The sequence below is a fragment of the Miscanthus floridulus genome, chromosome 16, assembly GCF_019320115.1.
Source record: "Miscanthus floridulus cultivar M001 chromosome 16, ASM1932011v1, whole genome shotgun sequence".
Lineage (NCBI taxonomy): Eukaryota > Viridiplantae > Streptophyta > Magnoliopsida > Poales > Poaceae > Miscanthus > Miscanthus floridulus.
In genome coordinates this window covers 84134018-84206106 of record NC_089595.1, presented here as the reverse complement: position 1 = coordinate 84206106, position 72089 = coordinate 84134018, and the positions used below count along the sequence as shown (strand labels likewise).

The 72089-nt window shown below is 46.7% G+C and overlaps 1 protein-coding gene and 1 pseudogene across 1 annotated transcript; both read right to left on the bottom strand.

Moving 5' to 3' along the window:
- Positions 1-16621: 16621 nt before the first annotated feature.
- On the bottom strand, positions 16622-20685 carry LOC136512516 (isopentenyl-diphosphate Delta-isomerase I-like). The gene is made up of 6 exons (XM_066506480.1): positions 20327-20685; positions 19944-19999; positions 19087-19178; positions 17411-17513; positions 17153-17290; positions 16622-17013 (listed from the first exon to the last, which is right to left on the bottom strand). Exons 1-6 carry the CDS (start codon positions 20581-20583, stop codon positions 16763-16765), a joined length of 897 nt encoding a protein of 298 aa, XP_066362577.1. The 5' UTR covers positions 20584-20685; the 3' UTR covers positions 16622-16762.
- A 4760-nt stretch (positions 20686-25445) lies between these two features.
- LOC136512395 (tubulin beta-2 chain-like) lies at positions 25446-52536 on the bottom strand (annotated as a pseudogene).
- Positions 52537-72089: the final 19553 nt, after the last annotated feature.

Below are 72089 nucleotides of genomic sequence, written 5' to 3'. Positions count from 1 at the left end.
CACTTGCTTGCCGGCAAGCTAGTCCTCGTTGTGGCGATTCACTCACTTGGAGGTTCACGCGCTAATTGGCTTCACACGCCAAACCCTCAATAGGGTGCCGCACAACCAACACAAGATGAGGATCACACAAGCCACGAGCAATCCACTAGAGTACCTTTTGGTGCTCCACCGAGGAAAGGTCAAGAACCCCTCACAATCACCACGATCGGAGCCGGAGACAATCACCAACCTCCGCTCAACGATCCTTGCTGCTCCAAGCCATCTAGGTGGTGGCAATCACCAAGAGTAACAAGCGAATCCCGTAGCAAAACATAAACACCAAGTGCCTCTAGATGCAATCACTCAAGCAATGCACTTGGATTCACTCCCAATCTCACAAAGATGATGAATCAATGATGGAGATGAGTGGGAGGGCTTTGGCTAAGCTCACAAGGTTGATATGTCAATGAAAATGGCCAAAGGTTATGAGCTACAGCCGGCCATGAGGCTTAAATAGAAGCCCCCACAAAATAGAGCCGTTATACCCCTTCACTAGGCATAACACAGGCTGACCGGATGCTCCGGTCCAACTGACCGGATGCTGCTCCTTAGCGTCCGGTCGCCTGATGGCGGCCATGTGTCTCCTGCATTCAACGGTGATCGTTTGATCTCAACGGTCAAAATGTTGACCGGACGCTCCGATAGAGCTGACCGGATGCTGGACCCTCAGTGTCCGGTCGTTTACAGTAAGGGTGCAAAACGTGTTTTTGCCGACCGGACGTGTCTGGTCAAGCTTGACCGGACCCTGCCAGCGTCCGATCACATTGTGACTTCTTACTGTGCTGACCGACAACACGACCGGACGCAACCCTTCAGCGTCCGGTCGTAGAGCGACCCAGCGTCCGGTCAGTTGACCGACGCCAACATCATTGCGACCAACTCCATTTCACCTCTAACTTCTTCACCCTTGCTCAAATGTGCCAACCACCAAGTGTATCACCTTGTGCACATGTGTTAGCATATTTTCACAAACATTTTGAAGGGTGTTAGTTCTCCACTAGATCCTAAATGCATATGCAATGAGTTAGAGCATCTAGTTTCACCCCTCTTAATAGTATGGCTATCAAACCTAAATGTGATCACTCTCTCTAAGTGTCTTGATCACCAAAATAAAATAGCTCATATGGTTTATACCTTTGCCTTGAGCTTTTTGTTTTTCTCTTTCTTCTTCCCAAGTCCAAGCACTTGATCATCATCATGGTATCATCATCATCATGCTATGATCTTCATTTTCTTCATCACTTGGGGTGTGCTACCTATCTTATGATCACTTGATAAAGTAGGTTAGCACTTAGGGTTTCATCAATTCACCAAAACCAAACTAGAGCTTTTAGCTGGGTGCTCGTCGTCAACACAAAAGATGCTATCACCAACCCTAGCTATTGCCCCTGGTGTAAGGTCCCCATCACCTTCAGTAGAGCCGACCAATGGGCGGACATCCCTTACACAAGGTGTTTCCTCCTCATTCTCGATGCAACCATCAAGAAAATACTCTTCAAGAAAGTGCTCATCGATGGCGGAAGTGCTCTGAATCTCCTCTTCATTGGAGCCCTAAAGGAGCTAGGCCTTGGAATAGAAGACCTCACTCCCTCTGACTCCTCCTTCTAGGGGGTGGTACCTGGCAGGGCATCCAAACTGCTTGGAAAGATCACCCTCCCGGTACAATTCGGCACGGCTAGCAACTTCGGTGTCGAGCACATCAACTTCTACGTCGCTGACTTCAACACTGCTTACCACGCCATACTTGGTTGGCCAGCTCTAGCCGAGTTCATGGCCATACCGCATTATGCCTATCTAGTATTGAGGATGCCTTCCCCTGTAGGAGTTCTGGCTCTGTGGGGCAACCTCTCCATCGCCTACGCCTACAAAACAGAGAGTCTCTCCCTCGCCGAAGCCACTGACCTCTCCATCTAGATGGCCAGCATGGTCAACGATGCCAAGACAGTGCCCACCGATGACCTAGAGATCCCAGCGCTGGAGCCTCCTCGTGCCTCCGCCAAGTCTAAGGAAACAAAGGAGGTCGGCCTCGGCCTTGATGACCCCACCAAGACCATCAAGATTGGGGCTCATCTCAACCCCAAATAGGAAAGCACGCTCATCTCCTTCCTACGTGTCAACACTGACGTGTTTGCTTGGAAACCTACAAACATGCTGGGGGTACCACGGGAGAAGATCGAGCACTCCTTGAATGTCTCGCCGACCGCCAAACCGATCAAGCAGAAACTCCGATGATTCACGCTAGACAAGAAGGAGGCTATTAGGGTAGAAATAAAATGGCTCTTAGCAGCCGAATTTATTAAAGAAGTGTATCATCCTGAGTGGCTAGCAAATCCAATTTTTGTTCAAAAAAAGAACAAAGAATAGAGAATGTGCATTGATTACACTAATCTCAATAAACACTGCCCTAAAGACCCCTTCGGTCTGCCTCGGATAGACGAGGTTGTAGACTCCATCGCTAGCTGCGAGCTCCTCTCCTTTCTTGATTGTTACTCCGGCTATCACCAGATATCTCTCATAGAGGATGACCAGATCAAAACATCATTCATCATGCCTTTCGGTGCATATTGCTACACCACCATGTCGTTCAGGCTCAAAAAACACTGGGGCAACCTACAAAAGGGCCATCTAGATGTTCCTTGACCAACAGATAGGCCGCAACATCAAAGCTTACATCGATGATGTGGTCGGCAAGTCCAAAACCACTGACAGTCTCATCGCCGACCTCGAAGAAACGTTCTCCAACCTAAAAAAAATATAGATGGAAGTTGAACCCTTCAAAGTGCATCTTTGGAGTTCCATCTGACATACTCCTGGGCTACATCGTCAGTGCCCGTAGTATTGAACCCAACCCCGACAAGGTCTCTGCCATTACCAATATGAAGTGGCTGACATGCGTAAAGGATATACAGAAGCTCATAGCGTGCATGGCTGCTCTCAGCCACTTTATATCATGCCTCGGCGAAAAGGGACTACCATTCTTCAAACTACTCAAGGCTTCCGAGCATTTCTCCTGGTCGGAGGAGGCCGATACGGCCTTCGAATAACTCAAGTTGTTTTTAACAAAGCCTCTGATCATGATGGCGCCTCAACCAGATGAAACCCTATTGATCTACATCGTCACCACTTCTCGTGTCGTTAGCATAGCTATCGTCATCGAGCGCTAGGAAGTTGGACACACCTATAAGGTACAACATCCAGTCTACTTCATCAACGAGGTTCTTAATGAGTCCAAAACTCATTACCCTCAGGTTCAGAAGCTGTTATACACCATTCTGGTCATGTCGCACAAGCTCTGCCATTACTTCAAGTACTACAAGATCACCATGGTCACCGAGTTCCCTCTTGGGGACATCCTCCATAACAAAGAGGCCAATGGCCACATCATCAAGTGGGCAATCGAGCTCAACACTTATTCCATAGAATTCAGAAGCAGGCCGACCATTAAGTCATAGGCTTTGGTTGACATAATCGCTAAGTGGATCGAGATCCAAGAGCCCATCCCCGCTGCTTGCCCCGAGCACTGGATAATGTATTTCAATGGCACCCTCAACATCAACGGTGCTGGTGTTGGCATTTTATTCATTACTCCAACTAAGGACAAGCTCCGTTATGTCCTCCGAATTCATTTTCTAGCTTCCAACAACGCCGTGGAGTATGAAGCGTGTCTCCACGGACTTCATATAGCCATCAAGCTCGGCATCAACCGCCTCATGGTATATGGAGACTCTGCACTAGTCATCAACCAAGTCAACAAAGATTAGTCCTGTTCCAGTGAGAAGATGGACGCATACTGCGCCGAGATCAGGAAACTCAAAGGAAAGTTTTACGGTATCGAGTACCACCATGTAGTATGAGACCAAAATCAGCTCGCCGACTACCTATCTAAGATAGGCTCTTCTTGTGCCATGGTTTCACCTAGGGTCTTCATTCAAGATCTCTTTACGCCGTCTATTAAGGAAGAGAAGAAAGTTCAAGAAATCCCCCCCGCCGAGCAGCTAGTACTTACAGTACCTTCGCTGATCGTAGATTGGAGGGAACAATTCATCAAGTATGTCACCAGCACTGACGTACCCGCCGATAATACCAAACTTGAACGCCTCATCTATCGTAGCAAGCATTACGTGCTGGTGGATGGGAAGTTGATGAGGAAAAGCGCCAAGGAAGGGATATTACAGAAATGCATCACCCAAGAAGAGGGAGTGAAATTACTTCTTAAAATTCACTCTAGCTCCTATGGCAACCACGCGTCCTCTAGAAACCTGGTCGGCAAAGCTTTCCGAGCTGGTTTTTATTGGCCCATGGCCATCGCCGACATAGAAGACATCATCTGCCATTGTGAATTATGTCAATTTTTTGCCAAGCAAATAGACGTGCCGGCGTAGGAATTGCAGACCATCCTAACTTCTTGGCCTTTTACATGCTGGGGACTGGACATGATTGGTCCTTTTCAAGCCTATGCCAGATAGTTTTCGATATGTATATGTCGCCATTGACAAGTTCTCTAAGTGGATCGAATACAAGCCGCTTGTTTCAGCCACTGCAAAGAAGGCAGTCGAGCTCTTTGAAGATATCATCTATAGATTCAGTCTCCCATACAGCATTATCACCGATCTCAGAACTACATTCATTGGTCACCATTTTTGAGACTTCTGCGAAGACCAATGCATCTCTATCAAATACGTCTCTGTTGCCCATCCTAGAGCCAATGGCTAGGTCGAACGGGCGAACGACATGATCCTCGATGCCCTCAAAAAGAGACTATACCAGAAAGAGGAAAAGCATCTGGGCAGATGGCTTAAAGAGTTTGTAGCTGTGGTCTAGAGACTGCGCACTCAAGCTAGTTGCAACACCGGTGTATCTCCATATTTTTTGGTCTATGGCTTAGAGGCCGTAGTTCCCACGGACATTGCCTTCCGAGCACCCAGAGTAGAGAATTATAATGAAGAGCAAGCCATAGTTGTTTAGACAGAGGACGTCGATAGAGCCAAAGAAGAACACCTGATCACTTGCATCCGCACAGCCAAATACCTAGAAGGCCTATGCAGATACTACAATCGCAATATCAAAGGTTGTTCATTTGCGGTCGGTAAACTCATTCTCCACAAAAAGCAGAAAACCAAAGGGATGCACTAGCTCTCCTCCCCCTAGGAAGGGCCTTACGTGGTCAAAGTGGTTACCTGACCAGGATCTTACCAGCTATGTGACATTGAGGGAATCGATATCCCCAATTCATGGCACATCGAGCAACTTATATGTTTTTATCCTTGAAACGCTCTAGATATATACTCTTCACTCCATAATGAATGAAGTTTTTGTCACTGTAATTTGTCTCCATTATTTCTTTGCTCCAGTTTAATGTCCATTTACGACCACCAGCTCCAAGCTACTCCTTAACAAACTTTGACAATTATATGTGACCTCCATAAATGCTTCACCCCGCTTCTCCATACTAAAATATATCTAAGATATTTCACCAACCATCGAGCAACACACGTTCTGCTCTGTGTTGTTTAGAGAAAACCCTATCTCCGATCTCTCCCTACATGTGCTATGGGCTCTAGCACTCTGCGTTATGGGTGGTCGGCTATGGTTGCTCGATCATGTCTATTCCCCCCTACACGTGTACGGGCTCTAGCGCTCGATGTTATAGGATATGGGCTAGCCAAGGCCAAGAGTCTAGTAACGAACTAACTGCTCGGACGCTACTTATACCACGTATAAACGTGTTAGGGTTAACAACACATCTCTTTTTCACCGAAAGTGCTAGCAAGCTACATAAACAAGCATATGACGTCTACTTACAACATTTATACAAATACATAAATGTTTGCTTAGGCCCTCTCGCATCTAACTCCCCTTTATAGATGTTCCATACAGGTTCCTCTCCACTCAGGCTATTGGGCTCGTCTATCACCGTCTACTTCACCGAACAGATCGACATCGCGGGCCAGCTTCTTCGTCGTGTCCTCCACCTCATCTTTCAGCTGCTCCTGCTTCATCGCACCCGTCCCTCTGGCGAATCCAGCCCCTATCACTTGAAGATTGATGGTAGGGTAATGAGACCAGACCACCGCCTGGGCATGCGTCACGACGGAGACAGCGGCGTCTCGGTTGAAGCCTTTGAAGTTCTCCCACGCCACCTTGCACCTGTCAATGATGGCGTCTGGACAGGGTGGCCTATTGTCGGGCCAAGGAGCTACCTCCATGTCGATACAGTCGAGCATCAGCCTAACTCCAGCCACCATAGCATCTAGTTTTCCCCTCTGGGTTCTTGCCTCTAGCTCTAGCACGTCGAACTATGCCTTGGTCCTTTGACGGTATTCTATAGACACCAAAAGGATCTGTTAACCAAAGAAATCATTTCACCAATAACTCTGACCATGAACTACTCACCTTCTAGATCCTCGGCTAGTTTCTCCGCTCGCCCAGATGCCTTCTCCTTCTCCTCTTGGAGTTGGCTGACGACTTGACGCAACCGACTGAGAACCGCATCTTGCTCTACAAACGTAACGGTCGATGGCAACATCAAGACTGTTTGGCAATGCAAGAACAAGTTCATCGATCCGCAATACCTTTCTTCTATTCGGAGATGCTTTTTAGCTGCTCGAAGGATTGCTTTAGCTGCTTGGAGCTGTTTCTCAGCTGCTTGGAGGTGCGCCCTAGCTGCTCAGAGATGGTCTTCAACTACTCGGATAAGGTCCCCTTTTGGTACACTAGGTCCCTCGCATTTGATTCAACAAGATCCCTTTCGCGCTGGGCTCTCTAGACGTTCTTCTCCATTAGCTTCATCACCTCCTTTATCTTCTCATTCTCCTCGGTGAGGGGTTTCATCCTTTTGATCGACTGCTGCCATTGTACGATAGTTCATGCTATGCCCTACAAAGCACCAAGATTGTAAAGGACCATATTCTCCAACGCCAAAGACGGACACCGCTAATGCAAGACTAACCTCAATTTGCTTCATAGTTGTGGAAAGGGTGGACCATAGCCTCTTCACCTCCCTAGTGGTGTCCTTCTCTTCCATGACCACAACTTCATCACCTCGCTTGTGGAAGATGCGGACGGTTTGAGATCATGATCCTTTACGCTCAATCTCCTCGACCTTGTCCTCTTCCTCCACAGCCGGTGGCACTCTCTAGGGGCTCGGTGGCTGCACAGAGTGGCCGACCACGACCTGCGGTATCTTAGGGTAAGCCGCTTTCTCCTCCAACACTGCCGGCCTCTACGCCCCAGACTCCAGCATGACTTCGATAGCTCCCGCCTCCGCCTTCAAAGACTCAGCGGCTTTCGCCGTTGCTCCTGGCTTCTCCATTGCATTGCCCACTATCATCGCCAACCACTCTCCTCCAACTCCATCAGCAGCGGTGGTCGAATCCTTCGCAAACTGATGAGCGCCCGGGGACTCTAGGATAGAGTTTGTCCACAATGTCTCCACCCTAGGACTAGCCCCTGGTTGCTCGCCAGTCTAGCCTGAAGGATTTAGATCCTTCGCGCACCCCGTTCTACATTAGATCAGCTCATTGGTCACAACTATAAGAAATGGATAGCTACCAATCCCAAGGCAAAGATACTTACACATTAGCTTCCCAATAAACGGTTCTAAACCATCGTTGCCTCCCTGAGCACCTAGGCACTTTTTTAGGGTCAACCTGCATGTCGGGTTCATAAACCTAGGGTCCCTCACGGACCGGCTTTCCAATAGAGGCTTGGCCCAGCAGGCAATGTTGCAAACAACGCGTAACTCATGGGTCGGCCCAAGTACCCAAACTGTAGGACAAAAGGGTGATCCAATCACTGACCAGAAGGCCTGGCTGAGGAGGAACGACGCCCATTTCTAACTCCAGCCCACCTCTTTGACCGGAGCACTCGCTTCGGTCTCCAGCCCACCTCCGGATGACCTCTCCGACCGGAAGGCCTGGCCAAAACACCGCTTCTGACTCCGACCTGCGTCTCCAACCAAGGATGCGCCAGACCCCTGCTCACTACTCTTCTCCAATTGGCGTGATCGGAGCCGACTGGAACCAATCGACCGGGGATGCCCGCTCGGTAAGGACCAGGAAACGAACGGAGAAAGTAAGGCATGGTGCACGAGTCAAACCATAATACCAGGGACTGTACCCTACGCACCTGTCAGGTAGTACTTTGTGACCTCCTTGGCACAACAGAACCCAAGCAGTGTGGTAGGCGTCGACATTTTCCCCTACAGTATTGTGGGCGCCATTAACTCCCATACGGTAAGGCTCCCCCACATGCCTCTGGGCACCGATAGTGTTGTGGGCGCTGACATTTACCGTACCAGGCAAACATGGTAAAACCCCTTGCATGCCTCTAGGTATCAATAGTGTGGCAGGCACCGACGTCTACCATACTCGAAGAAGACAACACAACCTCCCATGTGCATCTGACATCCAATAGTGTTGTGGGCGCCTATCATCATCTTGTACCCGCTAGCGTGGGAAGCAAGACTTAGCAGCAAACGTACTCCTTCCCTCTCACTTGTAAGGCCATCCCCTTCATCTATAAAAGGGGATGCGCTCTCTTCCAACAGATAGATTCATTCAGATCGATCAAGTTCACTAGTACACAACAGCAGAACCACCAGGTTCAAACCTCGAGCACACGCCTAAACACTTAGCACATAGTGGTGCTCCCGTCGCTCTCGATCCCTCTAACCAGAGTTCGACCGGACCTCTTGTACCCCCATCTTTCTCCTTCTCGTTTGTAACCCTACTGCAAACTTTGAGTACCTGGGCTTAGGAATAAAGTCACTGACCGACTCAAACTAGACATAGGGCATGTTGCCTGAGCCAATATAAACCCTATGTCATTGAATGCTAGGCCACCTCCGATCACAACGTACGGCAAAACTATAAATATTTATGTGTTGGTCACTTTCTGCACCGACACCACATGTCCTGGGCTAGAGGCCTTGTGGCCCTCGCCGCTAGCGTCTCCTCCGCCTACTGCTTGGGGACTCCTTCTCCCTCCGATTGCACCTCCACGCGCGTGTTGCGCGATGACGCTTTAGTGCTCAGAGGGGGAGCTACTAGAGCCTTGTCGTCGTTCGACCACTCAGATATTGCCTCACTCTACATCCGAGCGGTCCGATCACCACCAAGTGAGATGCCGCCTGGTTGCGGGGAGCAACATCCACCGTGCTTCTCTTCTTTTGGGCCACCTCATCTTTCGCCGCCCTTTTCCCCCAAACTTTCTTTGATACGGGGGGGACTCTCCTTCCGACCAGCACCTTCGCCTTTAGATTCAGACGAGATGCTGACGGCACCTTCCTCTGGCTGAGTGGTCAGCCTGGCGTCCACTGCCTTTGCCCAAGCGCTCCTCGGCACGCCCAAGAAGTACGCCGCCCGTTCCTGCAAATGGATCTTTCGACAAGCGAATCAGTCCACTGCTTGGCACCGGCACTGGATAAAAAGCACTAGGAACAACAGTCGAGATTTTTACCTGAGGAGGTGGGTTCATGCAGTTGAAGGTTTTTGGCTGCCCTGACACGCTGAACGACACATTTGGAGCGAATAGTTTAGCGGCTCAGTGTAGCACAACCTCCTTCGTTAGTCTCTCCATCCTCTCTTGGGTGCCATCAGTATCTCCCTTGAAGTCAAAGCCCGGATGAGCCCTCTCCTTGCAGGGCTGGACGCGGCGCATTATGAAGTTCACCACCACCACCACTCCGTTCATCTTCATACCATTTATTAGCTTGAGGAGCTTCTTCACCTGCTTCATATCGGCAATGGTCGGTTTCTCCGACCAGCTTCTTTGATTCTCCATAATCTGGTCGACGTCGCATCGGATGGCAGGATGACTTTGCTTCATGTAGAACCACCTGGCATTCCACCCCTTCAACAAGGTATTCAGCGGCACAGTAATGTATTCGCCCACCATCCCATCACAGAGCTATAGATACACACCGCCGACCACTTTGGAACCACCCCCTCCTTTCTTCTTGAGCCAGAAAAGGTGTCGGAAGAGATTGAAATGGAGAAGAATGCCAAGATAGACCTCGTAGAAGTGGATAAACACAGAAATATGCAAAATAGTGTTTGGATGGAGATTACACAAGCTTACTCCCCAATACTCCATCAGATCCTGCAAGAAAGGATGTACTGGAAGTCCTAATCCATGCCAGACATAATCTTCGAATACAACAAGTTTGTTGGTATGTGGCATCGGATAGGGCTCACCGTCGACCGGACGCCATCTGACGGTGACACGGTCAGGAAGAACGCCCGCCTCCACCATCTTGTTGAGCTCCATCTGCCCCATGAGTGATGGTACCCACTCCTATTCATAGCTTGCCCCGGCGGCCGCCTTCTTCACGTTACCACCTCCCCTCTTCATTGCCATCCCTCAGATCTGGATCAGAACAGGCCTTTTTTCGCAAGCCTTTTAGCCCTAGTGGCGGAGCACTGTGAATGCGAATGGGGGAGCGCAAGGCTGAGGAGGAAGACGAAGTGGCGAAGTGGCAAAGGTGGGAGCGTGGAGTGCGGCGACGCAGTTATAAAGATACCCTCCCTACTTTTTGCATTCAAGGATTTTTGGAAAACCGCACCATACTAATTTTCAAAGGATGGACGACAAGGTTAAGGACGAACTAGTTCTAAGTGTCGTTTAGTGTTGGAGAGACACTTAGAGTAGTTTAGGACTTTGTTTTTCCTTTGGCCATACTATTAAGGGGGGTATGGACTAGTAGCTTAACCTAGGTGAGTCTAATGGATTAGGTGTGGTGCACACTTGTCAAACTTAGCACTAGGTAGCTTAGGAATAGCCCTAAGATTGATAGAAGTCAACTTCATTCACAAAGAATTTCAAATTGAAAGTAAATGGAGAGTCAAATGACTGACCGGACGCTGGTTTGGTTGTGACCGGACACCGCTTGGAGAGTCCGGTCAGTTTATTTGATCGACAGTAGCAGTCAGAGTGCGACTAGACGCTAGACACCAGTGCTCACCAAACGAGACGCTAACCATATCTATAGCAGCGTGGACAGGCTGTTAACCTTGAACTAGACGCTGAATAGAGAAATGACCGGACTCTGAGTGCCAGCATTCGGTCAACAACAGTAAGGTTCCAGAGAGGGTTTTTGATGACCGGACACGGCCGCTGGGTGCTGACCGGATGTAGGCCAGAGTCTGATCAGAGCAAATAGCTCTTTCTGACATGCTGACATATTACACTGACCGGTGCATGACGTATTACACTGACCGATGCGTCCGGTCACCTTGACCGGAGCGTTTGGTCATCCCGATACTTGCTGAGTTGGACCTCAACCGTTATGTTTTAAATGGGGGTATAAATGCATATCCCACTCGTCCATTTGAGGTCTCTTGCCCATTTGTTCAGCTGAGAACCTTTAGAGCACAAGGAACAGCAAGAGCCTAGTGGGGTGATTGAGATTTTATAATCCAAGATTAAGGACCTCATTAGTGCATAGGGAGTAGCAAGTGTGTATCCACCTTTCTCATTAGGCTTGTCTTGGTCAAGTGAGAGTTTGTGCTTGTTACTCTTGGTGATCGCCATCACCTAGACTGCTCGGTAGTTGGGAGCTTGGTGATCATTCGGTAGAGCTTATGGATGACCCAAGTCATGTTGTGAGCGGTTGTGGGCGATTTACCGTGATGGAGTGTCAAAGAATCAACCCATAGAGAGCACTTGATCTTTGTGTGGATCAAGGGGGAGCTACACCATTGCGCGGGTACTCCAACGAGGACTAGTGGGGAGTGGTGACTCTCCGATACCTCGGGAAAATATCGTCGTGTTCCTTTTTCTCTCTTTATTTTGAGCATTTATATTTGAGCAACTCATTTTATGTCTTTACATTCCTAGAATTGTCATGCTAGAGTTGGATTGAAACCTAGGGTGCAAAACTTTTGTACGGAAGATCAATAGAAACACATTCTAGACACAAGGGGTGAAATGGGCTAAATGTAGGGCTTAATTATTGCAAAAATTTAGAATTAGCCCAATTCACCCTCCTCTTGGACATCTTAATCCTTTCAAGAAGAAATAAATGTTCTGCTATATCTCTGGCAAATGAAATGAATGAATATGAAATATGCAGTTAGTAAGTGGATTCTGAAAATCCACATAGTTCCTGAAGAATAAAAATCGCAACATATGAAAATTAAATCTCATACTAAGTATTAAAAAGTCTAAGGTACAATATATTCCTAAATAAATATTGAAGTCTCAAGAAGAGCATGTCCTAGAAAGAAAAGAGTCATTAAACGACTTTGTAATGAATAACACTATTTTATTATGTATATCACATAATAATCTTTCATATAGTAGAGACGATCTCATAGAAGAGAAATGTTATTCGCTAAGAATGAGAACATCCTTAAAGAAATTAATCCATGAAGAATTTATTAGTCAATTTTTAAATAAACACCATTAATCCTGAAATGAAATATAGACCCGAGAGAAAGCAAATGAGGAATCATAAACACCATGAAGGTGTCATATAAACACTTAGAAAGTGCATATTGAAAAGCTAGCATTAAAGTGATGATATCCTCTAAATACCATAGAAGGTATAAAAATAATGGTGAATTTGGCAATTGAATTATATTATCCCCTAAATACCAAATGTAAGATTGGATTTATTATTTAGTGGTACAATAAAAATCATGAAGATTTGAAAATCCACTAAGGAAGAATTATAAGTATTCAAACTCTAGTATAAGTTTGATGCACTATCTAGAAGATATTAAATATTGTAAACTATTTAACCCCATAATCTTCCCAAAGGACTTATTATTCTAAATGATAAATTTTATTTGCTTTGCACAACTAATTAATAAGTGGTCATTTATGTATGAAGCATATTGCTCTTATTTACTTATATTATAATTTATAGAAGAATTACGAGCCAATATTTTGAAAGATATAGTATTGTGGTACTGCATACCATTATTAAGCACACATTTATGGGTACTGCATACCATTATTAAGCACACATTTATGAAAAATGTGGTTTGAACCATGATGTTCAAAGGTGTCTCTATGAGGGAGAGCAATTTGATTGAATCTACCTTAAAGGTAATTAAAACCACTAGAATTATACAGATCAAGTAGATCATATTTGCTAAAATGTTAAAGTTTATGCATTTATCATAAAGATAAATATCTATTCATGAAGAATAGAATATCCTGAAGAATACATGACCAAAAAGGTTAAATATTGTACTCTTTTTTCCTATGTGAGTTTTGACTTGAAGGTTTCTCACACAAGGTTTTTAATGAGACAACATGTGCAATGCAATTAACAAATGCGATGTACTCTTTTCTCTAAGAACCGTTTTTTCCCACTAAATTTTTGGATGGAGTTTTAATGAGGCATGTGCATATCGTGGTAATCGTCCAAGAGGAAGTGTTGTAAAATATATGGACTCTATCCTAAAAGAAAAGGAGAAGGAGAAATCGTAATCCTATTCCATTTGTATGTAGGCTCTTACTAAACTCTTGAACCTTGCTAGGACTATATATACGTGGGAGCTCTATATTGTAATCATCAATATTCAGAGAAATAAAAAAATAGTCTCTATATCTCTTGTGTCTATATATTATACTTTCATCTACTATATTAATTATGAGACTGCAGAGAGAAAAGTCCTAATCAATGACAACATATTTTATAACCATCGCTGCTTGGAATCGATCTCCTCGAGGATACCGTTGGGTGCTTTACGGGCTCTTAGAGGTTTGTAGATCTATAATGTTGCCTCTTCTATCAAACTCTAGGATCTTGAGTTCTTGACCTTGATTTGTGTGGGGCATCGGGTGTTTGTAACTTGTGTAAACCTGATGCAGCAACGTGTAATGTATCCTCCGCTCCAAATGTTGCCTTTGCCCATGTTGGTTAATTACAAACAGGTCCTTGAGCTTCACTTTTTCATTCCGTCTGTCTCAGTCATAGCGATTCACTAGATTTCTTTTCTTTTCTGTTTCATCCTTCTGGCGCATGTCATTGTTATAGCGATTCACTAGATTTTTTTTTTGTTTTATCCTTCTCGGGCATGTCATCGGCTAGGTGTGCCGAGTTCATCTCTCAATTCACACTGTTAATGCTTTTGTGATATGCTTAGCGTGCATATTCTCTTATACCCAAAAAAACATGACAATCAGCTCGCATTGCTCTAGAGTGCACAAATAGCATTTGCTGATAGGAAAAAGTCTACTTAACCCTCTCTTTCATACTTGGTCTACTTCACCTCCAACTATGAAATCGTCTGTTTTACCCCCTGAACTTTCTAAAACCGTCTATTTTACCCCTTGGGCGGTTTTCAGCGGCGGGTTACTACAGTAACAGCGGTTCTGCTACAACAACAGTGTTTTGCTACAGTGCCGATGTTTTTGAATTTTTTATTTATTTTCGGTGAATTTTTTAAAAATTATAGTAAATCATAGAAAAATCGTAAAATAAAAAATCTAATTTTATTGGACTCCACATGAGTAGATCTACACAATGAATATATAATACGGTATGCTTTAGTACAATTTTTTTTTGTAGCTTTAGATTAATTAGAAAATTCAATTTTGTCTGTAATTAATTAGAATTTATCTATAACTAAGTTATACATAGTCCAATGAGTACGAAATTTTTACTATAGTTCAAGCATACAATAATTAGCGTACCATAAAAATTTCACCACAATTGGACCATAGAAGCTGCAGCTTTAAATTATTCCAATTAATTACAGACAAAATTAGATTTTTCAATTAATCTAAGGCTACAGAAAAAATTTTGTACTAAAGCATACCGTATTATATATTCACTATGTAGATCTACTCATGTGGAGTCCAACAAAATTAGATTTTTTATTTTATGATTTTTCTATGATTTACTGTGATTTTTCAAAGATTCACCGAAAATAGAAAAAAGAAAATGCAAACCAACCATTGCTATAGCAAGCCGCAGTTACTGTAGCAAACACGTTGTTACTGTAGCAAAACCGCTGTCAAAAACCGCCCGGGGGTAAAATAGACGGTTTTGGAAAATTCAGGGGTTAAAACAAACGGTTTCATAGTTGGGGGGTGAAGTAGACCATGTATGAAAGGTGGGGGGTTAAGTAGACTTTTTCCTTTGCTGATATGGAGAAATGTCATGTTGCATTGTTTATTTTATTCAGTAGATGTTTTTTTTTTTCTGTCTTCATAATAGATCACTCATCCTCTCGTATAAAGCCTTACCTCAAGTGAATCGGGTGATGTATTTCCGCTATCTGATTAATGGAAATGAGGAATGCCTCGATTAAGAAAAAAAAAGCCTTACCTCAAGTTCCTTTCCTTCTGCACGTAGCAATATATGTCCTTATTTTTTATTACATCATACATCAAACAATTGTGTGAATTGCAACTCTAATCTCTTGAATGTATACCGGCCATGTGCAATGAACATAAAGTCGAATCAATTGTTTTGCATTCCTTTGCTCCGTATTTGACTCTCTTTTAATAACAGTAGATGTTGATAATAGGTAACATATTAGCTGCAAACCAACTAATCTATGCAAACTTGAAAACTACCAATCAGAACATACCAATCAGAACTACTAGATGTTGATCCAATGGATGAGGTGAGGGGGCTTAAGCGCAAAAAAAAGGTCGACGGGTGGGGGGCTTAAGCGCAAAAAAATCCCACCTCTCACCATATTTATTGGATCAGCATCTAGTGATCCTGATTGGTAGTTTCCAAGTTTGCACAAGTTGGTTGGTTTACATCTTATACGTTTTTTTGATAATATGGGTTGTTTCTTCTAATTGCAGTAGTGGGTAATTATAGTAGTAGGTGTCTAGGGGTATTTTTAGATTAGTTTTTAAATGATAGTGGTGAGTTGTTTTTAAATACAAGATACAAATGGGGCTGTTCCAGATTATTTTTTTATGACTGCAATGGTGGTTAATTTGTTTTTTTGGAAGCCTCCATTGTTGGCTATGGATTAATATTTTCATAGTATAGTAGGATCCACCCTAACTAAAATTTAGCTAGCTAATTGCTAGAGCTAAAATTTAGCCATCTAAAGATTAGCTAACTAAACTTTAGTTGGGGGTGTTTGGATTCTCTAGGTAATTGAAAGCCTTGACCATGCTACCCCTTATTAATTCTATTGTTTAGCTAGCTAAACTTTAGTTTGGGTGTTTAGATCCTCTAACTAAACTTTAGCTAAGAGTAGTTTGGTCATGAGGCCTTTTAGCTGGGTTGAAACGTGTAAATGAATTGCGTACATTTTAGTCTCTAGCTAAAGTTTAGTTGGGTTTAGTTGTGAGCTGTTTAGATCCACCATAGCCAAGTATAGTGTTGGTGGACTGGTGGTGGGTAATTTACAATAGGTAGTTGGGTACCGGACATTTTAGGTTTCTTAAATATTGGCAATAGTATGTGAATTTACAAATAGACATAGAGGTGTTTTGGGTAAAGTTCTCATGATAGGCAATATTAATTTTTTTCACAGATTAACATCAATAATTTGACTGTTAAGGTTTCTTTTGCTGGCCAATTACTACGATTTTCATTCATTCGGTAGAAATTTACACATCATAGATGGGTTTCAATCTTCATAGTTATGTTCCAGATTTAAGAACACTCTATTATAACTTTATCGACTATTTCCATCAAAATGATGGCTATAACAAGGCCAGCGCAAACAGCAGCAGAAACGCTTATTTCTCAACGGAGCACACCACTTGCTTAGCGATCTACAAGACTACAGGCTTACAATTTATGTATGGTTTTCATGTCCGCTGCCCCCTGCAAAGTCCCTTGCTCGACATGATCCCACCAGCCCATGAGGAAGTTGTCCACCACCAGCCTGAACCAAGGGGACAGCTTAACGCCATCTTCCCCGGCATCAGCTTTCCTGAGCAGCTCCTTCAGCTGATCGCGGTTCATGTACTTGACATCGGCCACCTCTTCAGGATTCGGGTTGAGCTTCACGTCACGAACCATGAACAAGAGGTAATCCACTGAAACAACAAGAATAGGAAAGGTTCTAAAGCCTGCAACTGCAAGACAGTCCCTTGAAACATGCAGAGTACAGCAAACACAAATAGTATGAAAACTGGGAATCCAGCATGTAACAGCAAAAGGCAATCAAGTATGTACACTCGTGTTCGCCCCATTTTCCATCTGAAGGAGCCTTGTAAAGCATCCTCCCGAGCGGAATGAACTGGTCAACAGGTAATTCGTCAGCCACTATTCCCAGTTCATCAAATAGTTTGCGCTGGGCTGCATTTCTCACTCCTGAACAGAATAAAAGATTGTGACTGGTCACGAGTAGAGTTCACGTAACAATATGGATGGTGCATATAAATCTATAATAGTATGGATTGGTTCCTCAATCTTCAAGGAATATGTATATACCTGCACAATTTTCCTCAATCAACTCTGACTCGCGGTAGAGAGGATGGCTACAGCAGGTGTTTGTCCAGACAAGTGGAAATGTCACTTTTGTTGCAGACCTTTGCTGTAAAGGCTATGATGTTACGATATCTTCTGTGGTAAACAAGCTTAGGAAATACTCTTCGATTTAGACAAGCCAGTTTAGAGAAATAGCAATGCAGTATACAACAAAGGCAGAAGAACCGGCAACAAATGACTCATGTCCACTGTTCTGAGCTGTCGCTTTACAGTGTGTGGAACTGTTTACATATATGATGAGACATAACTGAACGTAAGGTAAATTTCTCGTACAGAGCAGAAAGATATGTAAGATTCATGAACAAAATCCTAAAAGCCAGTAGTCTGGTATTGGACAGTATAGTATTCATGGCGGCAACTATTTCACCAGCAGAAACAGGCTGACAGTTCTTGAGCGAAGCAAGACATGTTCTACTCAGCCAAATTTATGTGGTAAAATTGAAATTGCACCCTCTTAAGAAGGACCTTAATTCCAAAATGGTTAATCATATTCCTTCCTAGACTGTTATAAATACTTTCTTTTGTAGAAGTACAAACAATTTTCCAGAGAGATCCATGCTCTTCCATGTTAGGTGAGGCATTACATGAAAGCAAAAGTGATGTTATCCTTGTAAATTAAACCCTGCTATTAACCTACCTAATAATCATGACCAGGCAAGGGAATTTTTTTATGAAGATTGCTGTAGTGATTGCTGCATAATGTGCAAGTGCAATTCCTCAATATGAAGAGAAGCCAAGAAGCATTCAAGAAAAATAAAATGAGAATAATTTTGAGGGGATTGCTTCAATATGGCCATTCTATGTCAGGAATGGGATCATCCATTTAGGGAACAGAAAAAGTAGGCTCTGGCAAAGAAAAACTTGTCATCCACCAGCTAAAGCATGGAGCAACCAAATCCGTGGTTCACTCAAAATAGAACTATCAGAACACAAACTATGGCTGTTTCCAATTTTCAGTTGAATCTAAAAAAATCGACCTGCGGGGAGTAAGACAGCCCCCGGGCAGCATTAAGAAGGCCTTCTCACACAGGCCGAGATAACCCCTGCCCCACCCATACACAGCGGCAGCGGCACCGTAGCCCATGTGAGAACGACCATGATCGGGGTCAGGCCTTAGACCTGTGCTTTGGCATGGTACGACTAGGGGATTTTTCTAACCCCAGCCTGAAATTCGCTCCCATGAGGAGTCGAACTTAGGACGTAAGGAGTGCTATTCAAGCCACCTAACCAACTCAGCTAGAGGCCTTTTTCCCAATTTTCACTTGAACCTATCCATGATATCAGGCTTGGATAAATGCAAATGCCAAACATCGCACTCATATGTGCCAAGACACCCAAACTCCAGTTTGATCACAACCCATCTAAGACCTCTACCACCATTGAGAAATCATGAATTCATGTCAAGTAGCTAAGCCCATTTTGAATACACAACGATTCTTTTTTTTCCCAAATCACACACAGAACCTACTCCAAGCATAATAGCAAAAGGTTGCATAACCTACTTGATTGGAAAATGAACGAAGTGAACTCAGAACTGCAGCCAAGGATTCAAGGAACATGAAGTGGAATTTACATTACATCTTAAAGCAAGACAACCATATTTAGTGTTGTGTGAATACCTGTAGTAGCAATTCATATTTGGAGTTGAAAAGGAAAACACTGAAAGCTCTGTGCAGGGCATTTCCAGCTTCTATCTTGTCCATGAGATGGCCTATAATTATTGATCAAGTACAATTAATAAACAAGTGCAATAGCAGCTAAAATGTGATACTTCACTGTTAGGACTCTGGTTTAAGGTCACAAGTCACCAATAAGTGAGCAACACTCACATATTAAAAACTAAAATTGTACTCTGTAATGGTAAGGTGCAACTCATGCTATCCTGTTGAATGCACAATAAAATTCCACCGGAGCTTATATTGGCAGGAAAATAGTGTTACGCCAAATTCACAAAAAAGCGGGCTGCAAATGTGTTGGATATTATTTCAAAAAATTAATTAATATTGTATAGACAGATGCCCAGCCAGTTCTAATCATTTAACATAGGGATTTGCTTTTGTACTATATATATTAAAAGGAACATGTATTTGAAATATCTCTAGACCATGAGGTTGAGAGCTTTACAGCAATTGCGGTTTGGCCATTGAATTTAACAATTCATCATAGACTCCAACATTTCATACAGAATAGTATGAACATGTGAACATTGACCAAACATACGCCTAACAGTACTTTCTATTCTCTCGATGAGACTACAATCAAATATTAATGTAACTTGAGGTTCCACCAAACATTAAATGTAAGAGGGCAATTGCAAGCATTTTTGCACTTGTCAAAGTCAAACATGGCAATTAGGATACTTATCAAACTGAGTACGGCTAGAAAGAACAGTCAGCACCAATGTCACAGTCTTGTTTTGAATATCACAACCGTGCATAACTGAATGGAATAGACAAATTCACACGGAGTCACGTACAGTTATACTTGGACTCGTGGCCGATGACATTGTCTTGTTCATCCACTAAAATGCACCTGCATGGAAAAAATTAAATTTCTGTTTTATTGGCAGCAGTCACAAGATTTAAAATGGAAGCGACCAGACTGGTTTTCAACCTCAATCTGAATCTCTCAGTCCACTAAGTTGTAGTTGTAGCAACAGTAATCTAGATTCCGAAAGGAGAAAGAATCATAGCTCATGTAATTAGATAATACACGAGAGATAATAGTTTCAATAGCCACAATTCGATGCAATCAAGGCACCGCGCGAGCCGACGAGATCAGTTATCACTACCTTAGCTACCACACAAGCAGAGCACTGCTAGCAAATTTGACGCGACGGAGGGACCGGAGGCAACTCACTCGTCCTCAAACATGAGCCGCCGCTGGACGGCGTCCATCCCGGCGTCGGCGTCAACGGCGCCGGGGCCGGGGCCTGGCTTCCCCATCACGGCGCCACCTGCGGAGGCGGCGAACGAGTGGCGCCCGCGGAGACTGGGGAGCGCCGACCCCGCCGAAGAGGAAGAGACAGCCAAGCGAGCCCACGCCCGCCGCCTGACGCCGAGCGATGCCGAGGCGGACGCGAGGAGCGCCAGGGGCCGCGCCGCCGATGCCGCCATGAGGGGAGGGAATGGGTGCGCGCACGGGCACTACGCCTGGATTTGGTGGGCTGGTAACTGGTTTGGTCGCTGCTGTTCGGTGCGACCGACCCTGCGAGGTGCGAGGTGCGAGGCTTGGGGTTTAGAGCATCTCCACCTAACGAAAAAAGCTGTTATTTTAGACATCTTCGGCAGTTTTATAAACTCAATCCTAATAAAAAATTCTTGTCATCTTAAATCATAGCCTCTCATCCCTCAAATAAAGGAGACACCTCTCCTCCCCAATCCACAATTTTTCTAATTGAGGATTTATTTTCTCGTTCTGGCGGAGAGAAGATCTTAAAAATCCCAAAACATGTTTTGTTTCTCCCCAATAACTAGTTTTTTTGTTAGAGTTTTCTCCTACTTCTGAAGATGTATATGCATGTAGCTATAGGACAGGGTCGCCTTTCGTTTTAACGTCGCAACATGGTGAAATAGATGGATTTTACTACGACAAACGATCCTGAACGACAGCGGTGTTATGTTTTTTAAGAGCCGGAGCTTCATTCATTGATGAACGTGGTTACATTCTGCATCTAGAATACACGGTAAGCCTGGTGGTGGTACAAGCCACTCCTCTAAATTAGTACGGGATACAAGTTTATCACATTTATGAGCTAGCTTATTATAGGTTCTACTAGAGAAAACAAAAGTGAAATCAATGAAACTCTAACTCCGGTCATAGACTTGCTGTAGAAGAGGACCAACGTCAGAATTTTGGCATGAAGGATTCTCCCACAGATTAACAAGCACATGGCAATCCGTCTCCACCTCAAGACGTTTCACCCTCCCCCCTCAATGGCGAACTGCACTCCATAGCAGCATGCCATCGACAAACGGTCCTGAACGGCGGCAGTGTTATGTTAAGGCAACTCGTTTGTATCTAGGGTTGATTGGTCCCCTCGCTCCGCACTGTGAAGTTTTACCTTGCCCAGTCAAGATAGGAAACAAGCAGCTGCGGGTGAGGTTTGGACATTGTTTGCTTTACCAACGTGAGAGAGCCAATTCGGCTCACCCAAGCCCAACAAGCTTCTTGTGTCTTGCGCTGGCTATGCAAAGCTAGCTAGCTCGGCAACCACGTAACCCCGATGTATGTTTGGTCCCCTTGCCTGAGTACTTAGAAGTCTCTAGGGTTAAGATTGTCCTCGCTTGCGTGAGAGAGCCGAATTGGCTCGCTCGTCTTGGCAGGCTTCTCGTTGATTATGCCGGCACAATAGACAATGCGAGGCGAAGCCTCGCGGGGAACCAAACAGCCCCTCGGTCGGGAACTTGGGATGTCCAACTAAAGAAATTATAATTCATATATTCTTCTGAAACACATTTGGCTGCTCGAAAAAGCATTTTTGCGGTAGTGGTTGTTAAGAAATCAAGTTCTTCTACACAAGCATAGGAACAAAGAAAACATAATAGAGAGGGAAACAACTCTTTATTAATCGATTTGCTCAGTACATGGATGTATATTCTCATGTCCCTTTCAGCCCTCTTAACAATCCCTTTTATAGAGGGGAGAGAGGGCCCGTTGTTCTTAGTCTTCCATGAAAAAGTTTCCTTGTAATTTTCCTCATTGAATTTGGCCATCATCAAAGTTTGATTTTCACATTAGCAGTTTGACTTTGATTTTATAACATTAGCAATAGAAAAAAAAACAACTGTTGTACGGCTGCAAGTGTGGCTCTATCGACAATAGGTATAGTCAGTGGCGGATCCCGGAACACCTAAGGGGGGCTGAAAATAGAGTTAGGGATTTTTAGGTCGCATCAGGCAGGGTTAAATCTTAGGGATTTTTAGGCCGTGCCCCGGACCGCAGCCTGGGCATCCCGAGGCCGGAACCTACAATATCTATTACATGTCTATAAATTTATACACATACATACTACTTCTATAAATAATCTGATAAACTAAACTAGCAAATCTTGAGATGACAAAATCATCATGAGCGATTCACTAGTCAGATTCTAAATCTAAGGCCCTGTTCAGCTTACCCCATATTCGGTTTGTTCGGCTTGTTTTTTCAACCGAAACAGTGTTTTTCTCTCACAACAATTCAGCCAGAACAGTGTCTTTCAGCCAGTTTCAGTCAAGTTTCAGACCAGCGAACGGGGCCGTGGTCAAATTTCATTGCACGACATTAACTAATTGATGCTAGTAGTATAAAATGATACATGCTCAGACCCCCAGTTATGTGTTTCAAATGGTGGAACTTTTTGGGAAACTCTCTCAACATGAGGTTGGATAAAGTGTCCGGGCAAAATAACACACAATTGAAGTGATTTTCTAGCAAACAAGTCAAGTGATTTGTGGACTATTGATTCAAAATAACAGGATAGTTTGCCTCACCCTAGCCTTTCTTTTTTAGAGCTGTTGGCACTAAGATAGAGTTCAACGCCGCAAGAAACACACATACAACTTAGAGACGAGGCGTGGTGTCGATTAACATCAAACTCTTTTCACCATACTTGGTGAGATTATTTTCCACTTCAAGTAATCAAATTTGGTTATGTTCTTTGTGGGTCGGTTGAGCGGGCCACCATATTCAAGAGTGATTTTCTGTAGTTCAGGTTGGTGCAGTTTTAACACCAAATTTGGGGCCTATTTGATTCCTCGCCAACAGACGCCAATGCCCAGTTGTGGCGTGCTGCAGCTGCGTGGAGAAAATGACCGCAACACTTGTGGTGAAAAGCTAGCACATAAATGAGCTGAAGAATCTGTAGCTACCGTAACTTTCAGACGTGAACCAAGCAGGCGCCACTTGCATGGTGTGGCGAAGCAAGGCGGGGAACCAAACACCCCATTTGAATATCTGATGGAGCTAAAATGTCTCACGATTGTGGAGAAACCATGAATCTGCACAAAGTGTTGATGTGAGCTTTGTAAATTATAAACAGATATAGTAGTTGTGGATGGCTGTTGTTGATGTAGGTTTGAAACTTGCATAGGCTTTATGCTATGTTATTTCTCTATGGTCCAAACACGACTCTGTTTTTTTTTTCTTTAGAATTTGGTCTAAACAAGACTCTTTGTGCACATTTCTAATCCTAGTGGAGGTTTGAAGTATGCATGTCTTTTTCTTAAAACATCTTCAAGTACGCATGTGGATCCCAACTTTTTGTATTCTCGCCTTAAGGTTATTTCCATGTGCATAAGCGTATTATTATTATTCCATTGAATGGTAATTGATGCTTCTGTAATTCATCTCAAGATTAGATGTTAGCTAGCTGGACCATTGATGCTGCCTTGATTCCCAACATAACTATGTACAGCTCATTAGAAGTTCATGTCAATGAAAAAATGATATGTGCTAAACAATTCAGCCACTACGCCAGATTCATAATGGACCAGATTGTGTATCATAAAGGTACTTACCATCATTTTCTTACCGACTTAGGTAGTAATCCTCTGTACCAACACCTTCGGGAGACTGATAGGTTAGCCCTAGGCCGTTGATGACAATGTGGACTTGTGGTATGATTTGGATCAGACTTTGGAACGGTTTGGACTTTGTTTTGCATTTGGACTTGTGGATTTCTTAATGGACTATGTTATAATGATGGACTTCATAATGGACTATGTTGTAATGATGAACTTTTGTGAATTATGATTTGTGATGATGTTCTAAATAATGGTCTTGTGTTTGTGGATGTATATATGTATATTTGTGGCAGTCAGATTCGAATTTGAATTATATATATATATATATATCGCGGTTCTTGATTGAACCGCCCTTACAAATACACACAACATCACCAGCCGCCCTTACAGAAGTCCACTACAGGGGCGGCTGATATTACCAGCCGTCCTTACAGAGGAAACTGTAGGAGCGGCTGAAAACACCAGCCGCCCCTACAGAGGCACCCTCTGTAGGAATACCCTGGGAAGGGCGGCTGGCGCAGCCGCCCCTACAGAGGCTCTAGAGCCGCCCCTACAGTTAACTTCTGTAGTAGTGAGCTTACAGGCTCCAAGAGTCTATAAAGTCCTTCTACTTGATCTTAACCAAAGATGTACAATTATTTGGTCCCGTCTGATTCTAAACAATCAAGAGGAAAGAAATGTTCGACGGCTCAAACATCCAAACAAACATGCTTGGATGGCACAACCTACAAAGATTTACTAGAGAACATAGAACGACCTCATATTTTTCAACAAACATTCTAATCTTTGGTCCAGAAAGGCAACACAGAGCCCTCGTTTAGTTGGGCTGATTCGGCGCCGTCAAATTCACTGTAGCACCATGTAGCGCCCTATAGCATTTCGTTTGTATTTGGTAATAATTGTCCAATCGTTGACTAATTAGGCTCAAAACGTTCGTCTCGTAAAGTACAACCAAACTGTGCAATTAGTTTTTGATTTCGTCAACATTTAGTACTCCATGCATGTACCGCAAATTTGATATGACGGGGAATCTTCTTTTTGCATAGTGCCAAAGTTTGGATTTTGGTGGAACTAAACAGGCCCAGAATCTCGTTCAAGAACACCATGATAGTTATCAGCAAACATTCTAATCATATTGTTTAAAAAAACATTCTAATCATAGTTCCAATCCACTAGCGCAGTAGCGCAGAAACTAGTACGTAACTAACATATTTATTAAGTGCGACAACCACCATGCATACGTTGAGGTAGCATCAAGAGGATGCACTTCAAGCATACGCAGGCTAGCTCCAGTTTTTTTTAGATAATCGATAAAATTCCAGCTTCATCTACACAAGGTGGAATCAGGCCACATATATTACAAACTACTTAAACCCAATGTCCAAGCTCAAACACGTCCAAAATGAACTTATAAGATCACCAAAGTTTAAAGAAAACCCTAAAAACCCCCGCACCAACTGATGGCAGCGGCCTCACTCTGCCGCCGCGCCCTCGTCCTCAAAGTCGGCCTCCTCGTCAGCTGTAGCGTCCTGGTACTGCTGGTACTCGGAGACGAGGTCGTTCATGTTGCTCTCCGCCTCAGTGAACTCCATCTCATCCATGCCCTCACAGGTGTACCAATGCAAGAAGGCCTTCCTCCTGAACATGGCCGTGAACTGCTGGCTCACACGCCGGAACATCTCCTGGATGGAGGTGGAGTTGCCCACGAAGGTGGACGACATGGAGAGGCCACGCGGGGGGATGTCACAAACACGGGATTTCACGTTGTTCGGAATCCACTCCACAAAGTAAGACGAGCTCTTGTTCTGCACGTTGAGCATCTGCTCGTCCACCTCCTTGGTGCTCATCTTGCCCCGGAACATGGCAGAGGCCGTCAGGTAGCGGCCATGGCGCGGATCCGCAGCACACATCATGTTCTTGGACTCCCACATCTGCTGGGTCAGCTCAGGGACCGTGAGGGAGCGGTACTGCTGGGAGCCACGTGAGGTGAGTGGCGCAAAGCCAACCATGAAGAAGTGCAGGCGTGGGAAGGGAATCAGGTTGACAGCAAGCTTGCGGAGGTCAGAGTTCACCTGCCCTGGGAAACGAAGGCAGCAGGTGACACCACTCATGGTGGCACTGATCAAGTGGTTCAGATCACCAACTGCAGACAAAACCAGAAGATTCACATCAGTGCAAGACAGTAAGAGGTCAATATGAATTTATATTTATCATTGATCTTGATCATTACTCGTGAAAAAAAAATATCATACAAAAAGAATTGATTGAGAATAATAGAAAAAGCTTAGTACAGTCCTACACATAGCAGGTAGAACCAATGAATGATTACAACCAAATCTGCACAGAGGCTTTGGGTTGATGGCTTTGGATTGATGGGATAAGTCTCTGTGTTGGCTGATTTTTGTGGGGCTGCAACATATGGTCCTTGTGGCTGCATGGTGGTCTTGCTGCCTATCAAAGACAGCATCCTTGACTGGCTAGGACAACATTTTAGCATCTAGGACAACATCTGTTTTAGGACAGCATGTTAGCATCTAACATCTTGGCATATGCTTGGCTGACTAGCAGTCTATAAATATATATCCCCAACCCCTCAGGTTGGCATGGCATTTGTGTGAGAAATAAACCAGAAAATTGCTCCAACTCCTAGTGTCATCCTCTCTCGATGAGAGTAAGAATTCTGCTACTACCAAGAGTAAGAATTCAGCGACTAACAACTGGTATCGGAGCCGTACTATCCTGTAGCCTGCTCATCTCCTTTCCCAGCCTCACAACAGCCCCAGTTGGGAGCAGCAGCAGCTCCGGCCGCTCCTGCTCACTCCTCTCCCTCTGCGCAGCAGCTCGTCTGAAGCAGCTCTCTCCCCACGCAGCAGCCCCCCGGTAGCGCGTCATGTCCGCATGACAGTCTCAGCGCTCGGTCACTTCGAGCACGCGACGTCGGCAGGAGGCCGAACTTGCCGCGGCAGAGGAACGCGAGCGAGCGGCAGCAGAGACCGTTGCGGTGGCGACAAGGGCGTCGAAGCTGGCAGCAGCCAGAGCGGAGGTGGAAGCGGCGGATGCAGCGCGTGCGGTGGCAGCGGAGGTCGAGGTTCTGCGTGGCAGCATCAGTAGCTCCATTTCTGCTGACGACAGCGCCGACGCGGACCTCGAGCTGCTGGGGAGGGAGGCAGCGCGAGCGTAGGCGGCGGAGTGGGTAGCCGCGTACGCCCACGAGCGCGGCGGTAGCCCAGACAGGCGTGGACGCGCCGGCGGCGCTCCTGGAGAAGGCGCGCACGGCAACGGTGGCGGACGGGTCGATGGAGAGCGCGGCCTTCACAGGCAGCGTGGCTCTCTCTCCCCGGATCGGTACCGTGGTTACCATGAGCTCCAGGCTATTGTCAGGGATGTCGGCCCCGGCGGTGGGTGGCCTACCCTCACTAACACCAACTACGTCGAGTGGGTTGCGGTGATGAGGGTAAAGCTCCAGGTGCGGCACATGTGGGAGGCAGTCCGGTACGGCGACGTCGACTACGACCAGGATCGACGGGCGCTGGATGCCCTCATCGCTGCAGTCCCATCCGAGACGCAGTTCTCGCTTACCAACAAGCGGACTGCCAAGGAGGCTTGGGACGCCATCGCTGCGGCACGCATCGGCAGCGACCGCGCTCGCAAATCCACACTGCAGGCACTTCGCAAGGAGTGGGAGAACCTGGCCTTCAAGCCAGGTGAGGATGTTGATGACTTTGCTCTCCGTCTCAACACTCTGTTGCAGAAGATGGTGCAGTTTGGCGATGACACCTACGGCGAGGAGAGAGCTGTCGAAAAGCTCTTCCGCTGCGTCCCCAAGAAGTACAAGCAGATGGCTCGCTCGATCGAGTCTCTGTTGGATCTCTCCACGATGTCGATCGAGGAGGCGATAGGTCGCCTCAAGATCGTCGACAGCGATGAGCCACAGTCTCTCTCGAGCCCATCACCACTGGCGGGAAGCTCCTTCTCACTCGGGAGCAGTGGGTTGCCTACCAAGGTAACTGGAAGAAGGGGAGCCTTCTTCCGCGAGAGGCGGCCGCAAGCGGCCACGCAAGGCGCGTAGAGACACCCAGGCCAGGGCGCGAGGATGTGCCGAGGGTGATGCCTGCGGAGGCGCCCAGGGCGGCACCGCCAGCAAGCACAAGCGGGCACAAGATGACACCTGCCGCAACTACGGCCAGCTTGGCCATTGGGCCAAGGACTGTCGACAGCCACGACGCGGCCAGGCCCATGTCGCATAGGCGGAGGAGGAGAAGCTGGCTCTATTCATGGCACATGCAAGCATCAAGCTACCTCCAGCGGCACCGGCCGCAGCGGCTCTCCTCCACCTTGACGAGCCAAAAGCACACGCCCTCTTCAGCGATGGCTCTGGCAACGACAAGACTGACGGGTGGTGCCTCGACACTGGCGCCACCCATCACATGACCGGTCGACGGGAGTTCTTCACCGAGCTTGACTCTAGCATCCGAGGCTCCGTCAAGTTTGGGGATGCCTCCGGCATGGAGATCAAGGGCGTCGGCTCCGTCACCTTCACTGCCATGTCTGGTGAGCACAGGCTGCTCACCGGAGTCTACTACATCCCCGCGTTGAGGAACTCTATCATCAGCTTGGGATAGCTGAATGAGAATGGTTCGCGCGTGGTGGTTGAGGATGGGGTCATAAGGATTTGGGATCACCGTCGTCGCCTTCTTGCCAAGGTAACCAGAAGCGCAAATTGACTCTACGTCCTTAACGTGCAGGTGGCACAACCCCTCTGTCTCGCTGCTCATCGGGATGACGAGGCGTGGCAGTGGCACGAGCGCTTTAGGCACCTTCACTTTGAGGGCCTGAAGCGGCTCAGTGCCACGGAGATGGTGCGAGGCCTGCCATGCCTCGACCATGTGGAGCAGCTCTGCGACGTCTGCGTGTTGACGAAGCAGAGGCGACTCCCCTTTCCCCAGCGAGCAAGCTTTCGAGCCAAGGAGAGGCTCGAGCTTGTGCACGGGGACTTGTGTGGCCTGGTGACACCGGCCACACTGGGAGGTCGACGCTACTTCCTGTTGCTCATCGACGACCTCTCCCGATACATGTGGGTGATGGTCCTCGGTAGCAAGGGAGAGGCTGCGGACGCCATCAGGCGTGCGCAGGCTGCTGTAGAGGCAGAGTGCGGCCACAAGCTACGCATGCTGCGCATCAACAACGGCGACAAATTCACGGCGGCTGAATTCGCATCGTACTACGCTGATAAGGGCATTCAGCGCTACTACTCCGCGCCGTACAGCCCGTAGCAGAACGGCGTCGTTGAGCGGTGCAACCAGACGGTTGTGGGGATGGCTCGGGCTCTTCTCAAGCAGAGGGGGATGCCGACTGTCTTCTAGGGAGAGGCGGTGGTGTCAGCCATCTACATCCTCAACCACTCGCCTACCAAGGTGCTCGACGGCAGGATGACATACGAGGCTTGGCATGGGCGCAAGCCGATGGTCTCCCACTTGTAGGTCTTCGGCTGCCTCGCGTTCGCCAAGGAGCTTGGCCACATCAGCAAGCTTGACGATAGGAACACTCCGGGAGTGTTCATCGGCTACATGGAGGGCTCAAAGGCCTACCGCATCCTCGACCCAAAGACACAGCGTGTGCGCACGGCGTGCGACGTTGTGTTCAACGAAGGGCGAGGATGGGCGTGGGACAAGGCGGTGGACGATGGCTCGGCTCTGACGTACACCGACTTCACTGTTGAGTACGTTCACTTCGAGGGAGCTAGGGGAGTAGGCAGCTCTTCTTCGACAAGCTCGTCTACCCCAGTCCCTGAGCCCCCACTGACCCAGCGCCTGCTACTCCAACAGCACCACGCTCTCCAGCTAGGACCTCTGCTGCGATGAGTTCTTCACTGGCTCCACCACAATCGGCACCGCCATGCACTCCAGCACCGACAGGCACCTCTCCGGGCACATCTACTCCAACACCAGCTCGTGTCGAGCATAGCCCGGTTGAGCTCGCTACTCCGCTCTCTCACGACGAGGAGCGCATCGACGTGTACCACGACGGTGAGCCGTTGCGGTACCGTATGATGGAGAATCTTCTCAGTGACCAGCCAGTGCCAGGACTAGTGCCTCATGACCTGGAGGCGCAGTTGCACCTTGTGTGTGACGACGGTGAGCCTCGGTCGTTTGCTGAGGCCGAGAGACATGCTGCATGGCGCACCGTGATGTAGTTGGAGATGGATGCAATTGAGAAGAACCGCACCTGGGAGCTTGCTGACCTTCCTCATGGCCACCGCGTGATCACCCTTAAGTGGGTGTACAAGCTGAAGAGGGATGAAGCTGGCGCCATCATAAAGCACAAGGCTCGTTTGGTGGCACGAGGTTTCATGCAGTAGGAGGGGGTCGACTTCGACGACGCCTTTGCTCCCATGGCACGGATGGAGTCCGTGCGATTCCTCCTTGCGCTAGCTGCCCAGAAGGGCTGGCATGTTCATCACATGGACGTCAAGTCAACATTCCTTAACAGTGACTTGAAGGAGGAGGTCTACGTGCACCAGCCGCTGAGATTTGTGATCCTCGGCAAGGAGGGCAAGGTGCTCTGCCTGTGCAAGGCCCTCTATGGCTTGCGGTAGGCACTGAGGGCGTAGAATGCCAAGTTGGATTCCACGCTAAAGGGGATGGGCTTCGAGGAAAGCCCGCACGAGGTGGCCATCTACCGACGGGGTAGTGGAGGAAATGCTCTGCTGGTGGGTGTCTACGTCGACGACTTGGTGATCACCGGCACCAAGGATGTGGAGGTGTCGGCATTCAAGGAAGAGATGAAGGCCACCTTCCAGATGAGTGACCTGGGGCCTCTCTACTTCTACCTAGGAATCGAGGTGCACCAGGATGACTTCAGGATCACGCTTCGACAGACCGCCTACGCCAAGCACGTCATTGAGCTAGCTAGGCTCACCGACTGCAACCTAGCTCTCACTCCGATGGAGGAGAGGCTAAAGCTGAGCTGTGATAGCACGACGGAGGAGGTGGACGCTACGCAGTACCAGCGTCTTGTGGGGAGCCTTCGCTACCTCGCCCACACACGGCCGGACTTGGCATTCTCCGTCGGCTACGTTAGTCGGTTCATGCAGTGATCGACGACGGAGCACCAGCAGGCTGTGAAGAGGATCATTCGCTATGTTGCGGGGACTCTCGACCACGGCCTCTACTACCCTAGGTGCCCTGGGGCAGCACACTTCGTTGGGTACAGCGACAGCGACCACGCCGGTGACATCAACACCAACAAGAGCACGAGCGGGATCCTCTTCCTCCTCAACAAGTGCCTCGTTAGCTGGCAGTCGGTCAAGCAGCAGGTGGTGGCCCTGTCCAACTGCGAGGCCAAGTACATAGCGGCCTCCACCACTTTGACTCAGGCGCTCTGGCTCGCTCGACTGCTTGGTGATCTCCTCGGCAGAGACACTAGAGCGGTGGAGCTCAGGATGGACAGCAAGTCCGCTCTGGCCCTAGCAAAGAACCTCATTTTCCATGAACGGAGTAAGCACATCTAGGTGAGGTACCACTTCATCCGAGGCTGTTTGGAGGAAGGGAGCATCAAGGCAAGCTATATCAACACCAAGGACTAGCTTGCGGACCTACTTAACAAGCCTCTTGGAAGGATCAAGTTCCTTGAGCTCTACTCCATGACTGGGATGGTTCAACTTTCCCACAAGACGACGCACAAGACTTATGGGGAGAATGATGGGATAAGTCTCTGTGTTGGCTGGTCTTTGTGGGGCTACAACATATGGTTCTTGTGGCTGCATGGTGGTCTTGGTATCCATCAAGGACAACATCCTTGACTGGCTAGGACAGCATCTTAGCATCTAGGACAACATCTGTTTTAGGATAGCATGTTAGCATCTAGCATCTTGGCATATGCTTGGCTAGCTAGCAGCCTATAAATATGTATCCCCAACCCCTCAGGTTGGCATGGCATTTGTGTGAGAAATAAACCAGAAAATTGCCCCAACTCCTAGTGTCATCCTCTCTCGATGAGAGTAAGATTTCTGCTACTACCAAGAGTAAGAATTCAGCGACTAACATGGGTTACAGTCATTTTCTGAAATGATTTTTCTGATACACTTCAATATTTCTTTATTAGCATACATTTTTCTTCAGGTAAACACAATGATAGTAACATTTTCCATATGACGAGTTATGCAAGGTGCAGAAGAAAGCCTAGCTCTAACATTTTTAACACATTTTACATGCTTACAATTCAGCACCACCCTCATGAGGCAACAATGCATTAGACTTGCTGCAAATGTAAAAATGTCCTGGTTTGGTGATCAATTAAGCCATCCGCAACAACTACAATAACTTGCATTTCCAGTGGACCAAACTAGCAGTTCAGATAGCAGCAACTAATCAGGACTAGGATAAATTCAGAAGTAGCGTTCAAGCAGCAAGCAACAAAGGCCACTGATATGATACAAACATATTCCTCATGTGAAGCACAAGGGAAAATTCAAGATGCGTTCCCAAGTCCCCTGAGAACATTTCTGACAGTAGACTTCCAAACCTAAGGCAAAGGCCAGAGTTTGGCGACAAATGTATTCGTTCATTTTAATCATAATAAACACGACTACGAGATGTCTAGCAGGTTGGATAATAATTTGAAGCACAAAAATCACAGAATAAAGCTTTATTATTAAACAATCACATGATGCAATTAGAACCAGGTAAGGTAATCAAACTATAAATACATGTAGGCAAGGTGATCAAACTTGGTGGAACAGATCAGCTTACAGCTTGGAGTGGTCAGCTTCAGCGTGCGGAAGCAGATGTCGTATAGTGCCTCATTGTCCAGCACCATGCACTTGTCGGCGTTCTCCATGAGCTGGTGGACGGAGAGCGTGGCGTTGTAGGGCTCTACCACCGTGTCCGACACCTTGGGGGATGGGAAGATAGAGAACGTCAGCATCATCCGGTCCAGGTATTCCTCCCTGATCTTGGAAATGAGCAGGGTACCCATGCCGGACCCCGTGCCACCCGCCGAGCGAGTGGCAGACCAGAAAACCAAACGGCACGAACAGATCGATCGAATGAGACAGACAGCGCAACAGAAATTCCAAAAACACTGGATGATGGTGTTAGATACTTTGTACCATCTAGGTGTAGTTTAGAGGGTGATATCTTTACTAATTGAATCAAATAGACCTAGAGCTTGCTTCGGGGAAAGGAGAGAGAGAGAGAGATGTAGGAGCATCTGACCGTCGAAGGGGTTGGAGGAGCTCCCTGCCATCGCTGGTTCATCGGTGAAGCTCTGCGCACGGGCAGCGATGGTTAGTGTGGTGGTGGAGACCGGCGGTGGTGGCAAAGGCAGTGGCGCTTCCCGCCACTGGCAGTGCCTCCCTCACGATCGGACTAGGGTTAGATGGTGGGGTTGTGGCGGCGGTAGTGAACCTCGTATCACGAGCCGTTTGCCCCACCTCCTCTACATAGGCACTATGCGATGAGGGCCCACCAGCCACTAGATGGCTGGGCATCCCCGATCAGGACGCGGTCAAGGGGTCCGTCTCAACCGTTGGGTCAAGACGGATGAGATCAATTCTAACATTCTCCCCCTTGATCTCAACTCATACTTTAACTTTAAACTTTGACTTTAATCCCTTTCACTTTTATTTGTTCCATCATAGATTAGTGCATAGAGCATTCTTCATCGTCACGGTCAATCGCCAATAGACTTAACAGCTACAATACACGTCTCTGTTCTGAAACAGATTCTTAAACTTTGGGCCCTTTATTGTCTGAAAATCATAGGCTATACCATAAATCCATGTCGACTGTGTGTTCTCTAAACACACTAGGTGGTAAGCCTTTTGTACGCGGATCCACAAGCACTTGCTTGTTACTTTTATGTTCAATACTTTTAGTATGATTCTGGACTTTCTCCTTCACAACGTATAACTTTAACGTCAATGTGTTTGGCATCACACTTGACCCGTTGTTATAGGAGCGAACTACTTAAATGGTTATTGATGTTGTATACCATTATCAATTCCGGATGTAAGTTCTTTTAACCATTTCGCATGTCCTTTAAGCCTCATGACAAGCTATACTATAGGTATGCATCATTGATGACACCACAACTGTTTCTTTGGAGCTTTTCCATAATAAAACTCCAACTGCGAGTGTTAGCTACTATGTGGGTTTCACTAAACATCTCGCCAAAATTTAACATTTGTACCCACAACTATTTGAGAGTACTTATTCTTTCTTACTCATCATGAGGCCTATAAATCTTTGCACAATTGCAAAATATTCTCAACTCCATTCCAGTGATCTATATCTAGACTGGACTTCTACCAAAACATCCCGGATACATGAACTATGTCAGGGTAAGTTCTTACTTATAAGCATTCATTAAGCTTCCAACAGCTGAAGCATATATGAAAGAATCTTGATGCCCAAGAGGGGGGGTGAATTGGGCTAATTCTAAATTTCTTCGCAATAAACAAGTCCTATGGTTAGCCCAATTAACCCCTTGTGCCTAGAGAATTGTTTCTATTGATCTAACGCACAAAAGTTTAGTAACCTAGTTCCAATCCTACTCTAGCATGGCAATTCTAAGAATGTAAATGACAAGAATTGAATTGCTCAAAGTAAATGCTCAAAGTAAAAAGAGGAGAGGAAACGCGGTGATGTTTTGCCAAGGTATCGGTGAGTCGGCACTCCCCACTAGTCCTTGTTGGAGCGCCCACGCAAGGGTGTAGCTCCCCCTTGATCCGAGCAAGGATCAAGTGCTCTCTATGGGTTGATTCTTTGACACTCCGTCGCGGTGAATCACCCACAACCGCTCACAACTTGAGTTGGGTCATCCACAAGCTCCGCCGGATGATCACCAAGCTCCCAATCACCACCAAGCAATCTAGGTGATTGCGATCACCAAGAGTAACAAGCACGAACTCTCACTTGACCACGACAAGCCTAATGAGAACGGTGGATGCACACTTTGCTACTCTTGCTTCACTAATGAGGCTACTCTCTTGGATTCTCAAATATCAATCACCTCACTAGGACCTTCCTCTTCTTGGCACTCACAAACATGTTTCTCAGCTGTTGGAATGAGCAAAAGTACCCCCACATATGAGTGGAGGTGGTATTTATAACATGGGCTAAAAAACGAACCGTTATGTGCCTCTGTAGGGTGACCGGACGCTCCGGTCAGTTCAATCCGCACACCAGTGATTAAGTGTTGACCGGACGCTGGCAGCGTCCGATCATCACTGACCGGATGCGTCTAGTCGCATTTAACCCTCACTGGAACTTTACTGTACTCGACCGGACGCTGACCCCCCAGGGTCCGGTCAGTACTGACCGGACGCGTCCGGTCGCAGATTTCCTCTTCTGGAACCTTACTGGAGTCGACCGAACGCTGGACCTCAGCATCCGGTCACTTGACCACTCAGTGTCCGGTCACGCCAGACGCAATCTCCTTGGTCAAATAAACTGACCGGACCCTACGGCCAGCGTCTGATCGCACCGGAGCCAGCGTCCGGTCAGTACTTGACCCTCCATTCACTTTCAACTCTCAATCATATGTGAATGAAGTTTGCTCCAAAGGATCTTAGGCATATGTAGGAGCTACCTAGCGCTAGTTTTGATAAGTGTGCACCACACCTAACTCACTAGACTCATCTAGGTCAAGCTACCCATCCATACCCCCCTTAATAGTATGGCCAAAGGAAAAACAAAGTCCTAAACTACTCTAAGTGTCTCTCCAACTCCAATCGACACTTAGAACTAGTCATCCTTAACCTTGTTGTCCATCCTTTGAAAACCGAAATGATTTCCATCGTAGGGGCATGACCACCTTGATTGTCCAATTGATCTCCATTACTATGACCTAAAATAATTGCCTCTGCAAAACACACGTTAGTCATAGTGATCTTGTATTGTCATTAATCACCGAAACCCAACTAGGGGCCTAGATGCTTTCAATCTCTCCCTTTTTGGTGATTGATGACAATACCACCTCGAGTATGTGAAAGAGTTGAGGTTTTTATCATGCTTGGATCATATAAGCTTTTGTCAATAAGAACAAGAGAGTTAGGCAAGCTTATATGACCCAAGCCAACATAATGTACTCAAAGGATATGAAATAAGCATGAGTACAAGTAGTAAAGCTCATTTGCATCAGAGTATAAACGTGGAAGCAAGGCAAATGAGCATAACACAAGTGATATGACATATAAATAGTTATGAAGTAGAGAGCACACATGTCATATATCACAATCACGTAGATATCACTATCTAATAGATATAGTTTAATGCATGAAGGTAAACACACGAATGCATAATAGTAATAGTGTATCACACAAATAAAACTCCAAATGTATATAATAGACTAATAGCTAACTAGGCTCCCCCTAAAAATTGCTCCCCCTGAGTCTACATACTCGAACCCTCTCCCCCTTTGGCATCAAACACCAAAACCTAAGGGTCGGTCGGCGGGGCTATAGCGGACGAGCTGGGCGCTGAGGTACGAGGAGCAAGCTAGAACTAGGCGCCATCATCATCTGACCCTGAGCTCTATACTGACTGACCCTCTGTGGCTAGAAGCGTCGCTGAAGCAGTCTGGGTCTGAGCTAGGGTAGGTGTAGCCTGTGATGCTACTGGTATGTCTGTCGTAGGATCTAAAGATGCGACAGAAGAAGGGAGCCTCTGTGTAGTCATGGCGACGGGAGCTGCTGTAGAAGGACCTGGGGCATGCATATGAGGCGGTGTAGGCATCCCTATCAACTCGCTAAAAGATGCTCCAAGACTCCTGGAGACTGACGTGTCAGGCACAAATAGCGAGGATGACTGATCCGGTGTGAAGCCCGTCTGAAATGGTGTGAACTGCGGGGCTACCACTGGTGAGGATAACCACTAGGACACCTGTACTATGGGAGAAGCAAACTGAGCTGGAGGCTGTCCCTGACTCTAAGGCCCACTGGGCTGTACTGCTAGAGTCATCATAGTGGTAGCAGACTGACCAATCTGGGGCGAAGACTATGGCTGTGGGGCCCCAATGGCTGTCACTACATGCTGCATGAATCCCAAAAGTTGCTGCTGCATGAGTAACTGCTGCTGATGCATCTGCTGCTGTTGCTGCTGGAGGACCTGCTGCTGTCGCTGGAACTCATCCTGACGAGCCTGAAACTGTGCAAAGTTGGCAGCGGTCTCCTGAGCCTGTCTAGCCTGATCCTGCTGCATCCGCTCAAGGATAGCAATCAAAGCGGGGTCCATCTGCGGTGCAGGTAGAGTGGAGCTAGAACTGTCGGCCTCTGCATCATGTCTGCATGGAGGCATCCAAGGAATAGGCTGGTAGTCATCATCTGATCTGTCACTAGGCTCGCTCATCTCCTGCTGTGCCTCAAGCTCCTCCTCCTCAGTAGCTGATATGCCTCTAATGATCTCATCCTGCTGAGCTACAGACTCTGGTATATCTGGACGACGACGAGGCTGACTGGGTGCCTGTGGCGTGCTATGCCTGATCCTCTATGCCATGTTATAAGCAGGAAACTCGGTGGTGGCACCTCTATACTCTGCAACCATCTCTGGTGACCTAACTGTCACTGCCTTGAGGATAATGAAAGTGATCCAGTGAGCATAGGGTAACTGCCTACGACCCTTGAAGCCCTCAGCTATCGTGTCCTCCATCTCAGACAGAAGAAGATCCCAAACATCAAACACTATCTGCTGCATCAGGGCATTGAGAAGCCATAGCTGGATACGTGTCAGGCCCTCCTTGTATCCCATCCTGGGAAGCAGTGTCCTCCTCATAATAGCCTCTAGAACTTGAGCAATCGGAGTAAGATCACTGGGGTTCATGCGTGAGCCCTTGCCAAAAGGCTCCTTGAAGCAGTGTCGTACAAGATCTGTAGGGGGCACCAAACCACCATGAGGATGCCTGGGAGGCTCTGTCTGTCCATAACAGACCTCATGTAACTTGACTGGCTGCTCCTGTAGCCTCAATATCTCCCTGACCCTCTAACTTGTTGGTCTGTAATCTCTGCCTCGGAATGCAAAGTGAATAAAGTTATGGTGCGGGTCAACAAAGAGAGAAGCATAGAACTAACGAATCCACGATGGAACATATAGTCCTGTCCATCCAATCAAATCAGTCAGCCCCAACAGATATGCAAGGTAGGGGCGAATGTGCTCTCCAGCTGCTGCTGCTATAGCCTCAATGCTGCAGACTCTCTGAGATCTGAAGACTGCTCCACTGTTCAGATATGTATTGTAGAAATCTTCCTGGAGCAGTGTGTAGAATCCCTCAGATGCTCTCTCATCCCTCCTCGGAGGAAACCATACATCAAACTCTACAAACCTCAGTTGCTGAACCTACTTGGCCATGGTGGCCCTCAAGTCAAGGTGGGTCACTGGAGGTGGACCCTGTGGTTTAGGCGGTAGACGTGATCCCCTCCGCTGTGTCGGCGGCCTCGGTGAGACTAGAACACAGGTACGACCAGAGCGGTGTAGCTGTGGCTGGGGTGCCTGCTCGGTCTCCTCAGCCTGCTCATCCTCCTAGGTCTGCTCTGTCGGCTCTACTGGTGGGGGCTCCTGCTGTGGCTCCTACTATGACTTCCCCTAAGGCTGAGGATCCACAATGGGAAGATGTCGTCCTGCCATCATGACAGTCCTAGGTGGACTACCATGAAGACTCTCAATACACTCAAGTCTGCCCTGCTCCTCTGGTGACAGATGATCTGCAATAACAACTCCACTGCAGGCACCTCCTCTCTCGGCACGCTCTGTGGCCTCAACAACTGCAGCTGCTCTGGCTGTCTCTGCATTAGGGTACTTGAGCTTCTTTGATGCAACCTTCTTCGTCGCTTTGCCTTTAGGATTTGTAGGTAGGCGAGGCGGAGGCCTCCGATCATCATCTCCTAGACCACCACCAACATTCTTGGTGCGAGCCATCTGATCTGACTAGAACCACTGCCGCTGACAAGATCAACTGTCCACTGACACTTTCGAGGCTTGGCCTCAATCCATACTCACGAGCTTGGCTCCGAGTTAAACTATCAACTGCCACACAATCTCAATAGCACCGACTCGCTGCACGATGGAATAGATAGGATATACAATAAATACAATGTATCTAATAGATGCAAAACCCTAGGAAGCAAGCAATTTAGATATGAAATTGAAGCGACTGGCTTGCTACTTGACGAACCGACGATCCAAGAAGAGAAAAGCGTCACGCGGGGGAAACACCAAATCAGCTAGGGTTATGGTTGAGTGGTGAATTGACAACCCTGGATGCAATTAAAGTCAAAGCTTTGAAACCGATCTAGATCAAGAGCAAAGCAAAGTGGGTGCTAGGGCATGGCCTTACTGGCATGGAGCAATGGATGAGAACTTTGCAGTGAATCTTGGCGACGTGGGAGCACGGCAGGCGTGCAGGAGAGGACGGCGGTGGAGCTTTGCGAGGCGGCATGGTGGCGCATGGGAACGGCGTGGTGCTAGGGCAGGCGCGGCGGAGCTGGCTGCGCGGTGGCTGGCAGTGAAGGCATGACTCAGGGAGGCGCTGGCGGTGGCACATGGGCTCGGATGCATGGCTGCTAGGGCGCAGGAGACGGCGCACGAGCACGGGAGGCGGCGATGTCGGCGGTAGAGAATAGGATGCGACGGATTAGGTTAATGCCGCGACGAGGATTTGGTTATAAAGTGGCCCCCCCACGTGAGTAGAAAAGGAAACGGATGAGAAGTCCGTAAAACACACGTTTTTGACTGACCGGACGCTCCGGTGGTAGCGATCGGACGCTACCACCCAGCGTCCGGTCGATTCCAGAGAGGTCCAATTCCTCTGGAATCACGACCGGACGCATCCGGTGGACTCCGACCGGACGCGTCCGGTGGACTCCGACCAGACGCAGCCAGAGTCCGGTCAACTTAGCCTTCGTCTTCTTCATATGACCGGACGCTGAGACGTCTTCTGACTGGATGCTGAAAGACAGAGTCCGGTCACTCCTTTGCAGCGAGTTCACCTCCTGTGAACTGACCAGACGCTGGACTTTAGAGTCCGGTGTAGTGTACGGTCACTCTTTTCTAGCAAATCTTCAATGTTCCTTCACGCTGCCTGTTCCTAATCAAGTCCCAACTTGAATAAGACTCAAATAAACACCAATTGGGACTGATGTGAGTGGCCTCTCTCAAACCCTCATATTTTTCAAAATATTTTGCCTTAGGCTATAATTCTTTTTAAGAAAATAGGCAATAAGAGGGCAAATGGAACAAAACGACAAAACAACATTCTTGCATATGCAATACTTGTAAGTAAATCTAGTTGCTTGTCAAGTTTGATCCAAGGTTAAGCTTCTTCACACGCTTTTCGGCGGTTATCTTAACTATGTTAGACAAACCCTACATGCATTTCCAAAAATTAATCATGTTGTATATTACAATGAATGCAAGGGACAACACAAGCTCATCTTTTAGTGAAGTTACTAAAATCAAGTACATTGAGCTCATTCCGCAATCTACAAAATGTTGCCTCATCTAGCGGTTTAGTAAAGATATCCACTAATTGATCTTCGGTCCTTACACCTTCTAGTGATTATCATTTTTAGCAACAAGATCTCTAAGAAAGTGATGGCGGATATCTATGTGCTTGGTGCGAGAGTGTTGAACCGGATTATTTGTAAGTTTTATAGCACTTTCATTGTCGCACAAAAGAGGTACTTTATCTAGAGCTACACCATAGTCTAGCAAAGTTTGTTTCATGTAAAGTATTTGTGCACAACAAGCACCCGTGGCAATGTATTCCGCTTCGGTGGTGGACAAAGCCACACTATTTTATTTCTTGGAGGACCAAGACACAAGTGATCTACCAAGCAAATGGCACCCTCCGGATGTGCTTTTTCTATCAACTTTGCATCCGACATAATCTAAATCGGAATAGCCAATTAATTCAAATTTAACTCCTTTGGGGTACCAAAGGCCAATGCTTGGTGTGTGCTTAAGATACCTAAGGATTCTTTTTATGGCAATTAAATGAGTTTCCTTAGGATTAGCTTGAAACCTAGCACACATATACACACTAAACATGATGTTGGGCCAAGATGCGGTCAAATACAACAAGCTACCAATCATAGAGCGGTAGAGAGTTTGATCAACCGGGTTACCTCCCTCATCTAGGTCGAGATGTCCATTAGTTGGCATTGGTGTTTTGATTGGCTTACATTCATCCATCTTGAATCTCTTGAGAAGATCTTTTGTATATTTCTCTTGAGAGATGAAGATCCCTTCTCTCATTTGCTTGACTTGAAAACCAAGAAAGAATGTAAGCTCACCTATCATGGACATCTCGAACTCCTTCGACATCAATTCACCAAATTCTTTGCAAGAATCTTCATTTGATGATCCAAAGATGATATCATCAACATACACTTGACAAATGAAGATATGCCCATCAAGCTTCTTGGTGAATAGTGTGGTGTCGACCTTCCCAATTGTGAAGCCCTTCTCAATGAGGAAGTCTCGAAGGCACTCATACCAAGCTCTTGGGGCTTGCTTAAGCCCATATAATGCCTTGGACAACCTATAAACATGATTAGGATATCTAGGGTCTTCAAACCCGGGAGGTTGATCAACATAGACTAGTTCATTAATAAAGCCATTTAAAAATGCACTTTTCACATCCATTTAATATAATTTCATTTCATGATGTGATGCATATGCAAGGAGGATACGAATGGCTTCTAATCTTGCAACCAGTGCAAAGGTCTCTCCAAAATCCAAACCTTCAACTTGAGAGAACCCCTTTGCCACTAGTCTTGCCTTGTTCCTCAAAACAACACCTTGATCATCTTGCTTGTTTTGGAACACCCACTTTGTTCCAATGACTCTTGCACCTTTTGGCCGTTCTTCAAGAGTCCAAACTTCATTGCGAGTGAAGTTGTTCAACTCTTCATGCATGGCATTTATCCAATCTGGATCTTAAAGAGCTTCTTCTACCTTAGTAGGCTCATAGCAAGAGATAAAATAGTGATGAGCAATAAATGAAGCAAGTTTTTGTGATTGAGTCATTACACCCTTTGAAGGACTCCCTATGATGAGATCTTGTGGATGATCTTGAAGTAGGGGTGTATTTCTTCTATTGACCACTTGAGGGGGAGGTTGTGGAGCATCAACATCTTGTGCTTGTACCACCATTTGTTCATGGGAGACATGAGTATCTTCATTTTCTACTCTCCCATCTTTGTCATCATCTTGTGGCACACTTGATGAAGAAGGTGGATCAATCACTTGTACATCATCTTCATCATCTTTAGGCTTGATGTCTCCAACCGGAATGTTCTTCATAGCCTCCCTCAATGGTTCATCACCTACATCATCAAGATTCTCATGTGCCCCTTGGGAGCCGTTAGATTCATCAAATTCCACATCATATGTTTCTTCAACCAAGCCGGTGGCATGATTAAATACTCTATATGCTTTGGACTTTGATGAGTAACCAACAAGAAAACCAATATCACAACGTCTTTGAAACTTCCCTAGGTGTTGCCGCTTCTTGTAGATGTAGCATTTGCAACCAAACACCCTAAAGAAGGAGACGTCCGGCTTCTTTCCATTGAGCAACTCATAAGGTGTCTTGCCAAGGAACTTTTGAAGAAATAGACGTTTGGATGCATAGCATGCGGTGTTGATTGCTTCTGCCCATAGAGCTTTGGGGTGTTGTACTCATCAAGCATTGTTCTAGCAAGAGTGATCAATGTCCGGTTCTTCCTCTCAACTACACCATTTTGTTGAGGGGTATATGTTGCGGAGACTTCATGTTTGATTCCAACTTCATCACAATAAGCTTCTATGTTTGTGTTGTCAAACTCTTTCCCATTGTCACTTCTTATCTTCTTGAGCTTCACTTCAAATTCATTTTGTGATCTCTTGGCAAACTTCTTGAAACAAGATGCAACTTTGGATTTGTCATGAAGGAAGAATACCCATGTATACCTTGAATAATCATCAACAATCACAAGACAATAAAGATTTCCTCCCAAACTCTTGTATGTTGTTGGTCCAAATAAATCCATGTTAAGGAGTTCTAGCACTCTTGTGGTTGACATGAAAGTATTGGTTGGATGAGTATTTGCAACTTGCTTGCCGGCTTGACATGCACTACAAAGCTTGTCCTTCTCGAACTTCACATCCTTCAACCCTCTCACCAAATCATTCTTCATTAGCTTCTTGAGTGAGCTCATGCCAACATGAGCAAGTCTTCTATGCCATAGCCACCCAAGTGTTGTTTTGGTCAATAGGCAAGTCTTCAAGTTTGCATCCTCGGAGGTGAAGTCCACTAGATATAGGTTGTTGTATCTAAATCCTTTGAATATCACTTGATCATCATCCTTCTTAGATACAACAACTTCCTTCTTGGTAAACAAGCATTGGAAGCCAAGATCACACAATTGTCCAACGGATAGCAAGTTGAAACTCAATGAAGCAACATATAGCACATTGGAGATGGAATGATCATTTGATATTGCCACTTTGCCCAATCATTTGACCTTGCCCTTTGAGTTATCTCCAAATGTGATTCTTTCTTGCCCATCTACTTCTTCATTTAGTGAGGTGAACATACGAGGATCACCGGTCATATGTTGTGTGCAACCACTATCAATAACCCAATGACTTCCACCGGTCTTGTAGTTCACCTACACAGAAGAGATCAAGCTTTAGGAACCCAAACTTGTTGAGGGCCCTTCACCTTCTCAACAAGTGACTTTGCCATCCAAATTTTCTTAGGCCTATTCTTGTTGGGAGGACCTAAGAATGTCACTTTCATCTTTCCACTAGAATCCTTTCTAAGCATGTAGTGAGCATTGAAGGCAAAGGGTCTAGCATGCTTGGGCAAAGGCTGTGGTGGTGGAGTTTGGCACTCATGAGCAAAGTGGCCTTCTTGTCCACACTCAAAGCATCTCTTTGGATTTGGCTTTGATTGTTGTTGTTGAGCTTGAGCCTTCTTCTCTTTGTTTGCCATGTACCCAATGCCACTTCTATCCATCTTCATGACGGTATTCATTAGAAGCTCACTTTGAAGATACTTGCCTCTAGTGAACTTGCTCAATCCAATCTTGAGATGCTCTTTTTCCAACTTGAGCTTCTTGTTTTCTTCCTTGAGAGCATCACTACTTTTATCTTCCTTGAGTGCAACATTGTTTCTTTCTTCCTTGAGTTTCTTGTTTTCTTCTTTTAGCTTCTCATTCTCAAGAATCAAGTCACCATCATGATCAAGTGTTTCTAGCACAATGGTGTTGTTGATTTTGAACTCTTCAAACTCCTTCTTGAGCTTTTCATTGTCATGCTTGAGCTTGACATACTCATCATAATCATTGCACTCAACCACTTGCTTGCCTTTGCTACTAGATCCTTGCTTAATGCTCTCATCAATTAAGTCATCACATGATGTAGCTATATCAATCTTAACAACATGGTTAGTAGCATCATGTGGCTCATTGGATAGAAATTCTTAAGCAATGACAAGAGTATCATGATTAATCTTAAGAGTGGTATATTCATCTTTTAGCTTGTTGTAGCTAGTGATGAGCTCATTGTGTATCCTCTCAAGTTTATCATGTTTATCTTTAAGCTCTTTCTTACAAGATTTGAGCTCCTTGAGTTTGGATGATATAGCATCATTTGCTTCTTTAAGCTCAACATTAGCCTTTTCCATTACATCACATTTTGCTAAAAGTGAATCATTTTTAGCATCTAGCTTTTCATTTTTAGCTCTACCCTTTCTAATGATCTTAGTGTATTGTTTTAGTATTTTAACAAGATCATCATAGGAAGGTGATTCATCATCACTATCACTATCACTATCCTCATCACTAGCATGTTCATCATCACTACTATCATCATCATTTGATACCTTGCATTCACCCTTGGCCATAAGGCATAGGTGTGTAGAGGATGATGGCGATGGTGGCGGTGAAGGTGATTAAGACTCAATAACAATAGCGGCCACCTTCTCATTGTCACTATCATCATCGGATGATCCACTAGATGAATCAATGTCCGTGAGCCAATCACTGACGATGTATGCCTTTCCACTTTTCTTCTTCTTGTGGAAGTCCTTCTTCTTGCCATCTCTCTTCTTGTATGGCTTGTTCTTCTTCTCATCTTCATCTTCGTTACTTGAGTCATCTTTCTTGCCCTTGTTCTTGTTCTTGAACTTGTCTTTCTTGGGCTTGGTGCATTGATGTGCTAGATGACCAAATTCACCACAATTGAAGCAATCCATTTCAGAGATTGGCTTTCTTCTAGAGCTTGTGAAGAACTTCTTCTTCTTGCCGTCAAACTTGATGCCACTCTTGTTTAGCTTCTTTAGCATCTTGGCGGCTTTCTTCACCATGAGAGCAAGATCTTCATCTTCATCTTCTTCATCACTTGAGCTCTCATACTCAAGTCTTGCTTTGCCCTTATCTTGGCAAGCTTTGAATGCTAAGTCCTTCTCTTTCTTCTTGGTAGAGGATGAGCCATCTTGTGGCGTGATGTGCATGTACATCTTATGAGCATTGATCTTTCCCAAGATTTGTGTCGGTGTAGCGGCGGAAAGATCACCTTGATGTAGCACGATCACAATATGCCCATATTTGTCAATGGGGAGGACACTCAAGATCTTTCTTACAACATCGGATGATTGCATTTGAGTGAGTCCAAGCCCATTGACTTCCTCTACAAGAACATTCAAATGTGAATACATTTCATTAGCACTTTCCTTAGGAAGCATTTCAAAAGAGTTGAGCTTTTTCACGACAAGATGATAGCGTTCCTCATGCTCACTCTTGGTTCCCTCATGGAGCGCACAAACGTCCGACCATAGTGCATGGGCGTCTTTGTGGTTCCTCACCCGATTAAACACATCTTTGCAAAGGCCTCTAAAGATGGTGTTTCGAGCCTTTGCATTCCACTTCTCATAATTAACCTCATCGCCTTGTAGGTTAGTAGCATCCTGAGGTTTTGGGAAGCCTTGTGAGGCGGCTCTAAGTATACCAACATCTAGAGCCTCTAGATATGCCTCCATGCGAATTTTCCAATAAGGAAAATCATCTCCCTCAAAGATAGGAGGAGGTCCATCCCCGTGAGACATCTTGCTCTAGGCAGTTAAGCCTAAATACGTGAGCACGAGGCTCCGATACTAATTGAAAGGATCAAGATGCCCAAGATGGGGGGGGGTGAATTGGGCTAATTCTAAATTTCTTCGCAATAAACAAGTCCTATGGTTAGCCCAATTAACCCCTTGTGCCTAGAGAAGTGTTTCTATTGATCTAACACACAAAAGTTTAGCAACCTAGTTCCAATCCTACTCTAGCATGGCAATTCTAAGAATGTAAATGACAAGAATTGAATTGCTCAAAGTAAATGCTCAAAGAAAAAAGAGGAGAGGTAACGCGGTGATGTTTTGCCGAGGTATCGGAGAGTCGCCACTCCCCACTAGTCCTCGTTGGAGCACCTGCACAAGGGTGTAGCTCCCCCTTGATCCGCGCAAGGATCAAGTGCTCTCTACGGGTTGATTTTTTGACACTCCGTCGCTGTGAATCACCCACAACCGCTCACAACTTGAGTTGGGTCATCCACAAGCTCCGCCGGATGATCACCAAGCTCCCAATCACCACCAAGCCGTCTAGGTGATGGCGATCACCAAGAGTAACAAGCACAGACTCTCACTTGACCACGACAAGCCTAATGAGAACGGTGGATGCACACTTTGCTACTCTTGCTTCACTAATGAGGCTACTCTCTTGGATTCTCAAATCTCAATCACCTCACTAGGACCTTGCTCTTCTTGGCACTCACAAACATGTTTCTCAGCTGTTGGAATGAGCAAAAGTACCCCCACATACGAGTGGAGGTGGTATTTATAACATGGGCTGAAAAACGAACCGTTATGTGCCTTTGCGGGGTGACCAGATGCTCCGGTCATGTTGACCGGACGCTCCAGTCAGTTCAATCCACACACCAGTGATTAAGTGTTGACCGGACGCTGGCAGCGTCCGATCATCACTGACCGGATGCGTCCGGTCGCATTTAACCCTCACTGGAACTTTATTGTACTCGACCGGACGCTGAACCCCCATGGTCCGGTCAGTACTGACCGGACTCGTCCGGTCACAGATTTTCTCTTCTAGAACCTTACTGGAGTCAACCGGACGCTGGACCTCAGCGTCCGGTCACTTGACCACTCAGCGTCCGGTCGCGCCAGATGCAATCTCCTTGGTCAAATGAACTGACCGGACCCTGCGGCCAGCGTCCGGTCAGTACTTGACCCTCCATTCACTTCCAACTCTCGACCATATGTGAATGAAGTTTGCTCCAAAGGATCTTAGGCATATGTAGGAGCTACCTACCGCTAGTTTTGACAAGTGTGCACCACACCTAACTCACTAGACTCATCTAGGTCAAGCTACCCGTCCATACCCCCCTTAATAGTATGGCCAAAGGAAAAACAAAGTCCTAAACTACTCTAAGTGTCTCTCCAACTCCAATCGACACTTAGAACTAGTCATCCTTAACCTTGTTGTCCATCCTTTGAAAACCAAAACGATTTCCATCGTAGGGGCATGACCACCTTGATTGCCCAATTGATCTCCATTACTATGACCTAACTTAATTGCCTCTACAAAACACACGTTAGTCATAGTGATCTTGTATTGTCATTAATCACCGAAACCCAACTAGGGGCCTAGATGCTTTCAATATAGAACGTCCTTTTGATCGATCTCACATTGGTTCTTGGAACACTAGAAGTTCCCAAAACTATTACCCTTTACTATAGGAACAGGCGCAAGTTTACTCACATATATATTTTATTTCTTTAGAATCTTCTCTAAGTATACCCTTGAGATAGTTCTAATACCCCTTTTCCTTTTGTCTCGGTAAGTTCCAATTTCTGGAATGAATGACGCTTTACCAAGATCATTCTCATTGAAACTTGAGGACAAGAACTGTTTCTTCTCCAATAGTAGATTAACACAACTACTAGCGAGTAAGGTGCTACCCACATGCAGGATTAGGAAAATAAATTTCCCATGTTTGAACTTCGCATAAATGCAATTGTCCTCTACATTCTCTTTAAAACCCAAACTTTCTTATTGTACTGTCAAACTTCAAGTACCAATGTCTTGAAGCTTGCTTTAATCCATAATGGATTTCTTTAGGCAACATCCCTTATATTCTTTTCCTTCCATGACAAAACCTTTTGAGTTGTGCCATGTAAACTTTTCCACACAAATCCCCATTGTGGAATGTGTCTTTACATCCTTCTAATATAACTCTAAATCATAATGTGCCACTAATGCCATTATGATTCTAAAAGAATCCTTATATTCTCATTATAATCTATTTCTTCTCTTTGTGTAAATCATTTCACCACAAGTGGCGCTTTATAGCTTCACATATTTCCTTTGGAGTCACATTTGTCTTGCAAACCCATTACATCCTACTGTTTTGGCTACATTGGGAATTTCTTCTAAGTCCCAAACATCGTTGTATTTATCAATTTCATTTCATCTTCCTTTGCTTCTTGCCATTTAGACGAGTGAACGCCTCTCATGCCTTTTTGAAATGAGGTGGAATTACCCTCCATTTGAATTCCTTTCTTAACATTGACTCCTTAGTCATAAGAAATATCTAATTTTCTTATTCTTTGAGACCTTCTGGGGCCTCGTGGCACATCTTTCATATGGGGCTATTGTTACTCTTCATTGCCAAAAGGCAATTGTTCTATAGCCTCCTGTATCACAAGATCCTTATTTACTTATTCATCTTCTTTAAGAGCTAACATCAACATGTATTAAGCAATTTGTTGCTCTAAAACACTATAGTGGATATGTAATCCCACTTCTATTCAAGCCTTAGGTATCTACATACCATGCTCCCCTAGATTACTCTATCTTCTATAAAGATGGTGTATCTTCAAATTTCTAATTTTGGGTTTAATCTGCTAAAAAACTCATATGGCGCGTTTAGCACTGCCTTGATAACTTTGAATAAGTCCAGTTTGAATACTAGCTGACTATGCTATCTTCCTATCAGAACTGTAAAAGGTCCAGGAATTTAGCTATTTCTTTACTTTAGGGGTATCGTTATTATGACCGTCTTACTCCCTCAACGATCACAATCATCTTTTATAGATCACTTTTACCACAATTTTGAAACATTCTGAACTCTTGTGAATGAGGAAACTTTGATTACTTACTTCAGCCACATGATTACATCATGCAAACAAAATTCGTATGGGAGTACATTTTCCTCATTTCACTTCAAAACTCAACATAGTCTATTATTTTCAATACTTCTGCAAGTCACACTTGCATATCATTCTTATCTTTTGGTTCACATGCAACTTTCTTTTGTTCTTAAACTCATTGAGTACTTAATGACCATGACACAATCAGAGTGTATGGTCAATTCTAGGATAGCATAAGAGCTACCCCAAACTTCTCTCCATGTGCGGAATACACTAAGAGCACATGAGTCATCATATCCTTCTCCCGCCATGCGGGATAAGTACTATGCCAAACTCTCTCGCCATGCAGGATTGGTTAACATATGTACTATGCCAACTTTACCCCGCCATGCGGGCATTTTCTCAAACTTTTCCCGCCATGCGGGTACTATCACAAACTTTTCCCGCCATGCGAGATAATTCCCTTGAACGGACATAATTGCCAGGATTGGCTCATGTTCAATCATCAAATTCAGAAATAAATCCGAATATTCTTTTAACACACATATTTAATCCAATGTTAGTCAAATTAAACATGTATATGACTTTTACAACTCTCATAAGTGAAACTGAAAATAAATTCTTCTTCACAGAGAGTACATAAAAGACATTTCTCAATGAAGACTCTCATTGATCTATCTCTTTTCTTGGATCAATATCCTAGAATTCTTTTCTTTTGAAGCCATTCTTTAAAGGGAACACAATCCCTTAAGCAATGGCATTCTTTCATACATAACTTGCCCTTAGGCATTTCATCATTTGAGTCACAAGTACCCAGCTCATTTCTCTTACTGCCTTTAAGAATGAAAGCATGGAAGTCTTTTGTCTGAAAAAATATTCAACAATAATGCTCATTAAACTTTGAAATCTTTATGTTCTATTCTATATCACCGTTGGGTAGAAATAGAATAAAACATCATTCTTCTACATTAATTCCACATCACCGTTGGGCAGAAATGGAATTAACGTATAGAAATTCAAAAATCTTGAAAACATAGAACTGCTCCTCAAAATTAAATTCTCCCGTTGGTTCGAATTTAATTAGAAGATAATCAACTTTATTGCAGCGGAAACATGAAAATACATTTCTCTAGTTTAAGAGCATTCCTTGATCTTTATCTATTCTCTAAAAATTGGTCACTTTGATGCAAAATTCATCAGAGATTTAAACTTTAATCATAAAACTCATAAAATTATAATATTGTTATCATCAACGTTGGTCAGAAAATAACAATACCATAATTTAACTTTAACGATCAACTGACTATTCCTCCAATTAATTTTTTAGTTGGTTCAAATTTTAACTGGAGGGTCAACTTTTCATCATTTACTAAATAACTATAACTGCTCTTCAAATTAAATTCTCCCGTTGGTTCGAATTTAATAAGAAGACAATAAACTTTAACTTTGTAGAGGAAACATGTAAATCTTAAACTAGTGAATTTTGCCCACAGGAAAATTCTCTTTTCTATTTTTCTTGAGTCATTAATCATTTTCCAGGAAATAACATTTTACTAGAAAAAGAAAAAAGAAAAAAATGGACTCATTTGTTCACTATCTGCTCGGCCCAGCTGCAAAACCGATCCGGCCTTGTTCCCTCGCGCGCGCGCGCTGCCACCTAGGCCACAACATGGGCTTGGGCCGGCAAAGCGCCATGGCTGCGCGCCCCGCCTGGGCCTCATTTGGCCTAGTGACTCCTCGCCGTCGGATCAAATCCGATGGCCGTCCGGCCATTTCGCCCGATCAAAACCTACCGCGGTCGGCCTCCACCAGAACCCTAGCCTCATTTCTTTCTCCCTTCTACTCTCTCAGCCGCGCGAGCCCGACGAAGAGCAGGCATATGACGAGAGCGAGAAGGGCCTCGGTGCCATCGTTGGCCCCCTTACCGGCATGCGCGCTCCCCAGTGGGTGAGCGCACTGCCATCGAGCGACCTAGCCGCGGCACCCCTTTGGCCTGAGTCCTGCGAGAGGCTTCTCCTGGTGCTCGGCCTTCTTCTCCCCACGCGCCGGCGAGGCAGCAATGCTGTGTAGTGGTGAGGTAAGCCCACTAACTCTTCCTCATCCCCTTTTCCCTTTCTGTTTCTTCGGATCTTGTTTGCTCTTCTCGGTTTTGACCGATTGGGATGGGGATCAAGTTAGGGTTGGGGTTTCGGGTTAGGGATTCACCTTGTTCTTCTTCTTCCCCGAGTCTGTAGCGGGTTAGGGTTTGGATCTCGTCGTTTTCTTGAATCTGAGCCCTCTGTTTCCATCTTCACCCAGTTAGGGTTAGAGACTGTTCTTCTTCCCCACGCGCTTCTTTGTAGGGTTAGGGTTCGACTGACCCCTTCTCTGTCTAGATCCGAACGGATCTAGTCTATCTTTTCTTTTCTAATCAGTTTCTTGCCCCTAACAAGATCCACGCCTAGGGAAACCTCGCTCTGATACCAATGTTAGATACTTTGGACCATCTAGGTGTAGATCAGAGGGTGATATCTTTACTAATTGAATCAAATAGACCTAGAGCTTGCTTCGGGGAAAGGATATATATATATATATATAGAGAGAGATGTAGGAGCATCTGACCGTCGGAGGGGTTGGAGGAGCTCCCTGCCATCACTGGTTCATCGGTGAAGCTCCATGCACGGGCAGCGATGGTTGGTGTGGCAGTGGAGACTGGCGGTGGTGGCAAAGGCAGTGGCACTTCTTGCCGTTGGCAGTGCCTCCCTCACGATCAAACTAGGGTTAGACGGTGGGGTTGTGGCGGCGGCAGTGAACCTCGTATCACGAGCCGTTTGCCCCACCTCCTCTATATAGGCACTATGCGATGGGGGCCCACCAGCCACTAGATGGCTGGGCGTCCCTGATCAGGACGCGGTCAAGGGGTCCGTCTTGACCATTGGGTCAAGACGGATGAGATCAATTCTAATAGATGGGAATTCTGTTCAGTTGACGAGAGATCGATAGCCTAGAGGTAGTCGCAGTTCTCATCCTCCTTGCGGATGATGTCGAGGACCGAGTCGATGAGCTCGGCACCCTCGGTGTAGTGCCCCTTGGCCTAGTTGTTGCCGGCGCCGGACTGGCCAAAGATGAAGTTGTCGGGGCGGAAGATCCGGCTGTAGGGGCCCGAGCGGACGGCGTCCATGGTGCCGGGCTCAAGGTCCATGAGCATCGCGCGTGACACGAACCTACCACCGGAGGCCTCATTGTAGTAGACGTTGACGCGCTCCAGCTGCACGTTCGACGTCCCCACGTACTGCCCCATCGGGTCGATGCCGTGCTCATCTCGCACACCACCTCCCAGAACTTGGAGCCGATCTGGTTCCCGCACTGCCCTCCCTGGATGTGTAGGATCTCCCTCATCTTTCTCTCTCCCAAACATCAACGCGTGAACAGGGGTAAATCAAGGGCTAATGATACAAAGAAAAAATCACCAAGACGAATGAACCCAAAACAATTAACCAACGAAATTCACTAAAATTCAGGGATCCGAAGAAACTTGGGATTGATTATTACCTCGAGGGAAAAAACGATCGGATCGGGCTGACTCTGGGGAGTGTGGGAGAAGGGCTACGATTGGGAGTGAGCACGCGTGTGCTCTGTGGAAGGGGAGGCGAAATGCAGGGCGGTGATTTATAGCAGCCGTGGGGGCTAGGGCATCGGATCGGACGACACATGGGGTTTCCGGAGGAGCACTGGGAGATCACAGCCGTCCGATGTGGGGATCCAGCCGTTCGGTGCGTCGCCTTTAGAATCGGAGGGGCCATTGGTGGCTTTCGAATTTCGAATTTTGAAAGGGTGGGCGCTAGCTGCTTGCCCTTTCGCGGGCAGCGTTTTTTCACACAGACGAAGGAAGGAAATAGGATATTTTGTGTTTTTTTGTGGGTTGCTGAAATTTTTAGGCCTATATTTACATTTTATAGATCTCAGAAAAACAAAAGGTTGGGCCAAATTAGAGAGATAGGCATCATGGAATCTAGAATCCTTGTAAAAATGGGAACACCTCGACAGGATGAGTTATTATACGGTAAAATATAATAACATTTTATGGAGATTTTACTTCAAGAATAGAGGGAAATTGTGAAAGAGATGTTTGCTTTGCTTCTTCGAATGGAAGGTAAATATGGTATATTTTAAGTTGAAGTTCATACATAATTGAAAAAAGCTGAAGGATATAAAGAAATATGTTCAAGCTTCGAAAGTTGTTTCTACAAACCAAATGCATTCTTAAAACATATTATACCATATCACTACAACCATTATCCTACTAAATAACAAATTATTTTTCCCTACGACCACAAATATCATTAACTGACAATCACATTGAGTTCCATACTTCCATATCTCACATTTGGCAGTTGTGGTAAGACACAACATGGCCATGATCATCCTCTACATCTCTTTCTATCTACCTCGTCTCCCCAAAATGAATGGCAACAACAAGCACGAGTGTGGTTGTTGTCCTTCTTCCTTGCTTCCTTGTTGGATCCTCAAATTCTTATTGTCGGTGTTTCGAGTTGCCACCGACTAGTAAATTTCCAATATTACGCGTCTGGCTCGGATGGTGTGCTAAGAGGACACGAGGTTTATACTGGTTCGGGTAGAATGTCCCTACGTCCAGTTCGTTGCTGCTGCTCGTGTTACTAGCATTGAAAGTTCATAGTAGGGGTTACAAATAGTCGAGAGAGGGACAAGTCCCAAGTCTCTGGTGAGAGGAGCGAACGGGTGCCGAGAGCTCGGTCGCTTCCCGGCTGTGTGCTTGTGTGTTCTGATCGGTTCGGGGTTCGATGAGTTCGAGTCCCTTTCATGGGACTCACTGCTTTCCCTTTTATAGGCCAAGGGAAAGCACGGGTTATAGTGGAGGGAAAAGAGGAGAATGAGAAGGAGAAGAAGTCCTCCAGGATCACTGGGTCCTTCTTTTCCTTCACGCGGGTCCCATAGACCCTATAGACGTCAATAGGATAGCCCCACATCGCGGACCTATCCATCACTTGCGCCATGCGTAGGCGTCGTCTCCCAGTCGTGGCGCTCCACTCCGTCCTGGCGAACGTCATGGTGAACTGACGTGCCTGTCATTGCTCATACGAGGGTTAGGCAGAACAGCACCGGTCCCCAAGTATGGCCCGTCATGGCTACGTGTTATATCGAGGTGTGCTGGTCACCTCCCTAGTGTCAGAGCTTTGACTCAGGCCCATTTGCTTGGACCTAGAGTGGTTGGCAGCAGTATGAGTCTCCGTTGGGCGAGACGGATCCCCCGGCCTTAGGGTCGGTCGAGGCAGAGTCCCCCCTAGAGGCTAGGCGAGGCGAAGCGCAAACCCAAGTGTCAGACGAGGCGGAGCTCGCCCCCAGAGGGCAGGCGAGACGGAGGCTGCCCTCAGAGGTCGGGCGAGACGGAGGCTGCCCTCAGAGGTCAGGCGAGATGGAGCCCACCCCTAGAGGCCGAGCGAGGCGGAGCCAGCCCTCAGAGGTCGGGCAAGGTGGAGCGCAAACCCAAGGGTTGGGCAAGACAGAGCCTGCTGAAAGCTCTAGTTTGGTTTTTGGTGAATTGATGAAACCCTAAGTACTAACCTAGTTTATCAAAGTGATTATGAGATAGGTAGCACTACTCCAAGTGATGAAGCAAGTGAAGATCATGACATGTTGATGATGATGGCATGGCGATGATCAAATGATTGGACTTGGAAAAGAAGAAAGAAAACAAAAAGCTCAAGGCAAAGGTGAAATTGTTAGGAGCTTTTTGGTTTAGTGATCGAGACACTTAGAGAGTGTGATCACATTTAGGATCGATAGCTGTACTATTAAGAGGGGTGAAACTCGTATCGAAATGCGATTATCAAAGTGCCACTAGATGCTCTAACTCATTGCATATGCATTTAGGATCTAGTGGAAAGCTAAAACCCTTGAAAATGATTGTGAAAATATGCGATACATATTGTGTTTAGCACTTGGGAGCAAGGGTTTGAAACTTCACTGGTGGAGTGTACCGAACGCTGGTCACGTGGTGACCGGACGCTGGAGAGCAGCGTTCGGTCAATTATAAAAGAAGATGGTACTCTCGGTCTCTTGACCGGATGTAGGTGACCGAACATAGGCTGAACACTATTTAGCATCCGGTCATGTTGATGTGGCGATGCACAGAGAAGAGGGAGAATGACCAGACGCTGAGTGAGTCTGATCAGGCGTGACCGGACGCGTTCGGTCATGAGTGGAGCCTTACTAGAAACGATCAGACGCTGGGGTGCTGCGTCCGGTCATTTTCAAGCAGCACGTCCGATCACAACTTAAATGTACTAATGACCGTTGAGATCGGGTGATCAACGTTTGAAGCAGGGGCCACGTGGCATGCATTGCACGATCAGACGCTGGGGTCCTACGTCCGGTCGATCTGACCGGCGCATCCGATCGCCCTGAATTTTTAGAGAACAGAGAGCCAACGGCTCTATTCATGGGGGCTCTCTATTTAAGCCCCATGGCTGGCTCAAGCTCACTCTCTTGGCCATTTTCATTAACATAGCAACCTTGTGAGCTTAGCCAAAGCCCTCCCACTCTTCTCCATCATTGATTCATCATCTTTGTGAGATTGGGAGAGAATCCAAGTGCATTGCTTGAGTGATTGCATCTAGAGGCACTTGGTATTCGTGTTTCGCTGCGGGATTCACTTATTGCTCTTGGTGGTTGCCACCACCTAGATGGCTTGGTGCAGCGGAGGAAGATTGACATGAGTTGGTGATTGTTTGTGGCCATCTCTAGTGATTGTGAGGGGACTTGTGCCTTCCCCGACGGAGCGCCGAATGGTAACCCTAGTGGATTGCTCGTGTCATTGAGTTACCTCACTTGTGGGTAGGTTCTAGAGGTGTCCAATTATGTGGACGAAGTTCATGTAACACCTCTGTCGGCATGAAAACATGTTGTGTCGGCACACGAGCAAGCCAGAAGGGTCTACTCGATGGAGCTAAAGATCCGTCTGGCTTCAACACAGGGATGACCGATCATGCGTATTCCTCCTAAGACGTGCCAGATAATTTGACCCTGCAATTGACAAGGAGAGAAAGTTTATCAGTAATTTAAGGTGGAACATGCCGGTTTGTGCCCAGACAGTTCTAAGTGTGCCGCTTCGGGAGCAGCCATACAGGAAGAACGACTAAATAGCCGATCCGCACAGAAATCGGCTATTACGGACTCTAAAGCTCGTGGGTAGCAATTGATTTTATGTTGAAAGGTACAATACACATATATGTAAATGAGATCATCAGCTAGGCGGATATTACCCATATAAATCATTGAGCCAATGAATCTAACGAGAAAAGATATAAGATATAACATGCAAATAAATCGACTATCTAATACAAACGGATCTATAGACGCTCTGAATCTAATATGTTATCATCAATAGTGAGGTTCGACTGGACCGATGGCAGCTATGATGGTAATAACAAACTAAAACCGAAGAATCTGTAAAACCATCTACACTGCGACAGGCTTTCCGAAAGACATGCTATATGTGAAAGGCTCGGATGAATCGGCTAAAATAAACGATTCAGGTGAAAAAGACTAGAGCGTGTGAACAATCGACTATTTCACTTAAACAAGCCTATAGACTCCTCAGACTCAACATGCTATCTCTAACAGTGGGGTTTTACCGGATCGATGCAGCCGTGAAAAAGACAACGAATCAAACCTTTAAAGTGCACAGATCTATTCACGCTTAATAGAATCATGTAAACATGCTGTAGGCATTAACGCATAGGCGATCGGCTATTTAGCCGATGCAAGCATAGCAAACAGCTAAGGTCACGTCTAACCAGGAACAAATCTACTAACTAGCATCCTCCAATCTACAGTACCATTAGTGGGGATCGACCGGATCATTATAGCCATAATGGTGAACTATAAACCAGATTCAACTAGACAACAAACCTCTTCAAGATTATTCATGCCTTAACCGCATACTATGCACGATCAAGATCGAAGTAAAAACAACCGATGAAGGATAATCCATCGCTCAGAGTAAGAAGTATCGTGTTGTAGTAAAATGAACGATGGGCCGAAAGGATATAAGGCAGATCTAATTCGATCTCACCGGGCGGATTGTTGTTGTTGTAAACTAATGACAATGAAAACATCAGCAAGATCAGTAACTTAATGAATCTACCCGAAGGACGCTACCCTTAGATAGAGCCAATAACTTGACCTTAATCTAGTTCGAGCAATGGAGGTCGACCGGATCTATGCAGCCGTACTTGAACTAGACAATAGTCGATAACTAGCTTATACTACAGTCGCAGGGGAGGTCGACTGGATCGATGTAGCCGTACGAACAGAAGTATAAGCCATGATGGTACTTACAGACAAGCCAGAGGTCGGCAAGACCGATGTAGCCCTGCTCGCTAAAGAACTCGCCGAGATCTACTCTACTCCTACTCCTAAGGGTTGGCCGAAGCCAAAAAAGTAAGTAACTTGTATTTGATTGATTATGTGTCTTACAATAGACAGGGTTTAGTATTTATACCCGAAGCCTAAACTTGAATCCTACTCAAATACAACTCAATGCAATCTTTCGTATATAAGAGAACATTCCTAACTTAAGATAACTTGGACCCTAATCTTTTCCTTTTTGTAGAGTATAATATGTATTTCTCGATGCCAACCGTAGCCCATCATCATTATCTGCTGATGTCATTCAAAGGGAGCCGATTCCGGTGCCTCCTCTGAATCAGCTAATATCGATCTTCATGTAGTCGAGTCCTTGATCGACATAATTTTGGAAGCTTCGAGTTCCCGTGTTCTTCTCCCCAAATTTTTGTGTAAACACATGCTGTGGGGGTATTGACCCCTATACCCTTACGGCTAGGCTTGGGCCAGCCCGGATCAGGGGGTCCGGTCCATCGAAAGACGACGCACGGCCTGGCCAACCTATTCGGAGTCCCGCGCAAGGAGTCAAGGCAGATTTGGAGATCAAGCAAGATCCTGGTCGGTTAGAATAGGAATCCTTATCTGGCCACCTATGGCATTTGTAACTAGCTAGGATTAGTTTCTAGATCTGTAACCCTGCCCCCCGGACTATATAAGGCGGGCAAGGGACCCCTCTAAAAAACATCTCTCATTGACATACAACAATACAATCAGACGCAGGACGTAGGTATTACGCCTTCTTGGCGGCCGAACCTGGATAAAACCTCGTGTCTGTCTTGCGTCACCGTCTTGTTTGTGGCTTGCGCATCTGTCTATCAACAATCTACTACCTTGGGCATACCCCTAGGTAGACTACCGACCATATTTCATCGACAGTGGCGCACCAGGTAGGGGGTGTGCGTACTGCTCTCCAAGCAAACAAGATGGTCATCATCTCTAGCTCCGTGGCTACGCCGAATGACCTCATGTTCACCGTTGGCCAGATCACCTAGACCACCGGCTCCAACGACTTCATCGCCATGACCACGGAGGAGGCGCGGATTCAATCTGCGTCGACCGCTGCTTCACCTGCATCGGCTACGGCTCCGACCACGGTTGATACGGCGCTGACCACAATGGATCTTTCTCCAACCACGGTACATCTAGCTCCGACCACACTTGCATCATCTTCAGCCACGCCGACAACCCGTCGTCCGCTTCCCCGCTACAAAGGGAAGCAGATCGACAACACCGACCTGCTCGACTCCATCGATTAGGTCGGCACCAAACTCACTGAAACCCTAGCTCTGGTAAGTTCAATTCAAAGTCAACCTAATGAACAGGTAACCGCTCCCCACAACAGATCTACCCGACCAGCTCAGGCCAGTCATCCTGCACGACTCGGTATAGATCTTGTGGTCATATCTACTCCTGAAGGGTGCTCCGCTCGTCACAGGCCAGCCTCCGCGATGGGTCTCCGGCTCTCCGAGTACGAAGCCTCAATGGAGAACTACCAGGCCCAGCCCTATGGCCTACGAAACGCTGCCTCCAACTACGTGTATAATATACAACGCCGCTCGGATCTGTGTTCTATACATCGCCCTCGGCCGAAGCCGTGCAACTTCATTAACATGATCTGGATTGAGGATTATCAAGAAGGATCTGTCCACATAGTCCAAGAGGGTGACTCTAGCTCCTCGTCTGGCATCACATCTAATGCCTCCGTCCACACTGAGCTCCAGCATCACGACGATGAAGGCGTCGAATACGATCTGGATATCCCAGACCACGCCCCGGGGTTCCCACAATTCCCATCTTTCCCACCAAGGCGAGGGGATTTGATCAATGTTGTCAGTAATGACGAACCACCAGCAGTTGGCGAAACCGAACAAGAAAGGATTACACGCGAAGCACGCAATATTGACCGATTTAATCGCCGACAAATCGAAGCCGAAGCAGAAGAGGAGGCACGACGCATAAGGGTCTAGCCACGCGACCTCAACAATGCCTTCGATAGGGTGGGGGACAAACAGGTCTTCAGGACTCCAAGCACCAACGTAGCCGTTGCTATGGCGACAATGCAATAGCTACCCAACACCCCAGAAACCCAGGCAGTTCACGATGATATACAAGCTTATCTGACGGCTGCTATGGCCCAGACTGCAGAGATTGTAAATCAAGCCCAGGCTCCATCCGTCTCAGTCGAGTCAAGCCACAGCCGCCAGCACTCAAGTCGCTCATAGCCACCCAACCAATGTGGCTCGCGCAACAAGGACCCATCAGACAACCGTCAAGGTGGAAACGGTGGCCATGATGGTGGTCGGGATGACAATCGCCACCGGGACAACAACCGTCGAGACAACCATGACAATCGCCGCGATAACCACGGTCTCAGGGCTAATCTAGATGGCAACCGAGATTGCCGCAATGGCAATAACGATCTCCGCCATTACCTTGGAGGACGTGATCTGCGTGATCGCATCAACCAGAGAGCCAACGATCGTGCATCCCACGAAAGCTATCGCCGTATGGAATATGATACTGCCCACGGCCCGCCGGGTTTGAAGCAGTTTACTCCGCACCTTCGCCAAGTCATATGGCCCAAGAACTTCAAGCTCGAAAAACTTCAGAAGTACGACGGCAAGGAGAACCCTGAATTATGGGTCATGCTCTACGAAACTACGTGCAGATCAGCCATGGCTGATGAGCACGTCATGTCTAACTACTTCCCAGTCGCTGTTGGCCATGCAGGCCACCAATGGCTGGTCAGCTTGCCAGTGAACTACTTCGATTCTTGGCAGGAGCTCAAGCAAGCCTTCATCGGCAACTTCATTGCTACTTGCAAGCAACCGGGAAACAAATACGATCTGCATCGGATTCGAGATCGGAAAGATGAGCCTCTGCGCGAGTATGTCCGGTGTTTCTCGGAGATACGCATCAAGGTCCCGTCAATCTCCGACAGCGAGGCAATCGAGGCTTTCATCACTAGCCTCTGCTTCCACGATGCCCTAAGGGATAAGCTCCTCCGCAAGAGACCCGAATCGGTCACAGCGCTCCTGGCCACCGCTAAGAAATATGCGGACGCCGACGACGCTAAAAAGATAATTATCGAAGAAGCAGCAAGGGTTCCACGCTTCGACCACCCCCCACACCGCGATGACTACCACGACAACCGTGGTCGGAATGACAATTTTGACCGCCGCAACCAGCGCAACGACTCCCGCGACTACCACGACCAACGTAATCAGCGGCGTAACCACCATGACGATTACAGGGGCAAGCGTGCTCGGGAAGACGACGGCGAGGTCAACACCGTTAAAAAAGGTGGCGGACGTCGTAACTACAAAGACGACTACGCCAAAGCATTGAAAGGGCCCTGCCAGCTCCATCCCAATTCAAACCATACCATGGAGAATTGTCGCGTTCTCAAGTCTATCTACACGTGTCAACATGCTCCGGATACATCCGACAAGCCTAACGACGCAGGGGAACAGCGCAACGAGGACAACGACGATGAAGACGTAGATCCCCGTCACAAGTACATCAAGCCAACCGATCGCGTGCACACCATCACCGGAGGCAAAGTGTCCATCGAGACCAAACGAGAACGCGAGCTGCTTGCCCGCGCTTGCTTGAACGTGGCCACAACCGACAACCTCCTCACCGATCCGCGGCTCCCTCCTTGGTCTCACCGCGAGATCTCCTTTAGCAGAAAGGACCAATGGGCCGCAATACCTGAGCTAGGATGTTTTCCCCTGGTCCTCGATCCTTGTATCAACAAGGTTCAGTTCGATAGAGTGCTGATCGACGGTGGCAGCTCCATCGATATACTGTTCAAGAACAGCCTGCCCGCCCTGAAGATAACCCAGGTGGATCTCAAGCCATACAAGGCATAGTTCTGGGGTGTTCTCCCTGGACAGAGCTCTACACCTCTCGGGCAGATCACGCTACCTGTGCAATTTGGGACCCCGGACCACTTCCGCACCGACTACGTCAACTTCGTGGTCGCTGACTTCGACGGCACCTACCATGCTATTCTTGGTCGACCATCGCTCACCAAGTTCATGGCCATACCTCATTACAGGTATCTGGTGCTCAAGATGCCTACCGAAAAAGGAGTTCTAACCCTCAGGGGCAATGTATACGCAGCTTATACCTACCAGGACGACAGCTTCAAAATAGCAGAGGCTCATGACCTCTCTATTTGCATGGCCGAGACCATGCTCGACGCTAAGAAGACCTCAGCCGACCACCTGGAGATCCCAGAGCTCGAGGCTCCACGCAAGAACATCAAGTCCAAGGAGCACAAGGTGATCCAGCTGGTCGACGGCTATCCCAGCAAAACGGCCCTTATCGGGGCCAACCTGGATCCCAAATAGGAAGACGCGCTCGTCAGGTTCTTGAGGAGCAACATGGATGTGTTCGCATGGAAACCTATCGACATGCCCGGTGTTCCTCGAAACTTGATCGAGCACTCCTTGAATGTCAACAGCAAGGCCAAACCTATCAAGCAGAAGCTACGACGGTTCACTCGCAACAAGAAGGAGGCGATTAGGGTAGAAGTTACATGGCTTTTGGTAGCCGGATTTATCAAAGAAGTGTATCATCCAGAGTGGTTAGCCAACCCGGTTCTTGTACGCAAAAAGAATAATGAATGGAGAATGTGCGTTGATTACACTGATCTCAACAAACACTGCCCTAAAGACCCCTTCGGCTTACCTCGCATAGACGAGGTCGTAGATTCAACCGCCGGTTGTGAGCTGCTTTCCTTTCTCGATTGCTACTCTGGTTATCACCAGATCGCTCTCAAAAAGGATGACCAGATCAAGACATCTTTCATCACGCCTTTCGGCGCCTACTGCTACACGACTATGTCGTTCGGGCTCAAGAATGCCGGGGCTACCTACCAACGCGCCATACAGGCCTGCCTCACAGACGAGATAAAAGACGACCTTGTAGAGGCTTATGTTGATGATGTAGTTGTCAAAACCAAGGAAGCACATACCCTTGTTGACAACCTGGAACGCACCTTCGCGGCCCTCAATACATTCCAATGGAAATTAAACCCAAAGAAGTGCATCTTTGGTGTTCCTTCTGGCATACTACTTGGCAACGTCGTCAGTTACGATGGCATACGCCCTAACCCAGAGAAAGTCAAAGCTATCTTAGACATGAAGCCCCCCAAAAAGGTGAAGGATGTCCAGAAGCTTACCGGATGCATGGCTGCTCTCAGTCGTTTCATATTAAGATTAGGAGAAAAAGGACTACCGTTTTTCAAACTGCTCAAAGCATCTGAGAAGTTTGAGTGGTCGGAGGAAGCAGACGCTGCCTTCACACAGCTAAAACAATACCTTATATCACCTCCGGTCCTCACTGCTCCCAGAGAAGATGAAACTCTCCTACTTTACATTGCGGCAACTAATCGGGTGGTCTCCACTACCATGGTGGTCGAGCGCGATGAGCCAGGCCGCGCCTACAAGGTACAGCGACCAATTTATTTCATCAGTGAGGTACTCAGTGAATCCAAGACCAGGTACCCACAGAGTCAGAAACTGATCTATGCCATATTGATAACATCCCAAAAGTTGAGACATTACTTCGATGGATATCGTGTGGTGGTCATGACCGAGTACCCTCTGGGAGACATCATTCGCAACAAGGATGCAAACGGGCGCATCGGCAAATGGGCAATGGAGCTATGCCCTTTCTCCTTGGAATTTGCAAGCCGTGCTACAATCAAGTCTCAAGCACTTGTCGATTTCATTGTCGAGTGGACAGACTTAAGCATGCCTTCCTCTCAGGGGCCCGATGAGTATTGGAAGATGTACTTCGATGGCTCTCTCAACATCGACGGCGTAGGAGCAGGAGTTCTTTTCATGTCACCATCCAAGGAGCAGCTCCGCTACGTCGTCAGGATTTATTTCCCAGCATCTAATAACGCCGCCGAATATGAAGCATGCCTACATGGTTTGCGCATTGCGGTCGAGCTCGGTGTTAAATGTCTCTATGTCTACAGAGACTCGGCTCTTGTCATCAACCAACTCAACAAGGACTGGGACACGACCAGCGAAAAGATGGATGCATACTGCAAATCGATAAGAAAGCTGGAAGGTAGGTTCTATGGCATCGAGTACACACACGTGGTCCAGGACAAAAATCAAGCAGCAGATGCGCTGTCAAAGTTAGGATCATCCCGAGCCAAAGTCCCATATGGCGTATTTGTCCAAGACCTGCTCACGCCTTCCATCGAAGAGGAAGATTCCACGGTCGACAAGCCTCCAGACCAGTAATTGGTGGCTACGGTTCCGGCGTCGAGCACCACCGAGCCACCTCCGACCACTCATGAGCCTGACTAGAGAGTACCTTTCATCAAGTACCTAACAGATGGCAGCGGTTACACTGATCGGACAGAAAACGAGCGCCTGATGCGTCGCAGTAAGCAGTATCTGCTCGTCGATGGCAAGCTATGGCGCAAGAACGCAAAGGAGGAAATCTTGATGAAGTGTATAACCCAGGAGGATGGCGAACATCTCCTGGACCAAATCCACTCTGTCTCCTGCGGCAACCATGTGGCCTCAAGAACGCTGGTCGGTAAGGCTTTCCGAGTAGGGTTCTATTGGCCGTCAGCGGTAGCTGATGCAGAGAAGCTAGTCCGCCACTGTGAGGATTGTCAGTTCTTCACCAAGAGAATCCATGTACCAGCACATGAGATCCAGACAATACCAGCCTCTTGGCCCGTCGCATGCTAGGGACTGGATATGATCGGGCCCTTCAAACCGGCTCCTGGGAAATTTACATGTGTCTTTGTGCTGATCGACAAATTTTCTAAGTGGATAGAGTACATGCCTCTGGTACAGGCATCCTCAGAAAAGGCTGTCACGTTCCTCGACCAGGTCATCCACCGCTTCGGCATACCCAACAGCATCATCACTGATCTGGGTACTCAGTTCACCAGGAACGCTTTTTGGGACTTCTACGATGAAAGGAGCATAGTAGTAAAATACGTCTCGGTGGCGCACCCTAGAGCTAATGGATAGGTCGAGCGGGCAAACGGTATGATTTTGGACGCATTGAAGAAGGGGATGTATAGGGAAAATGACAAAGCTCCCAGAAGATGGCTCAAAGAGTTACCAGCCGTGGTCTGGGGCCTTAGAACTCAGCCCAGTCGTAACACCGGCGTCTCACCATACTTTATGGTTTACGACGCTGAGGCAGTCCTCCCAGCAGATATAGCTTTCAGATCAGCACGGGTACAGAACTTTGACGAAGGCAAGGTTAATGAAGTGCGGGAGCTAGAAGTGAATAGTGCAGAAGAGAAGCGGCTCGATTCTTGCGTACGTACAGCCAGATACCTTGCTGTTTTGCGTAGGTACTACAACAAGAACGTTAAAGAGCGGTTCTTCATGGTCGGGGACCTAGTCCTGAAGTGGAAGACGAATCAGGCTGGTGTCCATAAACTCGCAACTCCATGGGAAGGGCCCTTCATGATCAAGGAAGTCACACGACCAATGTCTTATAGGTTAGCTCACCTAGACGGTACGGACGTACCCAATTCATGGCACATCGACAAGCTTAGGCGTTTCTATGCATAACTACTAAGATGTGTACTCTTCTTGTACTTTCGATTTAATTCAATAAAGCTATTATGATTTCTCCGACCACTCTGATGTGTCACTTCAAATTTTGTGGTTATTCTAACTTAGCCAGTCAAAGCCGACCACCATTCCTTCTTGGGTTTTCAGAGCAGGCCCTGTCTCCAGTTCCTCCCAACGTGTGCACGAGATCCGCTCTCTATGCTACGGGTGATCGGCAGGTCCCCCCTGGTTTGACTTGTTCGCATCTACGTGTGCACAGGTCACGCACCTCACACTCCAACCACATGGCAAATCAGGGTCATACAAACTTTTCAGGATGACGTGTCGAGTAAACTGGTACAACTAAATAGAACGCTAACATGTTCTCACTTAGTTACACCAACACGAGTTTCAAGCTTAAATACGTTTTATACAAAACAAACAAGCTTATGATGATATATAGTTACGTTATTACAAGCTTGCCTGAAGAGGCCCAAGTTTACATAACACAACTATGTCCTTCTTCTACAGCTCTAGCCTATCCTGTTGGCTGGTCGAGGCATGCGGTACCTGCTGCTCGCTGCTTCCGACATCCTACTCGAGTCTCAGGGACTCTTGTACTGGTCGAGCTGAAGAGGATGGCCCCACCGATGCTTGGCTGGTCGAGACCGCAGGCTTCACCGGTTGGCTCACAACTGATGGCGTTTCTAGCTGACTTGTCAATGGTGTACCCTGCACAGGTGTTGTCCCACCTCCACATAGGTTAATGTCACCAATTATCTTTGAAGACAGGTCCAACTGGGTCATCCGAAGCTCCTCAGCCTTGTCTGGGTCTACCACCTTCGGGTACCCAGCCTCCAGGCACTTGAGATCGATCAGGGGGTAGTGGACACGCACCATGCTTAGCACATGTGCGCCTGTGTACTCACTCGCCTCCTTCACGAACTCTTGGAACCATCCCCATGCCTTTCGGCATCTCTCGACCAGTCCGAGCTGCGGCGTCCTTGGCACTTCCTCTGTAAGTGCTGGGTCGATAAGGTCGAGGACGGGCAAAATGCCAGTTGCCACTTCTTGGCACCGGTTCTTCCATGTGTCTCGATCCTCGGTGATCTCTAGGCATCGCGCCTTCCAACCGTCACGATCTTTCATCACATTTTCCAGGTGCTTCTTGGCATTTACTTTTAAAACTGCAAACCGCACAAGACATTAAAATGTCACGCCACGACAAGATAAGGTGGGCAACAGAGTGAGCAAGGTGGTCTGGAACACTTACTTTTCAGTTCCTCCTTCATCTTGGTTGTGCGGTCCTAGAGTTGCGACTGGTCGTGCGCTAGTTTCTTGTTGTCCTCCTTCCGGCGACCACACTCTATGGCCACACGGCTATTCTCCTCTTGGAGACGGACTACTTCGGCTTCTAAGCCTGCACTACAGTTGTTACTACCAACAATGCAACAACACGTGTCATGCACTTGTTGTGATAAAGTGACCAGGTTCTGGTTCTGTGCCTCTTGATCCGTCCTCTCCTGGTTGGCGGCTTCAAGTTGGTGGTGCAAGTGTTCCACCTCGGACGCCAGTTCTCTATTGCTTGCTGTGATCCCCTCAATCTAGTCGAAGCACTTCTTTCGTTACCTTGCGGTCTTCATTAAGTCCTACATGTAAAAAAGTTAAGTCAGACAGTCTGACTGGATAGCAGGATCAAGTGGTCAAGCAAAACATACCTGGACTTCCGTCACCAGACAATGCTACAGGATTGGAGAGCTACAGGTTCCACCATCGCCGGCTGCTGGGCAGTTTTCTCGGACATTGCTGGCGGAGCCACGCCGCTCCCGGCTAGTTGGTCGGGATTTTCGGTGGACGCCGACCTAATATATCAGAGATAAGTTCAGAAGATAATAGTAATCACTATAAATTGTAAGCTTACATCAAGGTTACAAATACTTACATGTTGGAAGCATAGAATGATGTGGCAAAGGCACATCTCTTCGACCGTGCCTGCTCCATGTGCTCTGTGGGTGCCACCTGGTCTCCCTCTGTGACCAGCACCGGCGCCGGGGCTTGGTGCTCGACCCCTTCGCTACTTGTCCTCCACGCCGCAGTGGTTGGCGATGCGGGTCCCACCGGCATGGAGGAGCCACCTTGCTTCGTCGACTCTAGTTGCCTCCTCCTCTTTCGAGGGGCGAGTCGAAAGATGTCTGCATCCTCTGTTTCATCGTCTGATAGTATAAAGATCGCCTGACGATGCTTGCTGGCCGCTGGCCGCTTACCAGTAGCCTTGGCCGCTGTCTCCTCTCCAACTCCGAGCACCGCCCAGTCGACGTCTTCGGTCCTGGTGCTGGTCTAGGTGGTTGGGCCACCAACTTGCGGCCACTCTATGCCAGGGGGTGGCGATACGAACACTGTTGTTCTATCACGACCATTAATCTAGGAAATACAAAGGAGATAACACAGTGAGTTTCTGTAACAACATAAAACTAAGGGTACAAGGCAGAATGATTTACCTTTGGGGGAGGTCGGGCGAGCTTGAAAGCGTGCTCGATGTCGCTCAATCTGACATAATTTGGATTAGCTAAGTTGAATAGCTCTCCAATCCTAGCTTTGACTTCGATCTTGTCAAGCGCCTCTTTCCTGGTCCTCGTTGGGTCTGCGCTACCCTGGTACTCGTAGCCAGGATGTACCCTCCTCTGGCAGGGCTGGATCCTTCGGCTGATGAAGTTTCCGACCACGCTCAGACCGTCCAGTTTCCTCCACGGGATCATCCCAAGTAGTTCTTGGATCTGTTCTAGGTGCTCGGGCTTTTCTGACCAGCTATTCTTCTTCTCCGGAATGAATCCCATGTCGCACAGTGTGATTGTGTTCGGCTCTTCACGGATGTAGAACCACTTCTTGTACCAGTCGTCCAGCGATGTGTTCCAAGGGCAGTGCAAGTACTGGGCCTTCATCCCGTCACACAGGTTGAGGTACACACCTCCGGCTATCTTCGAGCCGCCGCTTCCTTTCTTCCACAGACAGAAAAGATGGCGAAAAAGGTCGAAATGGGGCTGGAAGCCACCATATGCTTCGCAAAGATGAATGAAGGTGGAGACAAGAAGAATCGAGTTGGGATGCAAATTGCAAATCCCAACCTCGTAATACAAACAGAGCCCCTGAAGGAAAGGGTGCACTGGAACCCCGAAACCCCGCTTGAAGAAATCTTCGAAAACCACAATCTCACCTGGTTGTGGATCGGGGTACCCTTCTCCTTCCAGTGCGCGCCATCCTGCGAGTGCCTTGTTGTGGAGTACTCCCATGATGACGAGGTCTTCGATGGTCTGCTCGTTGCTTCTTGACTTCCACCACTCCTTCGCCATGACTCCGGCTTTCTTCTGGGTGTCACTCTTCGCCATGAATCCGCCCTTACTGATGGAGGTGGATACGGTGGAGGGGTGATTGGTGATGATTTCGGAGGTATTAGGGTTGGCAAGAGGAAGAAGAAGGCTACGGCGGCGAATGGTAATGGGGATCGGTAAAAAGTAACTTCCCAGTTCTATATCATAAATAGCCAAGAGTTCCGCCATTTCGTCTGCCTGAGATTCTTGGAAGACGTGCGCACGCGGCATAGATGGTTGTTTTCACAATCTCGAGATCTACGCCAATATATGCGCCCCTTCGTTATCAGTGTATGCGCCTTTTCGTTGCTAGTGTGAGAGGGCCCACACTGACGCACCTCCTAACAGGTGCCAAGCGATTGTTTGCTTGAAAGGACAAGAAGACAGTATGACGTGCTATACCCGTCTGCTTTTTTGACCAGACGTGTTAGATTGGACTTGACAGAGTAAGAAGATAAATAAATACACCAAATAATAGTACAAGCGGCATTCGTTTCTTCGCTACATGTCTCGTGCTCAGGGATGGTCCATACCACTATTGTGCTCGGGGACTGCCCAGACCACTACCATGCTCGGGGACTGCCTAGACCACTACCGTGCTCAGGGACTACCTAGACCACTACCGTGCTCAGGGACTGCTCCGACCACTACCATGCTCGGGGACTGTTCCGAAGAGTGCTTGGCGATTGCTCTCCTCGGCTACATGTGACGTGTACTCACATACAGTCGAGAGGCATTTATTTGGACCTTGCTACAAGGCTTATACTTCTCCTTCTAGCAAGCTCGGGGACTACATCAGTACAATGCACCTACCGGTGCATCTCGTATTGATTGTACGACGACTGGATTCTTAACTTCAGTGGATATTCTTTTTAGACCCTGGCACCATGTGACTACGTCACCTACTACCAGGCTCGGGGACTAAGTGGGCACACTTTACCTTACGGTGAATGTGTTTATTTTATCGACCCCTACGCTTTTGACTGATTGTCATGATTACTACTGTCCAAGGGTCACTTACATTTCTTATCAGAAATACAAGTGGGCACACTTGATAAGGAAAGGAATCTTTTTCTTTTTTCTTTAAAGAGCACCATGCATTCTTCGGACAACCGGAATCTTCGGCTATAATTGTGGTCTACTACTCTCAGTTCTGATCAGAATGCTGGCGCATTTGATTGGTCAATGTTTCAATCAGTTCAAGATGACATGAAGACGGATCGCATTAGCCGAAGGAGATCCAACAGCATGTCACAGCATAATACATGGTGCTCGGGGACTAGCTGTGGGGGCATTAACCCCTATACCCTTATGGCTAGGCTTGGGCCGGCCCGGATCAAGGGGTCCGGTCCACCGGAAGACGACGCGTGGCCTGGCCAACCTGTTCGGAGTCCCGCGCAAGAAGTCAAGGCAGATTTGGAGATCAAGCAAGATCCTGGTCAGTTAGAATAGGAATCCTTATCCGGCCACCTATGGCAATTGTAACTGGCTAGGATTAGTTTCCAGATCTATAACCCTACCCCCGGACTATATAAGGCGGGCAGGGGACCCCTCTAAAAACATCTCTCATTGACATACAGCAATACAATCAGACGCAGGATATAGGTATTACGCCTTCTTGGCGGTCGAACCTGGATAAAACCTCGTGTCTGTCTTGCGTCACCCTCTTGTTTGTGGCTTGCGCATCTGTCTGCCGACAATCTACTACCTTGGGCATACCCCTAGGTAGACTGCCAACCATATTTCGTCGACACATGCCCCCCAATTTTGGAATAAAAATGGTTTTATTCCAAAATTCATATTTATCTGTTTACCACGCCACAATCGCTTTATTTCGAGATACACGCGTGACTCCTGACTTCCCGGCCTGAGTCTTATATAATATCTCAATATCATCTTTTCCAACTTACTCGGCCTGTTTGCTTTCCCCTTCTTTCTAGAGCAAATCTTAACAGCCGACGCTGCCTTCACCAAGACCTAATAAATCTTCTGCGCTATCAAGCCTTTATTCAAGCGGTCTTCCTTAGATTCAAATGTGTCTCGGCTGCAATGGCGACCAACAACCATGTCCCTAAGGTATGCTTTCAAGTTCCTATTCTCAAAGCATCGGTCGCTACCCTGCATTTCCTTTGTTCTCAAATTTATTTCATCCAATTTCTAGGAAATGAGGAATGAAATCTTGATTCCATCAGCTGTTGCTTCCAATGTTTATTTTCTTGGGCCTATGGGTGACCCCAATCCATCTGATTTTATCTATCAAGGAACCAACCAAATCCCCTTCAAAGAGTCTATAGTGGATTTGTCCTCCTGGAACACCAAAACTCCCTTTAGAAACTAGCCCAAAATGCCTAAGGGGTGGAGAAATTGGTTCCGTAGGGTGTCTGAGAAAAAGGGCGGAGATTGAGAGCTTTATTATCTGAATCAATGCTTGATGCTCTCGTTGTCTGGAATGGAGAGGAATGATCCATTCCTAATTTCTGCATCTTATTTCTGGTCCAATACCCTAAATGCTTTTATTTTTTTGTCATGGCCCAATGACTATCACTTTGGCTGATGTTTATATGCTGCTCGACCCCAGAATAATAGGATCGATGCATCCTTATAACTTCTTAAGTGTTGGATCCAAGAAATTAGCCATGATATCATACTGCATATGATGGGCTAGTTACATTCTGAATCATATTGAAGATAAATCAACTGTCAGTGAAAGGGAATGTGGCATTTCTGAACATGTGGTTGGAGAGATTCATCTTCTGTGGGTCATCTTATGGTTCGACTTACAATCATAAACTCATGGCAGAGCATCTAGCAGTAGGCACGGATATCCCTCTTGGAAAGTATCTGCTAAGAGCTACTTATCATCTGATGTACTAGGTAGCTACCCAATTACTAAAGAATGAACCAGTACATACTATCAGTGGCCCTTGGTGGTTGATACAACTGTGGCTCAACCTATTATGCACAAGATTGTAAGACCTGATCTCAGAAACCTGAGTTTCCCTTCCTCCAACTTTGATGAGAAATATAGAGGCGAAGAAGGAGGAACCCGTCAGTGCATGAGCTATGGTGAGGCTGCATCGGCCATAACAATTGATATCGATATTTGCCATCTCTTCAAAAAGTTTTATAGAGGGTTGATGCAGACATCTTGACTTGGCTAACATACGATGAGGATGAAAACAATGAGCTGATCTTTCCATTCAAATTTTGATTTGAATCAGGTTGTTTGGATGAGACGGCGACTGCAATCTTCAATTCCTTCATCAAGCCCTGCATTCTTCCAACCAAATTTTGTCATGGTCATGGCAAAATGGCTATAGGCAACTTCCTCCCAGGCAACCTTCCAACCTATGAGTTTTATAACCCCTCTTTTGTAGCTCGTCAGTTTGGTCTTGGTCAATTGCCTCCTCAACTTTTCTTCATGGATATGCTGAGGCCAAGAGAAGGTATTAGCGAAGTACTGGAAGTCTCTAGAGTTTTCCCTTTGCTTGCATGACTAGATCAGGGTCAGTTTTTCTTCCACTCTCTTCGACTCCTGGTGGCAAGAATGACACTCCCATCTTTTCTGTGGGTTGGTCCACCCTTT

Coding starts and splice junctions, on each gene's coding strand:
- LOC136512516 (XM_066506480.1), bottom strand. CDS start 20,583: ATGGCGGCATCGGCGGCGCGGCCCCTGGCGCTCCTCGCGTCCGCCTCG. Junction 20,000..20,326: donor CGGCTCATGTTTGAGGACGA/GTGAGTTGCCTC, acceptor TTTTCCATGCAG/GTGCATTTTAGTGGATGAAC. Junction 17,014..17,152: donor AAAATGGGGCGAACACGAGT/GTACATACTTGA, acceptor TTGTTGTTTCAG/TGGATTACCTCTTGTTCATG.